Source organism: Phoenix dactylifera, chromosome 8 (assembly GCF_009389715.1).
Source record: "Phoenix dactylifera cultivar Barhee BC4 chromosome 8, palm_55x_up_171113_PBpolish2nd_filt_p, whole genome shotgun sequence".
Taxonomy (NCBI): Eukaryota; Viridiplantae; Streptophyta; class Magnoliopsida; order Arecales; family Arecaceae; genus Phoenix; species Phoenix dactylifera.
This window is the reverse complement of record NC_052399.1, coordinates 22,804,943-22,876,225: the sequence shown is the minus strand read 5'-3', so window position 1 is coordinate 22,876,225 and position 71,283 is coordinate 22,804,943. Positions and strand designations below refer to the sequence as shown.

Sequence of the window (71,283 nt, the reverse complement as noted above, 5' to 3'; positions counted from 1 at the left end):
AAAGCATAAGGAGTTGGAAAATATAGAAGCAACGGTGATGTTACACATATTTGTCAAAAACCAAAGAAGGTGATGAGGTGCCCCAAAGTGAATTTATGTGTATTGGTGCACTAGCGATAACAAGTGAACATGGTTTTAGAGGGCACCGATTCGCCAAGGATATCCCAACAATATAGTTGTAAGCTGAGATATAAGTGATAGAGATTGCTTCTGGTCCCTAACATCATCGTCTTTGCTTTCATACATCTAAAATGGATTTGAAGCGTGCTAACAATATCCTTAAGCAACTCTACCAATTCAAATTTGATAGAACTTGAGATAATGTTCTTGTTGAGCTTTGAAAAATCTAATTAATAATATCCAAGTCCGCTTAATAAAGCTAATGACACGAGTTAACTCCACCGACCAAGAAAAGTAAATAGGCAAAACTTGCTTCAAATACTATGGTGCAAGTTGAATATGCAATAAATTATTTTAAATATATTAGAAAAAATTGCATTCATTTTGAAATGCATCAACATGCATGTCCAGGATAGTTATAGATAAGGATGTCAATAGGGTGGATTCAGTAAGAGTTTAGCGAAAAAATCGAAACTCAAATGCAAATTCATTACCACCTCCTAAAAACTGAAGTCGGAATTGAACAATTTTAGAAACAAAAAATCATAATTGTAACCAAAAAAATTGCAAATTTAGAATCGAAACTAAAAAACTGAAAACCGTCTAACTTTTTTTATTTATTTAAAATTCTAACATATAAATCATGAAATTAAAGTACCATCCATAATTTTTATAGTACAATTCATATCGACCCATCTAATAAATATATCAAAAAATAATAATATAATTTTTTTTATCGAGTTAGTAACTTGGATTTGCACTAAAATTAAAAATATTAAGGGTATCAAATATCGAATATATTTGATTTCAGGTTAAATTTTGCGTTAGGTGCCGGATTCAATTTCGGATGGACAAATCTACAAAAATTAAAACCAAATAGTTTTTGATTTTTAAACCATTATCAAAACGATGCCTATTTAATTTGAATTTAAACTGTTTTGTTTGGTTCGAGGCATAGATAAAATATCCGAATATTCGTCCCATTCGTATTCTTAATTATATATAACTAAAACTAATATTCTTGTCAACCGGTGTAAGAGTCCATCATTGGATCACCCACCGCACATAACGCAAGGCACTCCAACTTCACTCGTTCGCACAGATATTAAAGCGACCAGTGGATGATCCGACGGTGGAGTAGTGCGAGGGGACGGGAATCCTTGGGCATTGATCACGACAGACAATAAAAAAACCGAACTGATCTGCTCCGCGACACTGCCAACTCGTGCAACAGTAGTAGAGTACCATCTCGGCACGTGTGACCCGGTAATCACGGCATGGATTGGAGCAAAAGACTCCGGGGAGTACAAGTTGAGCAATATATTACCGCAGCACAGAATCCACAAAATTTTCCAGAGTTAGCAATGAATTATGACCTAATGGTGGTCCCCAGACCAGGAGGGCGAAGCGGGTTTGACGGCTCTCCCGGAAGCGGAAAGGTGTGAAGTTTGTTCGTCACGATGTTCGTCGTCGCCGTGTGGTCCAGGAGGGGAGGCGAGTTACCTTGGACCCCGACAAAGATCCACAAAGTGGACAAAGCCGGACGTCGCTGACACAACTCCTCCTGCTGGCTGTCGTCACCAGTAGTCATGTGGTCAACGGCGGGTACAGGTCCCTGTCCACGGCCAGCAAAACGTGGATCTTCTGCCACGTAGTCCCTCGGGAGGGAGACAGGATCAGCTGCTCCACTTGCCCCATGGAAACATCTGCTTCCATCTCTGGGCACCCTGAGTTAAAAGTAGACCCCACACTTCTGCAAGTATCATTGTACAGAGATTTTGTTTTTCCTTTTTCCTTCCCTCAATTCACACCCTTACCCTCGTATATATGGTGCATGAACAACTTCACTTCGGCATATTACAACATATTATAACACCTTAATCATTACAGCTCCATTGGCAAAGCTAGAACCACATTGACTTGGTCTTTCAAGATGTGGTGCATGTTTCGCATTAACACAGTATCTTCCCACAAGTGTAAGGCTTGTAGTTGCAATGCGCCTCGGTACAAGTTATGCCTCATCTCACCACCCTCAGGGGTGGTGGTGGTGCACCAGCAAGTTGGGGAGATAAGGAATAGCTTGATTTTGCATCATGTAACAAATAATTATTGGGAAAACAAAGAATAAGTAGAAAATATACCATATATACATACATGCAATTCATTTCCACATCTCAATTGTTATGACTAGTTGCTTGAATAACGGAGCTCCATATAATATGATTTATACCATGTATCCCTCCAGGTGTCTCTTGGGTTGTCCGGTAGAATCGCTACTGGCATGTGCCAGTTCCTAACTTTACCTTGTTTGCTTATAAATTTTTACTTGTCAATTCTTCTTATGCACTGTGGGAGGGAGGCAGCCTTCATTCGGGATACATGGCAGACAAAACTTTAGCACCACAATCAAACTCCCTCCACTAGCAGAATAACGAAAGAGCTAACGTCATCACCTAAGCTTAAAAAGAGGCTAAGACGACTCTCTCTTCTATTATTAGATGCCCTTTATTAAGAAAGGAAGGGAGAAGGTCTAATTTCTCCTCTTCTTTTTTTTTTCATTGAGTGCGAAGCACTGTTGCCAGCATGGCACTTGGGATGCCACGTCAACGCCCTCCCCGTATAGATCTGTTTCCCAAACGTGGGAACCTCTTATTGGCTCGACCTTGTTTGCACCTAAAGCATCGGGCCCATCTTATCCTCATCAACGCTCTCCCAGGCCAGACATATCTGCGTCAGCTTGGCCCCATTCCCGATAACGCCCTCCTAGTTTAGTTTTATCTACAACAATGCCATGGCACTCCTTAGATTCGAATGCACCATCAAGGAATCATGCGATAGGACGAGGTGACGTCCGGGCCATAGTTTTAGTTTATCCCCACGCCATGACGTGCGGTTGTCGAAATTGGACGGTCCACTAGAGCCCGATGGCTAAGAGACGTCGACGGTGCTGAGACTGCCACGTGCACCACTGGCTGATCTCTTATGGACCCCATCAGCCGTAGGAGTTCGCCGAGCGGATAGATTTTGTCCACGTGTCCTGATCATGACGTGACGCCGGACGGAAGGAAGGACGGATGGTGGCGCGTGGTGGGAGGTGACGCCAGCCCCGTCCCCCCGGCCACGTGACGCAAGCGCAGGCCCACAGTTTCCCGTCACCGTCACGGTGACGTCACCCTCCCCCGCACCCCCATGTGAGCACCGTCCTCCTCCCCCCTTCAAAAAAATTTTATAAATCCCCTCTCTTCCCTTCTTCCCATCGAACTCGCTCTCGCCTCTTGATCGCTCCCCTTCTTCTTGTCTCTCTCGCTCTCACGGTCTCGGATCTCGTCGATCTTTCGGGGAAAAATGGCGGCGATGCAGGAGGTGAGGTGCCGGCCGCCGGCTGGCGGGGAGGTGGTGGCGGTGGCAGCGGCGGCGTCGGGGGGGAAGAGGAGGGGGGCGGCGCTGTCGATCGACGGGGCGGAGCCGCCAGAAAAGTGGATCGAGCGGCTGATAGGGGAGAACCCGGTAGTGATCTTCAGCCGGCGGGGTTGCTGCATGTGCCACGTCATGAAGCGCCTCCTCGCCACGGTGGGGGTCCACCCGACGGTGATCGAATTAGATGAGGCGGAGGAGGCGGCGGCGGCGGCCTCGGCTGCTGTGGGGCTTCCTGCGCTCTTCATCGGCGGGTCTCCGGTGGGGGGCCTGGAGGGGCTGATGCGGCTTCACCTCAGCGGCCTCCTCGTCCCCAGGCTCCAGGAGGTTGGAGCCTTCTGCGGGTAGAATTTCTAAATTCCAGCGATTCCAGGAGGGTAAAATTGTAATTTTATAGCACGTTTGTCGTCACTCTCTTATGGTTTTATTTTTATTTTTTTTTTACCTACTTATTTCGGGGATTGGAAAGATTTGAGTCGAGGTTGGAGGAGTTCCCCATGGCGTTTGTAAATAAACCATATCATTAAAGGAGGGAAGGGTAAAAAGGGAAAGAAAAGTGTTTAAAAAAAAAAGTTTGGCTGCAATTATTACGTTTTTTTTTTATTTTTTTCCGGTTCCACTTTTGTTTTTACTGCGATTTGATGGATTATTTTAAAGCCGATAGGATGTTAAAATGGGATGGATGGATGGATACATAATGGAGGAAACGTCATGTCATGTCGTTGCGGCCGGAGGAAGAAAGGTGGCAACGATGAGCTTGGATCGCTCTTTTCAACTGGCGACGCCCCACGTCATGGCTGGATCTTTTATTTTTTAATACCAATTATTACCATTGTTTTTGTTTTTTTGCTTATCAAGCTTATTATATGATTAGTCATGGAGCAACAAAGCTGGCCAAACGAATATCCCATATTATTCCCGAACATTTACCTGTTCATCCGTTGACTAGCTAATTTATCTTTACAAGTGACTTGTTTACGAGAAGTCTAATATTTTTTATAAAATTTATCAAATTCTGACTAATTGAAGCTTCTAACGTTTGTTGAATATAGGTCATTAAGATTAAAGTTATCGGATGTATATACATGAATGTTTAGAATTTGCCAATGATTTGATTATATCCACCTAATTGGATATATTGCAGTCGCAAAAAAAGGTTTTAAAGTAAGTATGAAGTTTTTTTTTTTTTTTTTTTTGCTTGGGATTTTATTCTGCGCATCTCATTAGATGGATTCGTTTCATTTTGAATGATTGGTGATGGATTGGGGAAGTGAGTAAGACAAACTGGTCTTGACCTTTTTGTTGTCGCCTAAAAGAGGGAGGTATGATGCCATTGCTGATGGGGAGAAGTCAGTGACTGTCGCCTCTTGTGGTAGGATGCTTCCTGTGCGGAGGGTGAAACATGATTCCCCTCCGCCTTTGGCACTGAGGTCATGTACCATGGTGCCCAAATGTAATTGCCAATTAAGGCCCTTGCTTTGTCCCAACATCAGCTAGCTATTTGGTGCCATGGTGTACAAATGGGGGCATTGGTGATGTCTTGCAAGCTTGTTTTGAAGATCTTTTCTGGTGCCATGGTGTACTCAGGTATATGAATGAAATAATGTTTTGACCAGAAGATTTTTTTTTTTTTTTTCGTGGAAACTTGCATGCAGCTACACTAGCAATCCTTTTGGTCATGGAAGTAGGGTGGAGGAGTACAGTAACATGAGGACAGGAGTTGTATCTTTCCAACAAAAGAAGGGTTCACTTTTTTTTGCGCGAATCCACCGATGGATCGCCCTATTATCGTTTCGAGATCCATGCAACCTAAGGAACGATAGAGTTCAGACTACTTTGAGAACTGTGTAGGGCATGATCCAACGAGCGATGCGCAAAAGAAGATCAATCATTCTTTTGCATGGAAGATACAACTTGAACCGATCTCATGAAGCAACACCCATTGCTCTAAATAGTCGTGCTTAGGCCACTTAAACAAAATCTCTCATCTATCCTTGAATATTTTATCTCAATCTGCTTGTTTTCAATTATATTTTTGAGCAGTAATTACTTGAATTGCAAATTTGATACTTGTAATGTAGTAACAAATCTAAGGGTGGAGGAGAAACCTTCTTGTTCATCCAATGTGTGCTTATAAAGGACTAATAATAGCGGATTAGTGCTTGCTAGTTGGCTACATAGTGGTAGGGCCAATCAAATGTTATTATATTGGAGAAGACTAGAAAAGATAAGAGTTTTGATGGATGCACCATAAGAATTACTTTGGAATTGAGCAAGGGTGCTCGGTGGATAAGATAAAATTTAGCTGACCATTATATGAAAAAGTAAATAATTTTAACAAGATAAAAAGTAAATAAGTTTAACAAGATTATCAATTATTTTACCTAGTCTTATAATAAAAAGAAAACTGTGGGGTAATAGATTAACAGAACCCTATTAACATCCAGTAACTTTTTCATCAATTCTTTCATAGTTATTCTATGATTTGGTCTGGATGTATTAGTTTTATGTTGAAAAGCATATGCTTTGCTTAACATAATTAAGCTTTTGCATTATCCTTGGAAAATGTTTTCATTTTCGAATGCCTGGTTAGTTTCTTTATGCTATTCTAGGATGAGGAAACTTATCAAACAGCTACAACATCTAAATAAGAAGTTCATGGTACTGACTTCCTAGGGCAAAAGATACACCCAAAGGGAGCAAGATGGATGGCTATAATCCCAATATTTTTTCAGAAAAATGGTGCAAATATACAAGTGCCGCAGTGTTACGATGGGTTACAATTAAAGCGAAAGGCATATGCCCATGAAAACGCCCTTGAAATGACGGATGTTGAAACATATAGTCAAGAGCTTGTTTAGAGTTTTTTGGACCTTCAGAAGGTTGATTGCTCGCATTCAAGTTGTGGAGCCAAACTTTAGCTTCAATTAGGCCTTTATTGGCACCACTTGATTCATTATATAGCTTAGTCGACACTTTTGGACCTACCCCGAGGTCCAAGGAAATCTTTCATAGCTTTATACCTATGACTGGGGCTGGAAGTCAGTTCTGGCCAGCCCAAGACTAGGCTCAAGCGATCCAGCGGGCTGAGCCGGTCCGGGTTTAGGGTCCGATTGGAGGAAAAACCGGACCGACATAGGGTCAGGCCTTGGGCCCAGCCCAAGAATGTCCGGGTCGGCCTTCGGTATAAAATCGAGGCCTGATTTGACTCCAGGCTGGGTTCATGTTACTACTTGGCCCAGCCCAGGCTTGGCTTGTACCCAAGCCCGATTCTAGTCTCATCTTTTTTTTTTTTTTTTTTTTTTTTTTTTTTTTGTGAAAACGGCAATTTATATAGCTTTAACATGAATACATCCTGCCAAATCAGAAGAAAATAAAAAGTACAATGGGGTGAAAGCTCTACTGTGTCATCTTCTTCAGTGTTGTTATATTTATGCCTGTCAATGTTGTGTGGATCTCTGTAACTTTATGTTCCATGTGTTTTCTTCACTTTCAATCTTTTGAAGACGTATCCACTCCTTTGAAACATCTCATTCTCCTTCAGCAGTACTTTATGTAAAATTTGAAAACGCATCTCATCATACAAGAAAAACACATTTTTTGTAGTCTAGATTTTATTAAACTAATAAAGTCATGCCTGGAATCACACTTCCTTGTTCCAAAGTTTTTTAATTAATTTTTAGTTGCTCTGAATTTTTCCATAAGTTGTTTTGGTGAGAAACTTGCCTGCTGATCGGTTATTCTGCTTTTGCTGCTTCAGCACTTGCTTCCGGCACCTCCAAATTTCAACTTCTTTTGACCAAGCATCACGATAAGCCATATTACAACTATCATTGTACTGTGTATCTCTTTATCATTGTTTAAACTGATGTATGGTGGTGTTTTTCTATGTTCAACTACTAAATTTGCTTTTGAAGAAGCATCAGTGAATCTTGGCATGTCAAACTCACAGCATACATGAAAGAGAATGGGAGGAAGACAAGTGAACGACTGATGCCAAGAGAAGGCATCGGAATTTGACATCAGTATGGTGAGTATTGCAAGAGACTTTTTGTTGGTCGGCTAGAGTTATTGACGCAAACCTTTCCGCTACCTAGCCGATGTGGGGTTAAGTTCGAGACCCTATATTTCCATAGTAAGTTTGATTTTGGATCCATATCCAACCAATTCATCAGCATGTCTGGGTCAATCAGGATCGCGGCTAGCATGAAAACCGAGTTTCCAAGTCAGAGATGGCTCTAATTATACCTGTGCGTCGTCAATTCTTCCTACAGTGAAATGAAAAAACTAGCAGATTCTCTTGGATCCGGCAAGTTGCTCAACAGGCCGGGCTGGTTTCGGTCACGGAAATTTGAGAAGACAATCAGAAGCTTGAGGTGCAAAAGCATATGTGATTATTTACATCCATCAACCACCAGAGAATAATGTTAGATTTCACATGTAAAGAGTTGAGAAATTGAAAATATATGATAAAATTAGTGTTCTATATAACTAATATAGTAATTTGTCAGACGTTCAGACCATGTATTTGGGCCTAAAATTTCATAAGATGGTTCTGCCGAGTCTTCATCGAACTCCTTCGCATCTCTCAGAGTTTTCATCTTCCTTGCTTCAAGTTCGGTTGCTTTTGCCATTTTGTACTTCCTCTTACCTGTTGGTGCATATGAATGACAATCTCGTAATGCTGCTAAATTTGGAGAAATCTAGAAGATGAATATGCATGCTTCTCTTATCTAGATATAACATTACAAGTAACCTTGACTAGGATTATAGTGCTAACCTAGCATGGGCTTGAATTCATTTTTTAATCTATGCCGTATCCGCATCCATAAACTCAATGTTCATATCATGGCCAACTTATTGTATAGGTGATATATATATATATATAAAGACATGTTAGATTCAATATCATGGTACTGACTTTCTAGAGCAAAAGATACACCTAGAGGGAGCAAGATGGATGGCTATAATCCCAACATTTGTTTTCAGAAAAAATGGTGCAAATATACAAGTGCAGCAGAGAGAGAGAGCTGTGTTATGATTGGTTACAATTAAATCCAAAGGCATATGCCCATGAAAACACCCTTGAAACGCTGGATGTTGAAACATATAATCAAGAGCCTGTTTAGAGTTGTTTGGACTTAGTCAGAATGTTGATTGCATACAAACTTGGGCTTGAGTTTAAGCTTGGGTGAGATAGCCTAGAGCCCGGAATTTTCTTTTTCGAACTTGGGCGAAGCCGAAGCCCGAAAAGGTTTTCCAAGATGGGCCTGGCTGAAAAGATTCTGCAAGCGGGCCCCGATTTCTTGGAAGTCTCGTCCAACCCAGCACAATTATAGTTCCTACCCATGAACCAGTCATGAATAATTTACAGTAGCAAGAAATATCTTTCCTGTATCACGGGAAAGCCTATCTCCATATCAAGTGAGTACATCATTTTATTTTTGAGAAGAAAATGGCTATCATTTTAGCAAGTAAAAATTATTTAAAATATGTGGGCATGCACACAAAGGAAAAGAAGAGAAAAAAAAATAAGAAAAGAAACGAGGAGATCAAATTAGAAGGACAATGTTTGTAGAACTGGCCCGTTAACATATTATTTTTGCACCCCAAATATTTTTTTTTTCATATGTAGATGAAAGAAAATCTCGCGATTCTCCACATCAGTAAAGTTTTTTATTTATTTATTTATTTTTAAGGCCGAAAGCTTTCTTTCTTCATCTCTATAAGGCCACATTCAACCATACTTTTAATAGCATCGATTTTTTAAAAAATCCTTCATCTTTCTGGAACCACGGGACCTATTAGGTGCTTGCGTATAGCTTGCTCCCCATAAAATTAATAAAAAAATAAATAACACTGAGGAAAAAATACTAGACAAATTCGAGTGTTAAAATAGATTAAAACTAAAAAAAAATAATAATTTTTTTAAATATATAAATCCTTCTAAATATATAAAATTGAATAAATACTCATGCAAAATATTATTTGCATTATATCATTGTAAATATTTTTTTCTGTATATCTACCTATTAAGAATATTTCAGTTATTTTTAATTTTAAATCGCTAATTTCTTAACGGTATTAGATAGTGCAGCTATGTATACAAAAATATATATATATATATACAAAATAAATATTATATATATATTAATATTTAAAATATTAATATATACGTAATTTTTTTTTTTTGTTATAGGATATTTCACCTGCAGTAGCAGTAAAAGAATTAAAAAAAAGGGATAATGATCAGGAGGCGGGGTAAATCGCCATCCGTCCGATATATCGGCAACTGGACCGACACCTTTTCGATTAATTAACTCCCTCCTCCCGTCCCTATAAATACCCACCCCAGAACCCTTCCGTATATTTTCTTGAGGTTTCTCCCCTCTCCGTCTCCCGTTCGCCTTCCATCCAATCCTCCGTGGGGTGACCACGAAGCCGAGGCGGCCGAAGACGCGGCCGAAGCCTCCGAAGAGGCCTCCGCACACTCGGCTGGATCGAAGCCTGCAGTTCTTGCGACCAATGCCGATGGGCTTACAATTCCTTGTTTGTCTTTTGCTCCCGATTCGTGACGTGGTTCTCTCCTCCCTCTTTATTATGTTTTATTACATTTTCTTAGTACGGTTTTTGTCAACGGGTTTATCTCTTGGTTGCTTTTCCCCTTTTTTTGTTTCGATCTTTTTTCTTTTTTAGTTCGGATTCTTAAATCTTCTGGTGTTCTTTGGACTTTTTTTTCTTTCTGATTTTTTGATCTTCATCTCTTTTGCTTGGTATAGTGTTTCGGCGTTCTTCTGGAGAATCTTGCAAAGTTGACATCAAGACGTGCTCTGTTCTCGTTGTGGATGGGTTCTTTCCTCTTGTCCGTCTGAGTAGTTCGTGAATCTTTACGGGTCATTGTCTTTCTTGGTCTGTCTTTTTTGTTCCTATTTCTGTATTATCTTTTTCAAGTTGGATTTTTGAGGTCTTCTGGTGTTCTTTTTGTTGAATTTTGTTCCTTTTCCGATTCTGGCATTTCGTAAGTTGGAGGTTAACGTCAGGAATTGCTTGGTATCGTGGATCAATTCTTACCTCTATGGTACCTAATAAATTTTGGTTCTTTGCTTGGTATCTTTTGTCTCCCTTTCTTATTGGGTGGAGTGTTTGCGTTGGTTAACTTATATTTTCTTGGCATTCCCCACTTTCATTTTTTTTAATCGTCTTTTGTGGGGTTTTAACTATTTCGTATCCCCAAGGCCACAAATTGTGGTTTCTGGATATTTATCTGGTTGTTTCATTGGCTTTTTCTTATTTTTCCCCTTTCAGATCGGTTTTTGAATTATCCAGGCTTTCTTTTTTTCAACCGGTTTCGTTTCTTTTTCTAGTTGGGTTTCTTGTAAGTGCTAATTTTGACTTAGGGCTGTTCTGGGTCCCTTGTCTAGTTCTGTTTCTGTTCTTTCTGAAAATCATGTTATTCTTTATGCTTATTTTCTATTTTGCATCCGTCCCCAATTTCCATCGGTACCGCCTTCTGAAATATTTTGTTCTGGGTCAGGGCACAGGTTGTGGTTCATTGGGTATCAATTTGGACGTTTTCATGTTTTATATTCTGTTGTTAGTGGCCTTTTGCTTTTCGGTTTTCCTGGTTTATCCTTTTTGTTTTGATTTTTCCATTTTCAAATTTGGTTTTTGAGGTCTTCTGATAGGCCTTGAAAGTTTTGTTTCTTTTTTCTAGTTCGGTGATTTGCAAGCTGGAACTTCGACATTAGGGCCTGCTGTATTCTCCTAGTCAATGATTTTTTTACTCTGTTTCTTTTAGGCATCTTTTGTTAGTCTGGTCCCTGTTGCAAGGTCCCTGTTGTTTTGCCCTGACTAGTAAGTCACGACTTGGTTTCCCAGCACCATATCTTTCAGAGATGTGCTTACATGAAAATGCAATTGCTTGTAATACAGGAAATGCAAACCTGAATGGAAAAGTTAAGCTTTATTTATGGAGGGCAATCTTTTTGCTTACTATATTGTAATTTTTCATACATTTTGTAGTGGGAAGTCCTGCTGATTGCATCTCTTTATCTTTGTCTCGAGCATGGTGACCAGCATTGTATGCATCTTTAAGAATGCACAGAGATTGTAGTTATTTTATTTCTTTTCTACCTTTTTGTATACTAATGACTCCCAAATCTTAGTTCATCTTTTTGGTTATCAGTGGAACTGAAAGTGGGTCAAATTGTGGTCATGACATTCAAGGATGCTGGTGTTATCATTTGCTTTCCTGTAGTTTGGCCACCTATCAACACTACTACCCTGTCTTGGGCTGACAAGATGTTTCTACATGCTTGGTGCTTGTTAATATTGATTTCCTCAATTTCTTTGTCATGTTAAAACTCCGCGCTTTGTTTTATCATGCGGTCCCTGAATGTCTTTAGCAGCTTATCAAAATTTCTTCTTTGATTCTATTGTGTGCCTTATCCTTTCTACAATTCTGAACTAGGTTGGACATTAGACCTGCTTCATTTATTATACAGCTCTGAACTAGGTTGGATTTTGGACCTTTCACATTTCCTTCTTGTAAAAGTTTTATATAGGCAGGCCTCTTCTGTTTGGAATACGTATTGAAATTCTCACAATTTCTACTGAGGTACAGTTCCTGGACGTAGAGAGGCTTTAGTATGCAGCATAACTTTTCTATCACTTAGATTTATTGTAAATATTGAATAGTGCCTATTTTTAATATGGATTTCCCTGTTTAGAGATTGTTATATAACATTATAAAGTTCACATTACAAATAACTTGATTTACCCTATCAATTTACATGTGGTTGTATGGAGGCTTGCCATCTCTCATGAAAATCCAGCTTTTCGTTTGCTAGCTTATCCTTTTTCTTTTGATTTCCTCTATTTTCATTTTTTTTGGTTACTAACTTGCTAGTTGGAACTTCGACATCAGGCTTGCTTTATTTTCCAGTGAGGTTTTTCCTTAGTTTCTTTCTGTTAATTTTGTTATCTTGTGAGATAACATTCCAACGGTGTTGCAAGATTCTTGTTGCTTTACCCTTACTATTAAGTTACGGCTTTGTTTTGCCAGATTATTTCTTACAGAGATATGTTTACATAAAAATGCAATTGAGTGTAATATAGGAAATGTAAACATAATGAAAAAGTTAGGCTTTATAGATGAAGGGCAATCCTTTTGCTTATTATGTTGTAATTGCAATTGGAACTCCTGCTGATTGTGTCTGTTTATCTTTATTGAAGGTATTGTTTTATTGGTTGCGCCAGAACCTATATGTATTTTTAAGAATGGTGGAGATTATAGTTTACTTATGGTATTCATTTTCTTCAGTGTCTGTTATATTTATGCCTGTCGATATTGTGTGGATCTCTGTAACTTTATGTTCCATGTGTTTTCTTCACTTTCAATCTTTTGAAGACGTATCCACTCCTTTAAAACATTTCATTCTTCTTCAGCAGTACTTTACTATTCTCATCTGTCATGCATTCATCTGATCCGTATCCATTTTTCTCCCTATTGTTTTTAGGTGTTAAATATCTTTCTCATGCTTTTTGTAATTTGTTGCTTGCTAGTAATAATGAACCTGTTATGTGAATTGCCTCTTTTGACCTTTGAATAATTGCATCACACCACTGCGATGTGTCTTTTATTATCTGATGCTCATAGTGTTTCTCTGCTATTCCTCTTATTCTTTCACTTGCCATACCTTACCCAATTACTTTTATTCTTGTAAGACTTTCAATTCACTTCTTTGTTATTGTAATTTTGTGTTGCAGTGCGGTAGCTTTTTCTTGTTTAAACTTGAAACACTTTATGCTTTGACTCTTTTTACTTTGCTTGTTATTCTTTCTGCCTGTGCTATATTTATTGATAGCTACTAGCTTATATTGAATTTTCAGATTATTTGTATTATGTTGTTTATAATCTTACAACAAATTATTTTGTGATGAATTTGTGCTGCTCTTGGAAGTTGCTAGATGTGTAATCTTCTTTTCTTAGAATATATATGCTGTTCTGTGAGTCTATCTCAACAAATTCAGGTACTACACCGCCATTTTCATAGCGGAGTTTGTTGAATTTAGCTATGAAGAAAGATGAAATTCTAGAAAGTAATTTCAAGGATGCGGTTGGTTTTCAGGGACAATGAGGAGGGAGTTCTCCAGCAAAGTTGCCTGCTGAACATTCAAATTCCTATCACCCCTTCTGCAAATAAGGTTTGAATTTGTCGTGTTCTCATCTGTTGATAGAAGCTTACAAACTATCTTAAGACATCTAGTTTTATGTAACAAATCTTTAAGTTCTCTAGCCTGTATAAATATTATAGCTTTCCTCAAAATGGTCTATTCTTACTTTCTTGCTGATGCTTGACGCTCCTCAATAGCAACATTTTGATCATCTTGCCACTTATCACTGAACTTAGTTAAGAATTGTTTTCATTCATGTCCAGTAATAAGCTTGCATTCTAGTCTGTTTTTGTTCCTCTCATTTGGAGCAAAAGGTGAGAATAAGAGGCATGTCAACAACGCAACATAAATCGTTTTTGTAGAAATGACTGATAGAAAAGCTATGAGCGGAGTGAGATTGTTACAGATTTTTGAATTGATTGTTAATCTTTTTTTTTGGGTATAGAATAAGTAATTTGTATTGTAGAGTAGAAATATTTAGGTATGGAGTAGAGATGCCAAAATACTAGTAGGTTTATTCTTTAGCATGCTAAAGTATCTCCAATAGAACTTGCCCTGACTACCGTATGCTATTAAATGTTTCAGGTCCTAATCTCACTTGATACTATCTATATGGCCCTAGCTGGCCATAGATGCACTTGTGAACATGGTGTTGATTTTGGTGTAGATAACTAATTTGAATTAGATTGTATAAGAGTTAATGGATATAATTTTTCTTTTTGACTGAAAGATATGATGAACCTATAATAAAATATATCATGCAAATGCTTGTTTAAGAATGATAGAAATGGATTTGGCGAAAACTAAAAGAAAGAGAGGAAATATGGTGGGTTAGATTATTTAGATTTGAAGTTTGAAGAGTCTGATAGAGGGAGCCACATATTCGCGTATCCCTATTAGGATCAATTGATTATGACCGTACTGAGCTTGAAAGATGTTTGGTTTGATGACTTGATGACCCTTAACAAGACATATAAGCCTTGTGTAGTCAATATTCACAGCTTCTACGTATCAATTTATAGTTTGAACTGCCTTTTTTTTTTCCGAATACCAGTCTATTTGAGATGAATCATGAAAAGTTGTTGGATAATTGTTAACATAAATTACAGCATTGACATGATGAAATTTCTTATAAATATGCAGCAGGAACCTGACCATGCCATTTTTACTTCACCCTTTTTTTGGGTTTCAGTTATAGGTCTTGCTCAGAAGGACACTACTTGTTTTAATCTCATGCTAGATAAGTTTGGAGTTTGTTCTGGATGAGAAGCTCTATGCTTGTATGGTGGATCTTTTGGTTTGTGCAGGTCATCTTGAAGAAGCCCGTGAACTCATCAAGTCAATGGTTATCAAGCCAGGGATTGTAGTTTGGGTTGTTCTTCTCTCTGGTTGTAACAATCAGAAAAGGTTGAAGCTTTGAGAGCAAATGGCGGAAATGGTTTGTGTTAAATCGAAATGATTTACTGTTAAAAAATAACTTTTGGTCTGGTGAATGAGAAAACTGCATTACGTACCAAAGAGTTTGTGTTCCATGATCTCAAGGAGTAAGTGAAGGAGAGTTTGCTTTGCAACCATTGTGACAGGCTGGCCGCATCATTTGGATTGTTGAACACTAGCCTGGGAACAAGGATTTTGATGATAAAGAATATAAGGACTGTGACTGCTATGGCGCAACAATGTCTTAAAAATAGTGAACTGGGAGGTTGCAGTGAGGAATGGGAAACAAGTCATTAAGTTAAAGATGGAGTGCTCACTCATGGAGATCACTTGTAGTTTCTGTGCCTTGACCAAGAGCCAAGGAGAACAGATAGCTTCAATCTTGAATTTTGATGAGCAGATGGAAGGCAGCTCCAAGAGCAAAATATGCTGATCTTGAGGTATGCCTATGTTTAATTGTTAGTCTATTTTGAGCGACCAAATGATCTCAAAGTAATGATAGGTGAATGTGCTAAAATATCATACTGCTTTAATATCTATATGCCCAATTATATGAAACAAGAAAAGAAATATAAAGAATTCATCACCCAAATCTTGTAGTAATGTGGAAATGTTTTCTTGGTAATTTATTGTTTAAACCAATTAAGTAGTCTCAAACTCAGGGATTTTGAGATCAAATGAAAACACGTAGGCCTCATAATATATTGGCCATAGGCCAATAATTGCACTGATCAGAGTTAATTAGTTCTATTTGATGGGCTTATGTTGCAGCTAATCAAGTGAAGATCAAGATATACTGTCATCAGATGTATTTGTAGGGCTGAAGCTTCTCTCTCTAAGGGAGTATATTCTCCTCTCTTTTTTTGAATTTCTTCATTGCTCTCATTCTGTGATTTCTGTTTGAATTTTGTTTTATTGTTCAATTGATTTGAAGACATTGATATCTTTTTCCATCTTGTCATTGTATTATTGAATGCTGTGGTGTTTTTAAGCAACGCAGCATATAAGCAGCAATAAGAACTATAGCTTCTAGACTCTTTAGAGTGTCTGAAAACATTTTGGATGAATAGAATAATGGTATACTGAAGTTTCCTGCATGTTTTCATATTATTCTTCTTGGTGATTTTATTGGGATCGAATGCTACCACGATCTCTGCTTTTCAAATCAGCTATGAACTCTTAAAGACATGATACTGACTCAGTGATTTTTTTTTGGGTCAGGCCATACCCAAATCCAGCCACAGTTCATTTTTGACTGGTGTAGAGAATTAGGCTCATCTTGTTTTGGGCTCTAGTAGGTTTCGGGGCCAAAAATTAAGGCTGACCCCCCTTTTTTGAGAAATTATCATGTTGCTCAGATCACTCGGGCTTTCTTGACTCACTGACAGTCCCAAATGATGCTGTTCTTTATCTTCTTCATCTATCTACATGTCTATTGCCAATGAAGTACAAATCTTATGGATTTGAGGGTAAATATCAATTTATTACCACCATATAGCTAAATAATTGTCTTTTAGGGACTCCATTATCAGTAGATCACAAATTATTGAAACCTTGGATGCCTATGTGTCTGTCTCTGTCTTTTGACCTATCTATTTTGTAAATTGCAAGATTTGTATTCTTCAGAGGGGTAATACTAACTCTTTTTTCTCCTTTATTATTATTTTTTTGTGTGTGCACCTTTCCATTCACCTACAAATTGATTACCCCACCAAGAAAGCTGAAATTCCGTGAAACCGGATTTCAGAGTATAGGAATATTCCCCCTCAACACCCAGAATTAGCTCATACACCATTGTTTCTTTCTGATGATGTTGTTATTCTTTACGCCATATGCATTTGCTGCTAGTTCCTTTTTATTATTTGGTTTTTCAAATGTGGTATTTGTTAATGTGTGGCTCCCTCGTTTCTTTATTCACACGGTCACCTTTTTGCTAAAAAAATTGTTCTTGCAGGGTTTTGGCTAATTGGCTCAATGATGGTCAATCCATTGGGGCTGGTTGATATCTATTTGATTTTTTTTTATAGATTATTTCTATTCTTATTCACAAGGCACCCACTGCAGATTTATAGGAAAATCTGAGCCTGATGAAAAGGTTGAACTTTGTTCATGGAAAGCAATCATTTTGCTTATTTATATTAATATTATTGTAGATATATTTTACAGCGGGAACTCCTCCTGATCATGTTTCTTTATTTTTGTCTGGAGCATCGTTTTCTTGGTGGCGATCAACAATGTTGTAATTCATACTTGTTGCATTCCTTTCCTGCCTTCTTCGATACTCGTTACTGATTCATCTTTTTAGGTCACGGGTGATTACTCACCGTAACTTTAAAACTGTATGATTTGCTTTAACATTCGGCTTCTTAATGTTTTGATGCTAATAGAGATTATTCATTGATCTTATCGACTTATAATCTAAGCAAAAGGAATGGAGGAATCTTTGTAAGTTCTCAACTCAACTCTCTTCTTGATCTCAATAGTAAAAATCATACCAGAGATGCGCTTTGAACTCGTGACTGCCGAATTGGATCTAGACTGGACAATTGGATGATTTTCAATCTCATGATGATTGTATATCAGATCATTAGCAATCATCCAACGGTCAATATTTCTCCTCGCCCCTGATGAATGGAGACAAATTGACTGCAGGCAACAATGCCAACTGTATGATATACCTGCTAGAGCAGTGTTATTAATTTCATCCTGTGGCCGAACCAAAAGCCACGGGGGAGAGAGCGCAGTAGATCTGACTAGAGGTGGTAATCCGGTTGGATGCGGGTCAGATTAAAATTCATCAATCGAAATATGATCTATTTATTAAATAGGTTAAAAGATAATTCGATCCGAACAGGTTAATTTAGGTTGAATGAGTTAGATGAATTTTTAATAGGTTAAATAGGTTTAAACATGCATGTTGGGTTAAATAGATTAAATATGTTTCAAATAGGTTAAATAGATTAAATGAGTTGTGTTATAATCTCATTCAATTACTAAATAGATCAAAATAAATTAAATAGGTCAAAAAATTAAATTAAAATTAAACCTATTTATTTAGATAAGTTGACCTATTTATGATTTAAATCTATTTAAGTCAAATCTAAATCTTATGGGTTGTTCGCTGGTCGGGTTTGACAGATTGGATCCTAAGTTGCTACCTGGATCCGACAGCGGGTAAGTTGAATGAGCATGTTTGGGATTCGCTGTCGCAGTCCTAATCGGGGACCGTATAGGATAACATACCGTCCGGATCCCTTCATGCGAAACGGCATCTATCTTCCTCTCTGGCGGAAAAGAAATTTGCCGATTAGGTTTTCGTTTAGGGTTCTTTTCTTTCTCTTGATCCATCTACCGATGGAGGCGGTTTAGTCATTAATCGCGGCGGAGGATTCGAGATCCATGGCTCGGAGGCACGCTTTCAACCGATTTCTTGAACTATCTTCTATAATTCGTTTGTTTCTTCTTTTTTGTGTGATAGATTTGGAAATCGTTTTATATTCTCGCTTTTTTTTTTCTTGTTAGGATTATTTTCTGAAACAAGCTTTTATTTTTTTTTGCTGAAAGAAACAAGCTTTTATTCACCACCTTCGTATCTCACGGATTTCTGCCCTCAATCTTTGCTATGTTCAGGGAAGAAGAATCGTGCCAGGGCTGCTAATATTAATCATGATGGAAATTACTGCAAGCGGGGAGAGAGTGAGCAAAGAATCTGCCATGGAGGTTTTAACGAGAGTAGAACTTGACCTAGCATATTCTTCTGAAAAATTACTGAACTTGGAGATGCTTTTCCTGCAAGTGTCAAGCAGAGCGAGTGATATTGACGCTCCGATCACCGAGTATTTGGAGGACATCTCGAACGAGTCCATCGAGAAGGCCTTTGAATTTGATGCCTTGTCTGGAATTTTGAACACAGAGGTCAAAGAACTAGACAGCTTCATGTCTTCGCTCCAGATGGAAATCATGGATGCCCACCAGAAGCTTTCTCATAGCGACCACCTTGAAGAATCTACAATAGAAATAGAAGGGAAGTTTCATGATGCTCAAGAGTCCTTGAAGCAGTTTCAAGATCAAATTGCTGATATTAGAATGCAATCAGCAAAGTTTGAAAGAACCTTAGCTTTCGCACATTACGAACCCTGTAAGTCAAAATCATTTTCTTTTGCTGATATTAGAATGAAGATGGATCGAGTTTCTAGTGTAATGAGTGCTTTTTGACAGGGAAACTCCAGACAGTGGATAGCAAGTGGAAACTCCAGACAGTGGATCAGCAAAGACATGTTTTGCAGATGCTGGAGAAATCTTTGGCCAGGGAGCTGGATCTTGAAAAGAAGTTGTCAGACTCAAGATCTCTCGAAGAGGACCTCAAGTTGAAACTGCACAATGCAGAATGGGAGTCCTACTTCATGGAAAAACCGATAGAAATGATTTTGGAGAAGCTGTTCGAGGCAGAAAACGCTGCTGAGCTCCTTCTGGGCATCTCAAAAGAATTAATGGGAAAACTCCAGGGTGTCCAGCTAAACCTAAATGCATCGATGCATAGAGAATGCAAAATGAAATCCAAGTTGCAGAAAGGTGTGATGAAGTTATCCGCTGAAGAAGGTGCTTTTGAGAAGCTGAAAACTAGTTGTGCAGAACCTGATAACATCCTTGTGTTGCAACAGAATGGTCTAAAAACCGGCCTTAAGGAAGCTGATGATAAATGCATGCTTACTGGTTCTGAGGTTTTGACTTTAAGGGAAAAGGTAAGAGCACTTGAGGAGCAGTTAGGTGAATCTGATATCCATTTGCTGGTGGCAAAGGCCTCTCTTGGAGATAGTCAGGAGCAGCAGAGTTTGTTACGTTCTGAACTCTGTCAGTTGGAGAATGTAATTGAGGGTCTTAAGGAAAATGTGCTGAAAACAGAAAGCAGGGCTGAAGGTGCAGAAGCTAGGTGTGCAGAATTAACTAAAGCTAACATGGAACTCAATGAAGAGCTAGGTTTACTTAGAAACAGTGGATCAGAGAAGGCAATCTTTCTAGAGAGAAAGCTCAAGGAATCAGATACGCAGTTAGAACATGCAAAAGCATCTGTTGAAGCAATTGAAGAGCAGCAGATTATGTTATATGCTGCACTTAGTGATATGGAAAATATTATTGAGGATCTTAAGAGAAAGGTTGCAAAAGCCGAGACGAGGGCTGAGAATGCTGAAGCTAAGTGTACTCTGTTAACTGAAACCAATTTGGAACTAAATGAAGAGCTGGGTGTTGTAAGAAGCAAATTGGAATGTTTAGAGACATCTTTGCATCAAGCAGATGTTGCAAAAATAACCACTGCGAAAGACATTGGTATCAGGAGTAAAATCATCACTGACCTGGTTATGAAACTAGCCTTGGAGAGAGAGCGCCTTCAATTGCAGGTATGCTCTTATTATTTCCCTTTTCTTTTGCACATTTTGTTTATGATTTTCATTAGCTTGTTTAGATTATGTAGATAGTTTCTTGATTTTGTACTGTAGCTTCAGTGGAAGAGGCATGAATCTCCTTTCTGGCCATCAATCTTATACTTAAGCTAGCTTTTGAATTTTTTTCTGTATGGGGGCATCATAGGCAACATATTGGAAGATTGTAGTCAGCAGATGGGTGGCTAGGGGGCTGCCTCGCACCAAGGTCCTAGGCTGGTGCCCAGAGGTCAAGGTGGCCAAAAAAATGATAGACTAGAAACAAATAATAACTAAAAGGAAAAAAAAGGTAAAGAAATATTTCATAAGATGGTAATGGTAACTATCAACTAGGCGACATCTAATGCTAATTTATAAATCATTCCCGTCCTTGATCCTATGTGCTCTAACAGAAACCAAAATGTCATGTACTTAGGCAGCCCTGCTAGGTAGCCCCTCCTAGGCAGACTGTCTAGGCAGCCCAGGTGGCCATCTTTAGAAAAATGACAATACAAATTGGTGCTATCCTTTATTCTGTTTGCTTGTGCAGCTTTGTGGAAATAATCTAGCTATTCCTTTATGTATTGCTCCCAGATCAATAGTCTGATGCGTAGGCAAGGAACATCCATAACATACATTTTCTGGTTTTAGCTATTTTAATGTTGTACATTATGAATTAATAATGCGAATCTTTTATTTAGAGGGCCCATCAGCATCAATAGGATAGATGGGACTCTCTCTCTCTCGCACGCGCGCGCTCTTGCTCTCTTGACATTTGTGTGCGTGCTTGCATGCATGTACCTGTGTTCATCAATGTTATTGGAAAAGATTTACAGTAGCCAAGATGTCATGGAACTTGCAAGCTCTTATATAGCAGCATTACATATTTTTGGGACATTCGTAGGGGAAATTCGTATGCAGGTTCATTCCATAACTCTTTTAGCCTATGAAAACCTCTCCCCCCACCCCCACACGGACATCTGCTTGCATGCATTTGTCTGTGTACATCAATGTTATGGGAAAAGGTTTTACAGGATAAGCCTATGTGTCATAGAACTTGCAAGCTCCTATTGCAGCGTTACATGTTTTGGGCACATTCAGTGGAAATTGGTATGCAAATTCATTCCATATCTCTTTTGTCCAATGAAAACATTCATTATCTCTTAGACCCCAGTAAGGAGATGTGCTCTGGTTTGTAATGGATCAGAAATAGAAACATAAGAGCAGACTTTGATTTTAATACTGTGGAAGCATCTGCAAGGTTTCTTTAACTGGAAAATTAACCTTTGACAAATATTCAAATCACAAAACATTTATACAAGTCGGCCTACAGAGGGGATGGAGTTGTCAGTTATGGTTATTCTGTCTTCAACACTGGGTGTTGGACATAGCAGATATTCGTCGGTGAACCATAAATGAAGTTGTACCTAATATAGATCTATTCAAACTATTCAAAAGTAACATGTGCAGAGCTATCTTTATGTTCTTGGACTTGATTGAAAAGTTTTACTACTGACAACTTTGGCTGTATGTGATTTGCTGAAAGCTTCAGATGCAGCAAAATATATGCATTTATGGAAAGGATTTGATTGTCAGGTCACCCTGTTTAGACTAACACATAATATATGCAAAAGGCTACATTCTTTAAAAGCAACTTTGGTTGTATGTGATTTGCTGAAAGTTTCGATTGCAGCAAAATATATGCATTTATGGAAAGGATTTGATTGTCAGGTCACCCTGTTTAGACTAACACATAATATATATATGCAAAAGGCTACATTCTTTAAAAGTGCATATTCTTTTTATTTGCAGATATCTGCATTAAGAAAGAAAAACAAAATCCTGGCAGAGAGATGCAGAACAAAGGATCGTACTCGAATTATTTCGAGTCACAAGGGGAATGATGATGACGAGAATGAATTTAGTATCCTCAAACATTCGGAGGAAGCATTAACAGAATCTTCAACTACAAATTTTCAGGTAGTTGCTCTCTATATGTTTCTTAGATGAAATAAGCTCCAGATATGGAAGCCATGAGAAGTTTAAGTATTTTTTTATTGACATTTTATATTATCACTGTTTTTAAAGGAATTTGTTGTCATGGTAGTCAAGTTGAAAACAATATATATCTTTTTCCTTGACTTATTCCAGGGGTCCAACAAGGACTAAGAAACCCACTTTATGTGCATGTTTTCGTGCACGAATTTGTTATCATGGAAGTCAAGTTGAAAGCAATATTTTTTTTTTTTCCTTTACAACTCAATAGAGTTGCATGCTACACATTGGTACTCAAGTACTGTTTGTGTATGCAAAATATTCTGCAACAGAAGAAATATTGGATGAATGAACTTTGGTTCTCTCAGAATAAGATAAAGATTCTGCAGAAGAATCTTTAATTGTACTTCTAACAATACCAGGATGAAGTGGAATGCTTTTCTATTTCTTGAATATAATTTTCCACAATGATGTTTCTTACATATGCTGCTAGATCTCAAGCATTTGATGTAGATATTAGCTGAGGGAAAAATTGCACTGGATTTCCAGTTATCTTTGACTGCTACTCTTGTTAATTGGCTAAAATGAATATTGGAGTGCACTCAAATCTTCAGAGATGTTAGTTATGGAGCGCTACTCCATTTTCAAACAGAGTCATGTTATGCACCCAATGGAGGCCACTAGATCAACCTGTAGTCCATTATATCTTTCCTATAACTTTTGAGTCTTTGCCTTTAAATCTTTAAATTTTTCAGGCATTTCAATTGGATCTCTGGGTAGGAGTCTCTAAGATTTTCCTTTCCCTTTGACCCTTCAGACTTATTTATTAGCTGGACATTTCAGTTGGACTTGGATAGTAGTGTAGGATTGTCATTTCTCCCTTCTTGAAAGAAAGCTAACCACAGCAACCACTTTCAGATCCGGTTAGAGTAGAATTATATCTTGTTTTATTTTTCTAATTAATTTGATTATCTATTTTGAGATGCCCAACTTCACCAACCACTTTTTGGAACCATACCATTGACCACATCATCAATTTCCAGCATATAGCAGGTCAACAGCTATCAAGAGGTAAAGACAAACCCCATGTGACTTGAGAAAGTTAATAATGATGCATATCATTGTACTTTTTTTCTTAGCATGGATATGCAATGAATTAGTGCCAAATATATGTCATGGTATCTTGTTCATTGAATAGATAAGATCTTGTGATGACTTGAAAGTTGAGATCAAGCTTGATTTGTTTGCCACTATATCATGCTCGATTCAAGCTTAATCAAACCAAGCCAAACACAAGCCTAATTGATGGAATCAATTAAAGCTAGAAATCAATTCAAGCTTGAACCAGGCTAAGTTCAAGCTTGAATTAAAGCTTGATTGAAGCTTGGTTCAAATCTGAATTAACATTGAATGGATTCAAAAATTACACAAAAATTCAATCTTGAGATGATCTTAATATTGTGGAACATTGATCTAAGATCCGATGGCCATTGTCTAAACTTTATATATGTACTTTTTGATTTGAGCCTTACCGAGCTGGGGTTGATGTACCACGAGGAGGACCCTCCGGCAGTGGGAGACTCATCCTCTTACCTTGGTTGATGTGGAGTGCTTGCGAACTTGGTTTAAGAAGAACATCATCATTGATGATGCTGAACTAGAGTGCCTAAGTTAACCGTGGAGGTATTGCCTTGTTGCGAGGTTTCTTGGTCACGGACCATCAGTCCATCACTGGTGCTCATTGTGCATGAGCTTAAGTTAAAATGGCAGCTTGAGCACGAGTTTCAATTGTTGGAGGCACCTGAGGAAGTCTTTGGTTTCTGTTTTCATTCAGGAGATATGCTTTTAAGGTTTGGCGCTTGGGACCATGGTTGGTCATCGGCCAGGTTCTTGCATTTGAGACCTGGAGGCCGAACTTTTTCCTGACAGCGGAGTCTATTAAGACTGCGGTTATCATTGCCGTTGGAGCAATGGGATTAGACGACAGCTAACAACATTGCCTTGGTAGCTGACATCTCCTTGTGAGCCGACCTCTGCACCGAGATGATGGCGATGGAGTAGGTGACCAAGGCCAACTGCGCTAGGCTGGTAGTGTGTCTGAACTTACGGGTCCGTTAGAGCCTGGGATCAGACACGGGCCATCGAACATGGGGGTTTGGCAACCTTTTGTCTATGGGAGGGTAGGGCTGTGTGTCTTGTGACAGAGGGTCATGCCAGAAAGATTATCACTTCGGACGACATCCTCTGAGGGATCAGATATAGTCCGAGGGTTGCCAGGCTTGAATGGCAATGGCAATGCAACCTTTAGAACTGGTTTACAGACCATGGCTAGTGGCAGTATTTTGCCTCACAAGAACATCTTCTGTCATTATGTGAGTCCTGTCACACACAGAATTGCCCTAACTCTTTTTTTAAAAAAAAAAATAAAAATAAATAATGCACTTCATGCATTGAGCTCTACCAAATGCACTTGAGCAAATAATCAATTCACTTTGGATCATTCACCTTGTAAAGTGAAGCCTCCATCTTTGTCCTTAAACTGCCAATACAACAGTCAACTATTTGCAACAGTTTGAGGAATTAAAAAAAAAAGAAGATTATGATAACAGTTGGCTGTGTATTGGTATATAGGTGGCCCGACCTCTAAGCACTGGTTAGGATAACCTTTGAATTTTGGCTCATTTCTTTGGATAGCTGACATCAAGTTAATGGTCAATTGAAAAGTATCTACCTAGTCAATATATGGAGCCTTTTTCAGGAGTTTGGCTTCATGGCTTACTCCTTATTCATTCAATATTTTAATATTTGTTTATTTGTTTTCAACGGAGCCTTTTTCAGGAGTTTGGCTTCATGGCTTGCTCCTTATCGAGTCAATATTTTTGATGTTTGTTTATTTGTTTTGAACTGAACCATATTCTTTTCATAAGCAAGAGCTATGCATCTACCTATGGTTGCTAGAGTTTGTCTGCCACATGGACCATATCTGTTATAACCAAAGATTGACAAAATATGAGCTCTTGAAAGAATTATTTATAAATGCAATTGATACCCATCACATGATGCACTGAATACTCATTGTAGCTCCATAATGACTTGACAACATTATGAAACCACCTCTAACTATAATTGAATATGATACTTTCATTTACAAGATTCAGGCATGCCAGGTTCACTGACATGAAATCATGGTTGCATATTGCAGTAAATTTTTTCATGTTTTAAGTTCAAAGGATTTCTTTGGGAATTATAGTAAATTTCCAACTCTTTGTTATCAGGTTAAGAAGTCATCTGGAGCTGTGCCCGTCCATGATACAGGCATGGAGACAACTGTTTCAGCAGAGGATTCCACGGGTGCAGAATCTAAGATTGAGACTGTGAGGACCATAGAAGCGACACAGCTTACTCCGAAGTTTCTAATCATGGCTTTTCTTGTCTTGCTGGTCTCTGTTCTTACATTCTATGTGTATCAACAAGACAGTAGTGATGCTTAAAAGTTTTTCATGTATTCCCTCACAACATTAGTGCTCCAATTTCATGTGGGCTTTTTACTCGAGATGCCATTTCCTGTGTGTTTCAGGATCGCAACTTTAAATATATGTCGCCTAAGCTTGAACGGACAATGAACTGAAACTAACTTCAGGGTTATTCAAAGACACACCTTCATCATATTCAGTGTTATTCTCATCTCATGCACTTAGTTAATAAGAAGTCGTGGTTCCAACCTAGAAGGTCTGTTTGTGATCCAGTAAGATTGAGCTAAATTTCTACTGGGTTTGCGGATTGGGCTGCCCATTTTTAGTATGGCTCTATCAACAAGAACATCTCTTAGATCAAATTCTGTGGGAAGAATAAAGATATCTTCTGAGTCTTTTTTCTTTTCTTTTTGCAGCCCAACAAGCCCATAAGCTGGGATTTGGGAGGCTGTTGGAAGATGTGAGTTGAATAGGCCGATATGCTTGACGTTTGTAGAATTTTCAGCTTAATTTTACGGAAATATGCAAACAAACCATTATAGTAGTTCTCAAAAACTAAAAAAAAGTTGCTTAATAGAAGGTGGTGTACTTAGGGAAAATATTTTCAAATTTTATTTTGTTATGTTCTAGAATATAATTTCAGTCTGTCTACTTTTCTTTTAAAATTGCTGTAGTGTACTTGTTATCATGACATTTTTTTTTCAATTGATAGATAACCAATAGAAGATGCTTTGCCTATTTATGTGGCACTCTTGAGGCCCAACTTTAAGACATGATTCACTCGAGTCGAAGCACCACATGCTCTCAGGGACTGCTTGGTATTTTTGTTGGATTATAGCAGTTGCAGAAATTTTTGCTAATTCTTATCTTTACTTTTACTATTTTGAAAAAAAAACACTTTCTTTTTTGTAAAAAATAGACTCAATCATACATCTTGTCGAATTCAGCTAACTTTTCTTTTTCGATTTTTGAAGACAAAAATATAAAACAAAGGCGACACTGAAGGGGTCCTTAATTAGTCTTCTTGATTCTGTTAATTAATTTTTTAATGTCATGATATATGTTAAAATTACTGAAATATTGTAGATAGTTAAGATCTCTCTCTTTTGATTATCTTGGATGACTTGTACGTTTTTATGTTTGTCCTTTTTTTGGTAATCAGTGTTTTTACTTCAACAACCATTCCAAGAGGAAGGATTGGCAGACCACTACAGTTGATTCATAGGAGTCGATGCCATAATAGACAAAGAGTAACAGTGAACAAGCGGAAATGCACTCAAAATACAATCATGTAGTACTCCAATCCCAACAATCCAAGAGCTAAAGCTCAGAAGAGTACTTGATGATTACCTCTATCTCAAAGAATCAAGTTGCCCTCCCTTGTACGAGCCTGCAATAATGCCCCAAGTTTCCGTGAAGGTGCGCGAGCCATTCCTTTCAGGCAAACTAGACTAAAACCCAGTTGGGTCCCTGCCATGTACTTGCGCCGCCCGCCCCACCTCTCTGTCTGCTGTGTCTACTCAAAGTTTGTTCACTATTTTATAAACCCTCTCTCTCTCTCTCTCTCAAAGTTTGTTCACTATTTTATAAACCGTTCCTATGATGCTAATTCTAACGGTCATATGAAGATACACTTAAATTTTAATTAAAATGAGAAAAAAAATCTTTATTAAGAATATAATCTATATTTTATACAATTTTTTTTTAAAAAATAGATACTCAATCAAATATAATTCATTCGGAATATACTATTTTTTCATGATTAACCACACATGCAGAAACTATTTTCCTTACATCATATATCCAGACATCAACTTTTCAAAAAAATATTTCAGTAAAAATTCTAAAAGGTGAAAGGATGCCTGTTCTTATTTAAAGCTCCCCACCACCCACCATTTCACATCTTATGGTGAGTAAAAAGTTCCAATGTAATGCCAGAAAGAATAATATTATGTGGATTCTAGAGTCATATCCACCCTTTTTTTAACTTTAGGTGGGGTCTCAATCTGCAGACCATAGTTGCTAGTTCACCAAATAATCTTGGCATCGCGCAACGAGGTATATACTCAGTGATATGAGTCTAACAAGCATTTTCTCATTTTATAATGAGATGAATCTAATTCCAATGTTGGAGGATATGGTGGTTGGCATTTCCTTAATTAAAGGGTACACATGTGAAAGAATTGGCCGTGATGAGAGTGTTCCCACATCTACATGGACAAAGAAAGTTGTCCTTATGAAGGCTCACCGTTGAGTTTATGATTAACTTCATTGTTAGCACAAGATCTCTTTTTTTTTTTCTTTCCTTTTTTTCATCCATTATCATTTTCAAAACTTTGAGTTTTGTGACAAATGTCTAAAAGATTGCTTTATATTTTGATACATAATGGTACACATTTCAAGCATCTTTGGTTTCTAGCATCAATTGCTGCAACTCAATCCACAACTATTTTGGCTCCGAATGAAGTTTCAACGTCATGTTTGTTTTTTCTTTTGTGTTTTTTTATTGCCTTTTTTTTAAAACAAAGACTTGCAAAGTTTTGCCTCTTTATCACATTTGGCTAGATAGTTTCCTAGATACTCATGCATACGTTGCAAACTAAATCCCCTGGCATGGCTGCAGCCATCCCAAGAGATTATTTGGTTGCAAGCAACTTTTGCTAAAACAAATATCGATAAAACCTGAATCTCTATAAAACAGGCTCCATGAAAAATGGGTAGAGACCTTTTTTTCATAAAACTATTTTTCAAGTTTTATGCCCAGTCAATTTTGGCAAAATAAACTTTATAAAAATAATCAAACAATTGTTTTGATAAAACTCGTTCAATTTGGATTTTTTTTATAATTGTTTTAAGTAAAACTTATAGCCATGACTGTAGATATTGAAGGATCAGTTGCTGGCTAGTTTCTTGCCCATAAAAGGATAAAGTGGCACAAATTTTTTATCCCACCTTGGATCCTATGCAAAGAAAATCGATTCAAATAGGGTACTAGAAAATCTTTATACGGCCGGCTTCCCTAAATATGTTCTTCTAACTTGCTTCTTTTTTTTTTTCTCTTTTTTTTAAGATATGTGGTCCTATTTAAGGGGCAAAGTTAATCGGCCACACTTCAGACACCATCACGGCACCATTCCATGCACATTTCCATTTGAAAAGGTTCGGACTAGTGAGCTGAGCTGTCATGTCACCTCATAGGGCCCACCTATTTTATATTTGGTTCAAAGTAGCGGTCACTTGTAAACGTGGGATACCTTGCAAAAAGATTTAATAGAAAAATCAAAAGAATGAATTAATAAATGAATCATTTAAAACCTAACCATGCTGGGAAGAGAAATTATTTTCTAAGCTTAGGCCCTGCACGCCACTAATCACAACCCCCTAGCTTCTGCAATGATGCATCAAGATGCGATGAATAAAATATATAAAAATGAGCGGCTGTGATTGGTAGCATGCACCGTCGCATGCAGTGTAGGAAATAATTTTTTCAAAATTTGAACTAAACATTCCTATCTTTTGCAAAATGGATGGAGTGTATTCTACAATAATAACATGAAAATAAAGCTCTCATATAGGTACGGTCCAGTAATAATTATAACATAAAGCAAACGATATGAAAATAAATTTCTCACATAGCTAAAGATGGTGCGTAAAGAAATTCATATGCATGAGACAAGGTAAAATTAGACAAACAAGCTTTCTTTGCAATTAACGCTATCGTAAAATATTAAATATGTGAGCAATGAAAAAGATAAAATAGAAAAGGCATGAGAGCATAGTGTCGCATTAGAAAAATCAAGAATCGTTTAGCATTGGTACAAAGATGATTCATTCAATTCTAAAGTTTTCATTTGACATTCAACATTGGATAATAAAATCTGGGATTGCTGAAGCGGATCTCATCAACACAAGCCATGTCAAAGAGGAAAGATGTGTAATGTCATGTCGGCATATGAAGTGGATCATTGCTTTTTCCAAGCTCATTGGTTGTCATAAAAGGTTTGCCACCAAGACATGGGGCCAAAATACGATCTCAATACCGTTTCTCGTAAAGGTGTTATAAATATTATTTTTTCATATGATCACTTGTATAATTCTTTTATTTGTTAAGACTATTGATTAATATATCCCCTCAAGTAACATCCTTATGTTCATCTACAGAAAACTATAGACTACCGGCCGTAATTATCTCCCATGTCATAATAGGATTTCTATGACAATACCAAATAATAATAATAATAATAATAAATTTATATGAATATCCTTCTAAAAATTTGAATTTATGTGAATAGCCTCTGAAAATTTATATTTATTTCGTACCCTCATAAAACGTTGTTTTTGCACAAATGCCCCTAGTATAACGATTTTTCCAACATCGTTAATAACCATATTTATTTTAATTAAAAATAAAATAAAATTTTAAAATTACTTTTTTATCTCCCATTGCGATCATCTTATTAATATTTTTTTTTGCATATCTACCCATTGAGGATATTTTAGTTATTTTAATTTGAACCATTAATTTTTTAACGGTATTAGATGGTGTAAATACATATGCAAAAAAAAAAGGTATAATAGCACAACAAGTGTTTTACGAGGCTATATATGCAAATATCAATTTTGAAAAATATTTATATAAAATTCGATATTTAGAAGGATATTCATGCAAAAAAAAATCTAAAACAAAATATCACTCTAATTCCCAACAGAAAAATTACTTTCGGTCCCTTAACTTTGTTCTAGTTTAACCTAAACTTTTTATACTATATTTTGTTGCAATGTGATCCTTCGATCCATTTCTCTTGATCACTTTAAACTATTTTTAAATTTTAAGACTAAAATGCCCTAATCTTTTTTCAAGGTTAAGCATGGCTTTGAGAGTAGAGACTTGGATGGCTAGGATTTGCCAATTAAAAATAGGAACTCTTCCGAGCTTTTCTACGAGGCATGGAGTCATAGACTAAGAGAGTTTAATCTGTCAGCGGCACTAGCCTCGGTTGCAGACCAGATTTCGGCGGCAGAGCTGCCCAGTTCTAGAGATCCATACCATGAACTTACGGATCCTTGTTTTTCTATGGATTTGGGAAAGTTATGCTTTTTTTTTAATTTTTGCTGATTCTTTTGACGATATCTTATCATTCAACATCCTTTGAACCACTTACAGAAGGGCATTTTATCAGACATCTGATCTGCCAAGATAGCATTGGATTTGCATACTTTCTTTCTTTCCCAACAAAGGTCCATGATCGACCAATTAATCTATATTACAACTTTTAATTGGAACCTTCCTCTTACGATGATGAATTCTCGAATAACTATCGGTAACCATGAGTTCGCCAGATTTGGCTTCCACTCTGTTTTGCAAGGGATTAATTTTGTAAAGATTTAGCTATTCCCTCTTTACGCAAGAAGTTTCTTGGTCGTCCATGGATTCCAGTAGGGTTAAAATGGCGTTACATTCGAAGCAATCAAATGAGCAAGCTGACAACGAATTCCAGAGAGCAAGATAAAATGTGGATCCCAATCGATTGAAAACGGGATGAGATGATGATGACGACGAGAGCAAGAGATTCTCTTGAGAAGATAGCGACCAAGGTAGTGAAATGGCCGAGTGATAACAGAGGGGGGGGGGGAGGAAGTTGGCAGCTCGGCCACTCCATGGATACCATCGCCTATGACGATGAGAATAAGGATGATGCCGGCCAAACCACTTTGTAGGTAGCATTACAGGCAGCAACGACAGCATGGACGGAGATCATGGTAAGCGTAGGCATCATGGTGCATGATGGGAAAAGGATGATGACAAGAGGGAGGGCATTTTTGTTATTTGCTATTGGCCATTAATGGCATTAGGAGGTGCGGAGGTCGAAGTACCTGGGTAAATGCAAGGACAACCTCCATGGAATCAACCACCTCTTCTCGTTTAATGTGGTGTTGAGAGCATCTTCCTGCAAGGATGGTGTTCCAGAGGAAGGTAATAGTGCATCCATTTTGTAAGTTATCTACATGTTTGGAGCTTAAGATGATGCCCACGTAAAAGAGATTTAATATTAAAAAAATTGAAACTAAAAAAATATGTATAGCCACGTACCTACGAGGCTATCAAGCCTGCCGGAGAGAGAGTTGTCTAGGGCATTTTGAAATTTATTGTTTTTCGATATTTTTGAATGCATCTGTATTAGAACTATATGAATTATCTATTTAGCGCAAAAAAAAAAAAAAAAAAAACAGAGAAAGTTGACGTGTCAAAATGTAATTTTCTTCTAATAACCTTTTATATCACAAGATCTATAGCCAACCCTCAAAAATTCCAAAAAATAATTATAGCTTTATGATTTCATTCACTCTAAAAAAATATTGGTTGAATTAGATTTATCACCGAGTCAACTATAGACGATCATACATAAACATGGAAAAAAAAGAAATGAAGAAACATGGATGTTCGTTTATGGCTGAAATGGTCCATCAATGAGTTGGTAGATCTCATCTAATCAATAACTTTTTGTCCACTCCTCCTAATAGAAAAAATCTAGTGTTAGATTAATTTCGCCGTGAGGATTAAACTCACAGCCTGGGCTTTTTGGTTGTTCCGCGATCCCGGCGCTAATTGGGAATCCTCTCGGCGACAGAGGCGTAACGCTTGCTCCCTTCCGTAATTACTAGCTCATGGTCATTAAACACCCGTCCCCTTAACGGGGCACAATTAAGCCACTCGATGATTGACACGTCGGACAATTAGTTGGAATTAGATCTGATCTCTTGTTTTCCTGCCAACACCGAGCTGGTTTTGTCTCGCAACGGTTCGACACGTGTCCAGCGTTTAAACTCCTGTACGAATGGTCCTGCAGCCAGAGGTACCGTACCGAAGAACTCCGAAGTCAAGGGGGCGCGTCCTGCCTCCTGCGGTTACCGGAAAAGGCAAGCTCTGCGATCCAGCTCACCATTAAGATTATTGTCTTCTTTTTTAAAGATAATCCTCGTCTATTGGGCATTTGACGCAATAAAGAAAAGAAATATTAAATAAGGTTTCAGAAAAAAACAATTTTAAAAAAAGCCGGCCGGTAAAGGCCGGAATTTCTTGGCGTTTGTTCGGACGAAGAAACCGAGGCGCAAAGCCCCTCTTCCCCGCCCCGTTTATAGAGCCTGGTGCGCGACCGTCGAGTGTCGACGTCGATGAGACGGTCGGGTTAATCTTCTTGGGTTTTCGCCATGATTCCAGTGTAGGTTTTCTGCTGAAACTTCCTTTTCTACTTGCTTCTTTTTGGTTCGCTTCTTTGCTTCTGGTTCTTTTTTTGCGGACTCTTTTATCCGTTTTCTCGGGTTTTGATGGCTAAAAGTCATGACCGGAGCTGTCTAAGATCAGTTTGAATCTTGTTCTTTTTATTGTATCTATCGCGTTGCAGCGTAATATGCCGATCCGGAAGTAGTGTGGCTGATTTTTCTTTTCGATTTTTGAGCTGTTCATTTGTTATAGTTTCTTCGAGTAAAGATATCGGATTGGAGCGTTATAAAGAATGTCATTGCTTGTTTTTTTCGCCAATCTCTTTTTCTCCTGAAAATCGAATGTAAATTAGATTCAAGAAATCAGTAATGCCTTTCAGAATTCAGCCTTACTTTGAGAATGACTTGGTTAATAAATCTAGCATCCATCTGGTGCAATCCCTATTTCACGAACTCAATGCATCTTGGAGTTGAATTAATTCCGTAACTTCATAAAAATTTTCAGATAATTCCGGGGAGCTTTTATCAATCCGAGATTTTTAGTATCCGGTCTTGATTGCTGAAACCACTCGGCATAAAGGGAAAGCAACGACGAATTCTAGTTGGAGTTCAAAACCCTCGAGTGATTAGATTTTGGGAGTGATTTAGTTCAAGCTGAGGTGTAGAAAACCCTAAAAAGAGGAGGATGGCACGGACGGGGAGGTTAAGGGAGCGGCTCCGGTGGAGCAAGCTCTACTCTTTCTCTTGCATCCGTCCCTCCGTGCTATTAGATGGTGAGGCTCCCCATTCTCTCCAAGGTCCTGGGTACTCTCGTATTGTCTACTGCAACCAACCCCGAGTCCACCGCAAGAAGCCTCTCAAATACCCTACCAACTGCATCTCGACCACCAAGTACAATGCCATCACCTTCCTTCCGAAAGCCATCTTTGAGCAGTTCCGGCGAGTTGCCAACCTGTACTTCCTCCTTGCCGCCATGCTATCCCTCACCTCTGTCACCCCCTTCCACCCCGTGAGCATGATTGCTCCTCTGGCTTTTGTTGTTGGGCTTAGTATGGCAAAAGAGGCATTAGAAGACTGGCGAAGGTTTATGCAGGACATGGAAGTTAATAGCCGGAAGGTCAGCATCCATAAGGGGGAGGGGCAGTTTGGTTACAAGCATTGGCAAAAGATTTGGGTTGGAGATGTCGTCAAAGTAGAGAAGGACCAATTCTTCCCTGCCGACTTGCTTCTGTTGTCATCTAGCTATGAAGATGGGATATGCTATGTCGAGACTATGAATTTGGATGGGGAGACAAATTTGAAGGTCAAAAGATCTTTGGAGGTAACTCTGCCCTTGGATGATGATGAGGCTTTCAAGGATTTTAGGGCCGTCATACGGTGTGAAGACCCAAATCCTAGTCTCTACACTTTTGTTGGTAATTTTGAATATGAGCAGCAGGTCTACCCTCTTGATCCATGTCAGATTCTTCTCAGAGATTCAAAGCTTAGAAACACTAACTATGTCTACGGAGTTGTCATTTTCGCTGGTCATGACAGCAAAGCTATGCAGAATGCAACAAAATCGCCTTCTAAAAGAAGCAGAATTGAAAAGAAGATGAATAAGATCATATACATCCTATTCACACTTCTTGTATTGATTTCGCTGATCAGCTCAATTGGGTTTGCAGCGAAGACAGAGTCTGAGATGCCAGATTGGTGGTACTTGCAACCACATAATACCACTAACCTGTATGACCCATCGAGGCCTCAGCTATCTGGCATCTTCCATCTTGTTACAGCTCTTATTTTATATGGATATTTAATACCAATTTCGCTCTATGTATCAATTGAACTTGTCAAATTCTTGCAAGCCATGTTCATCAACCAAGACCTTTACATGTATGATGAGGAGACAGGAATTCCAGCACAAGCCCGGACCTCAAATTTAAATGAGGAGCTTGGGCAAGTTGATACAATTTTATCAGACAAAACTGGCACTTTGACCTGCAACCAGATGGATTTCTTAAAGTGTTCCATTGCGGGAGTTTCGTATGGTGTGGGTTCTAGCGAGGTGGAAATGGCTGCAGCCAAGCAGATGGCGTCAGAAGCTTCCAATGCACCAGAGCAGCATAGCAGCAGTCAGGATTTCTGGGAGGATGGTAGAGGTGGTTTTGGATCTTCAGGAATTGAGCTGGAAAGTGGGATCAATTGTGCAATTGAAAAGCCACAAAAGCCTAGAATTAAGGGTTTCAGTTTTGAAGATGATCGTCTCATGCTCGGAAATTGGACAAAGGAGCCCAATGCAGGTACCATTCTTCTGTTCTTGAGGATACTCGCTCTCTGCCACACGGGAATTCCTGAGCCAAATGTGGAAGCTGGAGGTTTTACCTATGAAACGGAATCACCAGATGAGGGGGCATTTCTTGTTGCAGCCAGGGAATTTGGATTTGAGTTCTGTAAGAGGACTCAATCAAGCGTGTTTGTCCGGGAGAGAGATTCTTCTTCCGAGAACCATATAGAAAGGTCATAGCATAAAGCAATCTGTATGACATCCTTGTTGCTTTTATTTGTGTCTCTCGTAAAGTCTTGCTATCTTAATCTACGAGTTTTTTCCCCTTCAAATTTCAATAGGGAGTTCAAGATTCTCAATTTATTGGAGTTCAACAGCAAAAGGAAGAGGATGTCAGTGATTGTGCGGGATGAGAGGGGGCAGATTAATCTTCTGTGTAAAGGTGCAGACAGGTATGATATAATCCTATTGTTACCATTGGCCGCAATACTTTGGTGACTTGTAGATTTACAGTTTCTATTAAATGTTATCTGTTTATTAATTTTCTTGAGTCATCTCATCCATTAATTCAAATGCGATCCATTTTGTTTCATCTTCCATTGCCTTTATGCCTACAAGAAAGTTTTCTTTTTCGTGAAATGAACAGCATAATTTTTGAAAGACTGTCAAAAAATGGAAGAATGTATGAGAAGGATACTAGTAAGCATCTAAATGAATATGGAGAAGCAGGTTTGCGGACGTTGGCACTAGCATACAGGATGCTTGAGGAATCTGAGTATTCTGCTTGGAATACTGAATTTATTAAAGCAAAAACCACTATAGGGCCTGATAGAGAAGCTCAACTTGAGCAAGTTGCTGATATGATTGAAAGGGATTTGATTCTTGTTGGTGCAACTGCTGCAGAGGACAAATTACAGAAAGGAGTGAGCTATTGCAGCTTTCTTTTACTATCGAACTGTTGCTTCTTTCAGTCCTTTGACTATTTCGTCCTCCTGTATAGGTCCCACAGTGCATAGATAAATTAGCACAGGCTGGTCTTAAGATCTGGGTTCTGACAGGTGATAAGATGGAAACTGCCATCAACATAGGGTATGGCTCTAAAATCAATCACTTTACACAAGAAGGATATCATTGGAATCGAAATGGATCTGCTTCCTGTTCTCTGTGTTGGATATCTGGTAAAAATCTATTTGTATCTGCAGATTTTCCTGCAGTTTACTTAGGCAAGGCATGAAACAAATTTGTATATCCACAATCAACTGTGATTTGGTAACGCGGGATGCTAAAAAGGTATCTTTTTATTAATTTACCTTCTAAACTGCCCTTGGTTTTGTTCTGTGCTGGAATTGGATTCATGGTAGGTGTTGGTTTATGTTTGATGACTGATCAGGCTGCAAAAGAGAATATTTTGATGCAAATCACTAATGCTGCACAAATGATCAAGCTGGAAAAGGATCCTCATGCAGCATTTGCTTTAATCATTGATGGAAAAACTTTGTCCTATGCCTTGGAGGATGATATGAAGAACCGGTTTTTGAGTTTAGCGGTTGATTGTGCTTCTGTCATATGCTGCCGAGTCTCCCCAAAGCAGAAAGCACTGGTAATGTTCATTATATTGGATCACTATTGTTGTTTCTCATCCGCACAAAATGCTAAGCTACACAATTCAGTTAATCATGTTGTATTTCTTGCTTTAGGTGACTCGGTTGGTGAAAGAAGGTACAGGCAAGACTACTTTGGCAGTAGGTGATGGTGCAAATGATGTGGGCATGATTCAGGAGGCTGATATTGGTGTTGGTATCAGTGGAGTAGAAGGAATGCAGGTTGGTAATAATAGGCAATGGACGTTTGATGTTCGAATCAAACTTAGACATCTGATATCGAGGCTTATAGCTGTTTCAGAGGATGCCGAAATCACCTCTAAGGTTGAAATAAGTGAGCAGTTAATTATTTAGCAATTTGACCTTGTGCAGGCTGTGATGGCTAGTGATTTTTCCATCGCCCAGTTTCGATTTCTAGAGAGGCTTCTTGTTGTCCATGGACATTGGTGTTATAAGAGGATTGCCCAGATGGTACAAATTAACGAACACTTTCATTAGTGTTTTTTGCACTTGTTTGTAGTAATCTGTTATAAATATGTATGTAACTTAATTAATGATTCCTTGGGACTCTGCTGGACTGCTTTCAGGTCTGTTATTTCTTCTACAAAAATATAGCCTTTGGCCTCACACTATTCTACTTCGAGGCATATACTGGCTTCTCTGGGCAGTCAGTGTATGATGACTGGTATATGCTACTATTCAATGTCATTCTCACGTCGTTGCCTGTAATATCATTGGGAGTATTTGAGCAAGATGTTTCTTCTGAAGTCTGCTTACAGGTATGCTTGCTATAATATTTGGGCTTTGTACAAGAGCAATACTTGCAATGATTAGCATTCAGTCACGATTCTTGGTAAACTTTTCAAAGTAAACAAATGCTTGTCATCTATCACAGATTGTGCATCGATCTGTGCTCTCTTCAGCATAAACTAGCAGCATTTTTATTTTTAACATTGGATTTGAATTTATTATTGTGCACGTAGATTGTGAACTTAGATTGATTTGATATGATAAACTGAACTCTTTCCTCTGCAGTTTCCAGCATTGTACCAGCAAGGACCGAAGAACCTTTTCTTTGATTGGTATAGGATAATTGGCTGGATGGGCAATGGTCTCTACTCATCCCTAATTATATTCTTTCTGAACATCAACATTTTCTATGAGCAGGCATTCCGTGCAGGGGGGCAGACTGCTGACATGGCCGTTGTTGGAACTGCCATGTTCACCTGCATCATCTGGGCTGTCAACATGCAAATTGCCCTAACAATGAGCCACTTCACATGGATCCAGCACCTCTTTGTGTGGGGCAGCATTGCTACATGGTACGTCTTTCTGGTTGCATATGGAATGTCATCGCCATTGATCTCTGGGAATGCCTATCAGATACTCCTGGAAGCCCTTGGACCAGCTCCTGTATATTGGGTTGCAACACTTATAGTAACTGCTTCATGCAATATCCCATATCTGGCCCACATCTCCTTCCAGAGGGCATTCAATCCTCTGGATCACCATGTGATCCAAGAGATCAAATACTATAAGAAAGATTTGGAGGATCAGCATATGTGGAAGAGGGAGCGGTCCAAAGCAAGGCAAGAAACTAAGATTGGTTTTACAGCACGGGTGGATGCCAAGATCAGGCAGCTGAAAGGGAAGTTGCAGAAGAAATCATCAACATTGAGCATTCAAACGGTGTCATAACATCTGTCAGAGCCTATCACTGGTCTTTTTTATTCTTTCTCTTCTTTTTTTTTTCCTTTTTTGCCTCGTTAGTATTTTTTTTTGGCCGAGGCTTAATTTTCTCACCTTTTCATTTCACCAGTTCCATTTCGTAGCAATCTACATATGGGAGGTTCCATAGTTTCCCCCATTATAGAGAGTCGGCCTTTGTACAATGCTTAATGTCCGTGTTGAACTGAAGTCTTGTGCAAATAGTTGAGATGTGTGTATAGATACAGTTTTGTTTCTTGGCTATTGGCTCTATAGTGTGTTGCTGCTTTTTATTTTTCAGTAATCACTCTTCCTTTATGTGTTAACATTTCTTGGAGGAGACCAAATTGGAGACTGCTGTTAATGGCTGCTTTTTGTCATTGTAATGGCTTGCTAGTCGGTACATCTCAACAAATTGGTTGCTGGTAGTCTTTTAAGCAAATGCCTCCAATCAACACTGGATTGCAACTGGATTCTTTTCAGGGCTTAAGCTCCAGTGATGCTGCTAGAGGCGTTCCCAATGCAATGCACACAGTATGGAGGCTCATAGAGCTAATTGATTGGACTTGGTGCTAGGCCAAGAGCTCTATATGTAGCACCTGCGGAAGGAAATATAGAAATGTGATCCAGCAGTTATCAGGATGAAAGAAAAAAGGGATGCTCTAACGTGATGCTGCAGTAGTCAAAGGAATTTAATGGCTCTGACCACAACTTGACGGCAAGTTGAAGTTGAATGTTTACTTCCAAGTGGTTTCAGCCATGTTGACAGAGAGGTAATCCAGCTATGTAGTTGTGACAGAAACAAGGACCTGATCTATACAGAGTTATACTGGCCTTCTCTAGAAGTTCGATTTTAAGTCAAGTCACTTGAGGACAATGAACCTGGTTAATATCAGATGATAGCTAGTGGCCTTCTTTAGAAGTTCTTGTTTTTGGGTATTTTTAGCCATATTAGGAGTTCTTTAGTTAGAAACTGTCAGGATTAGGATTTCTTCAGGGTTAATACTGTTAATATTTATTTACATAATCTAGCATAAGGGTTGCGAACAGGTATTTTTTGATATTTTGGGATACCCAAATCTGTTGTGCGTACATAATCTTTCATATTTTTCTTCATATTTTTTTCCTCAAGATTGTCTATGCCCTCCATGTTCTCACCCACAGCATCAACACCTAATACTAAGTTCTTTTCCTTTTCATATTTTTGGGTATTTCAGTCCTGGATGTCTAAGTTCTTTTCCTTTTCAGTTGCACTTTGCAGTACTTTGAGCTTGGGATGCCTAGTGATGCCAGGTGCTGCACCTGCAAAATGTTAATGCCACTTAGTAGCCTAGCTCTGGCAGTATGATCCAATGATCAATTTCACCAGGCACAATTATTTTTGTTGGAATTTCTTGATATTAACATTAGTAGTAAGGATCATTATCAGGTTTTATTTAGCATCGAACAAGTTAGTGGTGAGTCATCACCTCGTTTTGCATAAGTTCATGTTTACTCTAATTCTGTATTTTCTCTTCCTTGATGACAATCAAGTGTAATCAAGGAACAAAAGGTTAATCATTTGGGGTCTCCTTTTGAACGTCATTCCTTGTTGAGATCTTTGATCAGCATCTGATTTTCTGTCTCTTGCCGAATGAATATCAGGGAACTGATTTACTCGTGCAACCTTTGAAACTCCACTGACATCCTCCACTTGCTAGTAAGACTCATCTTCTTAAACTCTGGTCTCTTATTTCTCAACTGTTATCACAATATCAGCTTGGAAAGACTATAGGTCATTCGTAAAATTTTATCAGTCTCTATTGCTGGTGTCGAATTGAATGCATTTTTTTTTTTTTTTGCCATGATCATTGACAGGCAGGCGGTTCAGGTTCCTGTTTACATGTTTGGAAGAACTCTAAAATTTTGTACTAGTCTGCTACCATTTAGTGTCTTCATGATTCAGAAATGATGACAGGTGCCCAAACCATTCAAGCTTGTGAAAAATTCAGAGTTACATGATTGACTAAAGCTGGGTGTTTATAGCTCTGAATTTTGCTCAGAATCTACTTTCTAGTGAAGGTTATGCTTGCGACCATTTGGAAATTATAACAGATTATGGTGCATGGAAAGATATACGGGTTATGTAGGAGCTATCTTGTGCATCGAGGTTATGATTTCTCTATTTATCTTGAACTCTATTTTCTTGCAAATCTGAGGGGGGAAGCAAATCATTTCTCGCTGAACTGTCAAATTTATGCATAAATTACATTAGTGATATCAACAGGCCAATCTTCTGGCATTATTGTATATTATCTTGGGCTGCATCATGGGACAGCAGATTCAAGATTTTGTAATGCTGCCCCAATCCAACAAATGACAACACTAATTATTAGATGGGATATTCATGAAGTGTCTTTGGCTTGTTTTTTTTTTTTTTGTTAGTCCATGGATAAGCTGATCATCCAGCTTCTGTAGTAATTGAAATATATCCCGCTTTGCAAAATAAATATCATTAAGGGTTTGTTTGGACGGCGGATTAAAAATCCTATTGGATTCATGGATTAAGTCATTACAACTAACAAGATTATAGGATTACAGGCTGGGCTAGGCCTATATTCATAAGTACCCATGGATAGCTTTGGAATAGACCGTCCCAAATTTCAGAGAGAAAAAAAAAACCCATATCTCAGAATTCAGGCCAGTCCACTGCAAATCTATTTCATAGTACTTATGAATATAGGTCTAGTCCAGTCCATAATCATCTGATCTTGTTGGTTGTATTGGCTCAATTAACGAATATAAAAAAAATTTCAGCTCTATTATCCAAACATATTCTGGGCCAAAATTAAATCCCATTGTTATAATCTACTGCTGACTTGCCATGGATTTTAATGTTGTGTACCTCCTTTTCGCAACCGTTGGACTAATCAATTAGACTGACTGTGATTCACACTTACGATTACAGCTATACATTAAATTAAGTCCAGATTTTGTTGAAGTGGCCAAATGAGATCCATTTTGTTACAGAGATTTCATTGTTCGCTAAACTAGTTTGGCCAGAAACTTTTGCAGATCTCGGCTGGTCAAATGTATTGTCGAACTAGGTAAGCCCTGTTTGGCGATATTCTCCTAGGACAACTTAAGGTTCTGCTTGAGAAAAATGCCCTCCTGTAAACCGTGGTACAAGTGTCCACGGACTGCAGAGGGGCCCATAATGAGAACTGCAAACTATAAAGACGCCATCAGTTGCTTGTCCTCTCGTTGCCAAGTTCCTGCTTGGTTTGGCTACAAGTAGTTCGAATTGGACCCGTTTCATTGAAGTGGGTCCAACTCTCATAGATTGAAATCTCTTTTTTAAGGTCATTTTAAGAGCAAACTTCAGCTATATTTCCGACTCCGGATGCATAGTTGTATGCAAGCAAACAAGCCCTAAGATACAAGCATTTCCATTGTCCACAAGCAACGCTTCAAGCATGCTGGGGAAGCTTTTATAAGCTCAGAGAGCTACAAAGAGCAGCAGTAACAGATACTTGCTGCCATGAAAGAAAAGCAGGAGAAGGGCTCCCCGCCATGTATGGATCAACAAAGCTCTAGTTTTCTTTTTAAGAAGCAAAGCAGCAGAACTAAAGCAAGAATAGAAAGAAAAACTATATTGTTGCAGAGTTCTAGTGTTCCGTGCTGCCCTCTTGTGCTAAAGAGACTTTTTTTTTTTTAATGATAAATGCGGTAATTTATATAGCTTTAATTTGAGTACATCCTGCCAAATCACGAGAAAGTAAAGAGTACAAAAAAAATAGAATATCTCCTATAAAGAAATGTACTTTACATGTAAATACGAGCATACAAATGGGGCTTAGCTAGACCGGGTGACAGACAACCCTTGATGATATTAATTGAAATATGGAGGGTAATATCTTAATTATAGTTTGAAATGTAACGTCCCTTGAAGGCCGAATAAGATTCTAAGACTACGAAACAAAATTCCAATGACTTGCATCGGAATGTAGACTAATCACGCGGAAATCTCAACGTTGGCATCGCTGGTCCGCTGATTATTCTACGTGCCCGAGTGTCGTGACGATGACATCTTTGACGGATCGCGACCCACGATGTCCGGCTCCAGATTCAAAAGCTATTGACACGTGGCGGTGGAAGACCAATGGTCACGTCCACCTACTGGTTTCCGCGCTTGCTGCCTGCCGGAACCGGCAGCTTCCGGTCAGAGATCATTACTTATTTATTTATGTATTTGTTTATCCGGATGCGTGAGCTTGCCGTCCCCGAGGAGGAAGAGAGAGAGAGAGAGAGGGTGGGATGGGCCTCCGGATTCGTTTGTGGGCCTCAAAGTCAGTGGGCCCCACTTTTCGTTCTTCGAAATTCTGAGAGCCGTGGCGTCCTCCTCTCTCTCTCTCTCTCTCTCTCACGCTCGGGAGAACGGACAATGGCGGGATGCGGATCCTCTCCGATCCGAGCTCGGGCGAAGAGGGTCTGTATTTCAATCACGGCCGTTCGTGATCGATGCAATGACGGTGATCGAATGAAGCTCCTATAATCCGACGAGATGCGGTGCCCCATGCGCTTGTGGTGAGCTGCATTCGATCACCATGGTCATGATTGGAAGAGAAACCCTAGAAAGTTAAAAAAGAGGGCATGCATGGAAAGAAAGATGTAGCTCCATGAGTGGTTGACACTTGCCACATATCTATTATAAGCATATCATGCATTGGAGTGGGGTTTTAGATGGTATTGGTGCAGCAGATTATGATGCTTATAAGCTAATCTGTTACACTTTTTTTACAAAAAATAAGATGACTTCAACAAATTATATATCTTCTAAGTTATAAATTATTAACAATTATTTTTAATTTTAGTGTACATCCGTCGTCATAATCGACATATACCTAGTCGGGAATAAATACAAAATCTACAAAATGGTGGCAGCATCTAATTATACTACTGATTTCTATATAATCCATCTCCCATGCATCGGTAAAATGAAATTGTTACTTAAATTGCATGCAATGTACTCCCATATGGTATAAGGATAACTGGTTGAGTAAGCAGCACTTGGCGCAATAGGTAATGGCTTGATGCAGTTCCAAAAAAAAAAAAAAAATGAAAAAACAATTATTTATGATAAATATATACTATTTACCAAGTTGGCAAAGTTATTTGTAGGTGCACCCAGTGCACCAAATCCCATGTTATGCGAAGGTTGTTTTAATTTTCTTTAACCATTTTTAAGTTTCATGATGGGAAGAACAAAAAAAATGAGTTAGGGAGTTGGTTATAAGATGGAGAGTTGGAGAGTTGATTTTAGACAATTTGAAAAGTAGAACTGAACTGAAAAATATCACATTATAATGGTAGAAAGGGACTTTAATTAATGGTAGGAATAGACTTTTCCACGTATATGAGAGGCTCACTGCCAATGATTTTTTATAAATATAAATGCAATTTTTTGTCACACATCAATTATGTATTACATAGATTTTGAATACTTATACAAAATCAAAAAATTCAAATAACATCCTTCAGCTAGCTTTTTTGGGGTGAAGTTCTAAATTGTTATAAATAGTATCGGAGCTGACTTAGCCTATAGTCTATATGGACTAGGGGACGCTATATTACAAACCCATTTGGGCTGACTATAGAACTGATCATGATGCTTGTGATTAAGATTTGTGGTGCTTGTGAATAGATTTGGATCTTTAGTATGGTAAGAACGTCAAAATTTAAACAAAAAAATATGTGAGGACCTGAGCAAGTATGTATTTAGTCACACATCGGCTATATACCAAATAAATCTTAGTTACTTATATAGCGCCAATAAATCCAAATAATACCTTTTCAGCTAGCTAGCTTTTTTTAGATAAGGTTCTTGATTATTACAAATCTATAGAAATATTTGACATAAAATCAGATGAAAGAAGGAAATTGATTTATAAAGAGACATATGATGCAACAAATATCAAAATAACTCAAAACAATAACTTCTTCGCTATCAAGTGCTTCACACGAGGTCTTGAATGGTATTGTGTACACTTGCACCAGGTATCATATGAATGATCATGATCCATTCCTTTAACCTTAATACGATCATGCCCAAAATAATAGAAGTTCAGCATAGGAAAGGATGAATCTTTTTGGTAAATAAAGGATGAAATTTTTTAAAGAAAAACAGACATAAGAAAAATACAAGGAGAAGCAAGTGATATTTTTTTGGAATTATTAAAGAGGACATATTGTTTCAGCAATTGCCCCTGTGCTTTTTCTTTTCAAGAATGGACTGAGCGGCTGCAAGAAAGATTAAACATGTCTTTGCATGGTGAAACTTAAATAGTAAGCCCTAGTCTAGGACGAGCACTACAAGGATTTTGATCGATATTTCAAATAAATAAAGCTTTCTATATGAATTAATGAAGAGTTCACGTGAAGTCTTGTGGCCATGATCAAGTTCAAATTGTTGCCACCAATGTAAGCAATTGCTACAAGTTCCAAAGCACAATGCAAACTAATAATAAAAGTATACTTCGGCATAATATTTTTTTAATAAAATTATGTTATTAAAAGGATATTTTTACTAATAGTATACGTATGTATACATGCATGATAGCAATAATAATAATAATAGTTTATTATTATCATTATCATTAGGGTCTATGGTCTAGACTGATTGATAGCTACACCACCTTTTGATATTATCTCTAGGTATGACAAAGTCGCCAGCATCTCCAGCCGGTTTTAGAGACGACAAACATCCACGTTCAAGAGAATTTTTTTAGTTGTACTACTATGTTCCTCGCATCAACCACGAAGCAACCAAATGCTCCAAGTTGAAGTTTTGGGCATTTTTTGGGGAGAATACAACAAATAGCCGTCATCGGATTCCGACAGCGGACATCCGAATTTCTAGTACCCACCCCCCTTCGATTCCCGTATCCGTTTGCAGCATTTATAAGACATTCCTATCGGTAACCTTCCGGGAGGAATTAAAAATATGCCTCCAGTTTTGAAATGGTCTCGGAGGAGCAGGGATGGCTTGTCTGTACTCCCCCCCATATGGCGATAAATAATTACATGGGAAGATGAAAGGGGCAGGAAATGACAAGAGAAAGCATTATAAAAAATAATAGTCTATTCCTTCCTTGGATTGTGAGGAAACAAGGGCCAAAAAAATTTCAACAAATCCGCTTGCCCACGAGATTTCTGTTCAATTGATGTTTGATATGCTTCATTCATTCGTTTTTAAGCCTGATTATTTGCTAAAGCACCTATTTTATTTACACCATGTTTTATTTTCTCTGTGTTCTAAATCGTCGAGAATTTAATAAGTTTACTATGAAATTCATATGAATTCAATCCAAAATCTCATCTAAAATGATTAGTTAAAAAGTATTATTTTAATTTTTTGATTCTATATAAATATTCAAAATCTATTCGATGTGGAATTAAACACATGCTTGTATAGATCCTCATATATATTATTTCGAGTCAACCCGAGCATGGTGGGTGCCAGACTGCCATTTGATTTCATTTGCTTAATCAGAAACAAAGAGTAATACCAGCTCTACGTTTTATGGTTCATGATTTCAACAGGTGGGCCCGTGCATGAAGAAATCGACGTAATCACCACTCCATAAAACTGGCTTACTTTTCAAAAAAATAAAAATAAAAGAAGGATCTTCATTTAAGAAAAAATAATAAGACATGAGCATGTGAACTCAATCAATGACCCAATCATTTTAGTGTAAATGTAAAAAAGCTGGTGCCTTGCTTTACCACCACTCCCAATGCTTTCCCATCGAGAAATATAAATCACGAGCCCATCAGTTCCCCGAAATCATCCCCTCCTTTTCACCACCTTTGTCCTTTTAAGACAAAAGCTCTCTTCATTAATCTAATAGCCGCCTACGAGCTAGTATATTTATAAGATACGAAACCCAGGCCACGAAGGAAGCTAGTCCACCACGAGGTATGGATTTTGTGGTGGCCACTGCATCATCTTCTGTGTATCAACATCGCATGATTGCATGTGCGCAAGCTATCCATACATTGTGTGTATTGTTCTCCCCCTGAGATATTTATGATGATAAGAAAGAGACTTGGTGATATACAGTATGTTAGAGATTATATTATAGAAAGAGGAAGGGGAAGGGGAAGGGGAAGGGGAAGGGGAAGGGAAAGGAATTTCTAGATATGCGTAGGGAGCAAAGCAAAAGACAGAAAGTGCAACGTCACATTAGCCTGTAGGGTGAGTATTGAATGAGTGGAGGATTGAATGTTTGCTTGCTTCCCTCATCCACATAGACCCCCCTTCTCCTCCTCATCTCTCTATCTTTGGGAAGAAATTCTCCGCAATTTCTTTCCTTTTGATTTGCTCTCTTCATTCCGGTTTATATGGATTTTTTTTTTTTGGGTAGCAGTAGTATCGTATCCGCTTAGTCAGTCCTCTAGTCTTTGGGCAGTTGGTTTTGCTTTATTTGTTCATTTATTGACACCTTGATGTAAGTTTCAGATGTTCTTCGTTTGAGGTAGGAAAGCATATGTTGTTTTTGTCTTAATTTCTTTTCCCCTATTTGATGTGCTGATGAAGGGTTTGGTGCAGTTCCGTCTGCTAGTGTCATAAAGTTTTCTTCCCCTCTTTGTTTTCGTTTTCGCTTGCTGGAGTTTTGGTTTGAGAACTTTTATGGTTCTATGTTTTAAATCTGATGGAAAGTCATCATCCTAGAGCTCTCTCTCTCTCTCTCTCTCTCTCTCTCTCTCTCTCTCTCTCTCTACTTGATAAATTATATTTGAATGACATGTGGAACTTGGGATAAGCCTTGGAAATGCATGTCAGACCAGTAAATGATGATGTTCCTTTTTGTAAACTTTGGAATCCACAGGGTTTCTCTGCATCGGATGAGAGGAAACAGATAGATCTGCCTTCAGGACTTGAGCTATTCTTCAGCCTCAGCCTTTCTTTCTTTCCAATAATTGTTTGAGGGTTCTCCACTCAACAGTAGACGGAGATGATTAAAGGGCTCACAATTCAGCAGCACCAGCTGATGGAGGAGAACATGTCCAATCTAACTTCAGCCTCCAGGGAAGCCAGTGTCACTTCCAACCAGCAGTCCTCCTTTGCCTCCCCACACCCGGCCCCAGTGAAGAAAAAGAGGAACCTCCCAGGAAACCCAGGTCTTGAAACTCAACTTGGTGCTAGATATCATGTTTTTGTCTTAATTCAGTCACTAAATATACACGGGAAAATTCCATTTTCTTGGTTTTTTTTTTTCTTGGGAATCGGATCTCAGATCCAGATGCTGAGGTGATGGCGCTGTCTCCCAAGACCCTGATGGCTACCAACAGGTTTGTGTGCGAGATCTGCAACAAAGGGTTTCAGAGGGATCAGAACCTGCAGCTCCACAGGAGGGGCCATAACCTCCCATGGAAGCTGAAGCAGAGAAGCAGCAAGGAGGTGAAGAAGAAGGTGTACATCTGCCCGGAGGTGACATGCGTGCACCATGATCCCTCTAGGGCTCTTGGGGACCTTACTGGCATCAAGAAACACTTCAGCAGGAAACATGGGGAGAAGAAGTGGAAGTGTGACAAGTGCTCCAAGAAGTATGCTGTTCAATCCGATTGGAAGGCCCACTCCAAGATCTGTGGCACAAGGGAATACAGATGTGACTGTGGTACTCTCTTCTCAAGGTAGCAATAAAACTAAAGTAACTTTTAGATTTAATAACAGTAATTGCTTAGATATGAAACAAAAAGCTAGCACTGGAAAAGGAATACTTGAAGCTAGGTTTCATAACTCAAAAAGCAAAACAAAAAAACATCAAGCATGAAATGTTAGCAATCCAAAAGTGCTGGCTAGCAGGCTGCTATGGTAGTCATAGCCACTTCTATTGGGTTTGGGTCATGGTGGATAGCATGAGAATGAAAACATATCAGCAAAATGTCCCCATGGATTCAGAGACCCAGATACCGAAGGCATGATATTTTTCCCCATTCGATTTGTTCTCATATCTTTCCCTTTTTCACCATGGTGTCTTTTTGGAGTTATGTGAGCTTTTTTGAATGATGGCTTCCCTTTGTGATTCTTGTTCTTTTTATGTTTTTGGTTTGCCTTTTCTTGTTGGTTACTGTTCTTGATTGCAGGAGGGATAGCTTTATCACCCACAGGGCCTTCTGTGATGCATTGGCGGAAGAGAGTGCAAGGGCCATGACCGCAAATCCTCTGGCTAACCACCCCACGCTGCTATTCTCTCAGCCCACATCATCCCATGACCCCTCTCCACTTCCACACACTGCCCTCCAAGCCCAGTTCCCCCAGCTGATGAGAGCCACAGAGGCCAACACCAACATCATAGGCACTCATGGGTTGCAAAAGCTGTCACCGAAAAGAGAGCAACACTTTAGCATGAGAACAGATATCCCACCATGGCTGGCTTGCCAGGGCCCCACTTCTCTGAACCCATTAGACCTCCATTCCTCGATCTACTCCACAAGATTAGAACAGCAGTACTCTCGTGAAAACCCAGCCGGCCCTCCTCCACCTCTCCCTCCACCTTTCCAAGGCCCCTCAGGTGCTGCCTCTTCTCACATGTCAGCCACTGCATTGCTGCAAAAGGCAGCTCAGATGGGTGCAACCATGAGCAGACCTCCACGCCACGATCAAATGGCAACTCACACGGCCAATGCTTCTGTTGCGAATACTACTGCTGGCTTTGGCCAAGAGATGGCTGGGGGTGGTGGTGGTGGTTTTGGACATGGGTCAGCGCCTTCTCTTCTCCAAGACATGATGTTGAATTCCCTCCCCTCGGCTCCTTGCTTTAGTGGGTCTTTCGAGGAGGCTTTTGGGGGGATGCTTGGAGCCAAAAGGGAAGAGAACAGTAGAATGGAAGGCATTGCAAGAAGTCATGGAAGGAATGAGGAAGGCGGAAGTGGTGGTGGAAATGATGGGTTGACTAGAGACTTCTTGGGGCTGAGAGCATTTTCCCACAGGGATTTCATAAACATGGCTGGGCTCAACTCTTGCATGAGTTCTTCCTCATATGAGCAGCCCCAACAAAATAAGCAACCATGGCATGGTTAGCTACTCCAAGGAAAGTGGTACGAATGGGCTCCAAACTTCAGACTTTTGAAGGGAAAAAAAAACAATGGTAACTATTCTTTATCTAGATCTAATCTTTTCTCTCTCGAAACCGAGGGAGGAAAGCTTGTCCCGCATCTCTATTTTTGCTGTAGAATTCACTCATAAGTTGAGGTTGCTATGGCACTCTAGATTTGTTGTTGCATGAATGTTATTATCTTTGTTCTTGTAATAATCCTAATTCTCATGTGCTCCTCTATTGAAGGTAGAACCTCCTTGGAATCAGTATGGAATAATGGAAATTTTTAACTCAAACTGAAATAGAGTTGACTATAGAGGTACAAAAAAATATATTAGATTTACTCACTTTCCTCTCATATTTAGTGGTCATCATTGATCAAAATTTTAATTAGTATGTATCACGTTTCCTTCTTTCCTTCTTTTCTTTTTCTCTTGTATTATTTTTTTGCTCCCTTTATTGCGAGCCTCCATAGCTTAGGAGGAGGAAACTTTTCAATCCGTCCACGTCGTACCCGATAAGCACATCTTTCATAATCTTCATGCTTTTTTGTTGTTGAAGAGCGTCCAGAACAGTATTTAGAACCCTAATAACACTGATCATATGCAACCACACCACATCCATCATACACTCAAGGTGAGAGAGCTTTACATCTTCTCAAGGTGCATTTCGCGTTAAATAGAAAGAAAAAAACCTCTGAATTTGTAGATACCATTAATTATTTTTGAGCAAAAGGAATACTCGATTATGTTTAGTACCAAAGCTGCATTATGGCATGTTATTATTTATTCTGCTCCTCTCTTTTTGTACGTTTTTGTCTCTTATCATCATTTGGCTCGCGTAAATGCAAAAGAAATTGAAAGGCCCGCAAATAGGACATATAGATGGATCGCCAGGGTATGCTTTTGAGATGATCATGGAAAAAAGGGTTTGCAGTATGAAAAAAGAAGTCAATGATTGGAGAGGTGACTCTGGGATATGCCCTTCTTCTTTCTCTATGCAGGTCTTGCCGGCCAAGTCCCGTGACAGATTGGGCACGTGCGAAGAATGACGAGGCGCGCCGGTGGCCTCATATCTTTAGACGTCGTTCAGTCATACGCTTGGCATTTCAGTCTCCATGCTGTAAGATAGACAGTTTCAGTGTGAGGCTTTCCTTTGGCCTGATAAAATAAGACCATAGCCTAAATTCTGATCCTTTCTTTGCTCTCTCTCTCTCTCTCCTTCGCTACAAGCTACTTCAAGCAGTACTACTAGCATATAAACTGATTTTAGAGGAGAGGAGATCGACAGAGATGTGAAGAGAAAAGTACCATATAACTTTTATCTGCAAATTTTAAGGTAACTCCTATATTTGAACCGCGTAGAATTAATTATCATCTATTCAGAATGTAGTTAGAATTTGCTGCCAAAATATATTTTAACAAATAAATCAATAAAAGAGGGTAGTTAAGTTACATTTGGCCAATCTTTCGTTCAAACTGCAGCAAGGGGGACTTGGTTCAGCTACCTAAATATGTGGTCTCCGAGAGTACATAGTTTCACGAGAACCTCGAGAAGTGGAGCTAGGATTGGGCGTTTGCTCGTGTTGCAGTCGATTTGCAGCATCAATCGTACGTATGTACATCAATCATGGATCACTTGCACCGCTTTTAAGTAATATTTAAAGAGTACCTTATCTCGGCACACCAACCAAGAAATAAAGCTGGAAGCCCAGGACATGCAGCTATGCTCCATTCATGCTGCACTGCGAAGCCTACACTCGCTTCATTCACCAGTACAAAAGCTGACCCACTTCGCGTAACAAACTAGTATGTCATATTGAGAGAAAAGAGAAGAGAGAGAGAGAGGTGAGAGACAAACTAATTGGCAAGCCTCTGAGCTTGTGGGACGTGATCTTTTTGGTGCTGCTTTTGTTTTTATGTTGTCAACGGCCCTGTGACAAAGACGAGAGCACTTTATTGGTCAAAACTACGCGCAGACACACATGGGGACATGTTGTGTGTGTGTGTGTGTGTGTGTGTGGAGCGAGAGGGAGTGCTGGGGAGAGAAATGGGAGAATCTCTCGCACTCTCAGGCACTGTTTTTATCCTTTTTGAGCTTTTGTCACGTCTGTGCGTGGGTGGTGGTAGCGTTGCTGATGCCGAGGCAGCAGAGACAGCAGCAGCCATCACGAGGTTTGGCGAAGGACTGCACGCTCTTATCCGGATAAAAATCCTATGCTGGCCACGGCAAATCATGTGGGAACTGGGAAGGCTCTCGTTGCTCTCCCCCATCGTCCTTTCACACATCCTAGAGCACTTTCACAGATAGTATGAAAAGACCTCTAATGGAGGAGGCTCCGTTAGTGAGCCAAACCAAAATCTAAAAAAGAAAAAAGAAAAAAAGAAAACGAGAGAGAGGGGAATGACAATGGCATGAGGGGGGAGGGGCTTTACTTTTGTCTATATCTTAAAAAGAACCAAAGGGGAGGGGAGGCACGAAGTCTTAGACTGTGGAGGTCCAAGTAACGGTTGACATGGGAGGATTCCGTGTAAAAGAACGCTTGTTAATGCTAAAGATTATGAGCCTGTAAGTTTTTCCTTAGGAATCAATTAGGAAATGATATATAGTAGCATGGACCATGGACTCCATGCACGCTATCTGCATGTAGTATTCCTACAATTGGGACGTGTTAGGTTTGAGATCACCAACTGGTCAACCTACGCAACCTAATTAATTTCAAACATGGATTTCTGACTTGTAAGTTTGATAGCTAGATGAGACCTAGAATTCGATGAGATCGACCGTCCTCAATTTGTTTTCGTAGTCAGAAGTAAAATTGCCGCCTAGTTTCGTAGTCAAGACCTTCAAGTGGAGGCCTCCCTTCTTTGGTTCTGGACCGATGTATCTACCAGTAGATTTATAGTCTAATAAGAAGCGAAGAAGAAGAAACCTCTTAATGTTGATGTAATTATAATCGGGAGTTTAGAATTTGGGGCTAATGTCTTTTCTGCTTTTGGTGAGAAAATTGGGGTTAATGTCAAGACCTCTATAAATTATGAAATAGAAGCTCATTGTAACAATAGCTTTATATTATAAGCTTCGGCTCAATTTTTTATTTGGATTAAGGATGGAAAGATCTATCTTTAAGTTTGTCTTACAATGAACCGTTACAACTTTTAGTACTCTAATATAAGTCAAATTGGCTTAAAAGTTGGTCGATGGAAGCATGGATTGGTTCAACATCTATGTTTTGGTCATGGTCTATATGTACTATATGTCATAAGACTACTTTGCCAAAAACTAGTCTTGGAACCTTATGATGTGAATCCCTATCTTTATTGATCATTCTAAATTTTTTTATCTGTACAAATTTGTTCTTCTACTAGTTCTCATTGATCAATCCCTGGTTAAGGTTAATTAATTAAGATTCTAGAAGGATAAAAATGACCTTGGTTTAATAGTAAATGAGGAACAGAACTCTACCTCTTCTCGCTCACTTCATCGGCCTCTTCTCCCTTAGGACCTGCTTAGATGTCCAAAACATATGAATTTAACATTATTAGGGGGATATAGGTAAGAATATTGTCACGCCCCGAACCCGAACCTAGGCCCGAGACGCGCCAGACGCCGCACACCCGCACGGCGGACCGCACGGGCGTGCAAGGCTGAATAATCAGACACTCAAGTCACAACATCAGATCACAATATCAATACTAAAAATCTATCATTTAAGATAATCAAATCAATAATTCAATTTCAAATGTCTCAAATAAAGTTGATAACATTTATTTACAAGATCAATTACTTATGACAAAATGAATCTAAATCTATCTATGTCCAGTGTCATAAGTCCTCTCCTCCCGAATCCCCCATCAATCATCTCCTGCAATTTTGTCAAAAACAGGTATGAGCTACAACAGCTCAGTAGGTAACAACATGCATAAAGTCACGATAACATGTATTAAAGCATATGCAATGTAACTACAGGTCATGTGCACAAATAAATGTGATGATCCGCAAACCAATCCGATACTCAAGTAATATATATATATACCATTTCAGTCTATCATATCACGCATAACATAATCCACAGCTCTACCGCATGACTACGGCCACATCACCCAGTGGCATGGTCACACCGAAGTGTCAACACTCTGCTCCAAATGGAGCCCTGCACCGCAGTGCTGCACCCCAGGGTGCCCCAATCTCTGCTCCTCAGAGCATGCTCCGCAGAGCCAAAACACCCCATAGTGCCGGAACTAGCTCCTCATACAAGTCGACAGGGCCAACGTTTCCACCCCATTGGCGGGAATCCTAGACAATAGTCACGCGGTCTCCAAAATCACATCCACAAATTCCAACAATTAAACTTAATATAAACATAAGTTTTCAAAACCAATATATGCATAATAGATTTTCAGATGATCGATTTCCAGTCAAAAACATGCTTCTAAATAATAATACTGCCAAGAATATAAAACATATCAATATGCTGGAAATAATCATACACATATGCATAGTACATGTAAATCATACTTTAAGCAAGGTTACCTACCTGGGTTAGCTTAAGAATCCCTGCCACAGATATCACGAACCCCTGATTAAAACACAAACTTTAATTATTTAATTAACTAAGAAATATAATTTAAACTATTTCTAATCCCTTAAACCCTTAAGTTCATAGATCCAAGAATGGGCCCCTAAGATCAAACATAGACTCTAAAATCAGGATCCTTTAAACTCAAGTCAATCGTGGCCCAACACAGATTAAGCCCAATTGAGCCAAACCAGATAACAGGTCCGGATCAGATTTCGAGCCCAACCCAAACCAGCCCACAGTTCCAATTTGGCCCGACTCAGCTCAACACAGACCCCTAGCCCAACCCAAACCAGGTCTGATCAGACCATAACAAAACCCATTCATGGAATAGGTGGAACCGGTTCACAATTTAAACCCGGTTCAAAGTCTGGTTCACCCTTAAGGCACGGATTTCGATGCAAAGGAAACACCCAAAGCTCATCTGTGCCTGGTTTGAGACACCAACAGGGCACAGAAAATGATGCAAGGAAAACACCCAGCCGGCGGAAGAAGAAGAAGAAGAGGAAGAAGAAGAAGAGGAAGAAGGAGAAGAAGAAGAAGAAGAAGAAGAAGGTGGCTGGTGGTCGGCCCTCGGCGGCCGACCGTGGTCCTCGGCGGCGTGCTCGGCCAGCCGCCGTCGGCTACCCCACCTTCACAGGCGGCACCGAACGGGAAGAAAGAGAGAAGAAGGAGAGAGAGAGAGGAAGAAAAAGGGAGGAAAGAGAGGGAGACCGGGGCTGGAAGCCCGGCCCCCCGTCACCCACCTCCGGCCGAACCCATTTCGGCCGGATTGACCTCGGCCGGCCACCGTCGGCCGGTCGATCAAAAAAAAAATGTCTTTCCGAAACAGGGCATGAAATTGATTAACCTAACCTTATTCTTTCCCCTCTTAAATCCATAAAACAGTAAATGTGTAGTCTTTCTCACCTCCGGCGGTCGACGAGTGGCTTCTCCGGCGGCGATGGCGGCTCCGGCGACGCCTACGGCTCCGGCGACCGTCTCTAGAAGAGGGGAAAATGAGGAGGAAAAATGAAATGGAACAAGGGTTGGGGCTCTCAGAGAAGAGAAAGAGCGAGAGAGAGAGAGGGAGAGAGGGAGAGGGAGAGAGGGGAAGGGCGTGCGGAGATCTCGCTGGCCGTTCGGCCGGCGTGGTCTTCGTGGGCAAACCACGATGACCCAACTGAAGTCGGCACTCCTTGCCGACTTCAGTTCGGGTCTTCACACTCTAACCAACTAAAAAGAAATTTCGTCCTCGAAATTAAAAACATACCTCAATCCGAGAACAAGGCTGGATACTTTTCTCTCATCTCCTCCTCCAGCTCCCAGGTGGCTTCTCTCTCACTATGATTGCTCCACTGGACCTTGACATATGGGATAGTGCGTCTTCTCAAGACTTGGTCCTTCCTATCCACTATACGGACAGGCTGCTCCACATATGTAAGATCGGCGCGAAGCTGCAAAGGTGCCACATCAATCACATGATTTGGATCAGCAATATACTTCCTCAGCATGGAGACATGAAATACAGAATGAACTCCCGATAGAGCAGGTGGAAGTGCCAGTCTATAAGCAACAGATCCAACTCTCTCGAGAATCTCGAAGGGTCCCACATATCTCGGACTGAGCTTGCCTCGAACTCCAAACCGCATGATCCCTTTAGAAGGGGATACTCTGAGGAACACATGATCTCCGACCTGAAATTCCAATTCCCGCCTCCTGATATCTGCATAGCTTTTCTGTCTACTCTGAGCTGCTCGGAGTCGTTCTCTGATCAACTGAATCTTTTCCATTGTCTGCTGCACCATCTCTGGACCCAAGATCTTCCTCTCCCCCACATCATCCCAACAGATAGGCGATCTACACTTCCTACCATATAGAGCTTCATAAGGAGCCATCTGTATGCTTGCATGGTAGCTATTATTATAAGCAAACTCTACCAGTGACAAGTGATGATCCCAAGAGCCCCTCATATCAATAGAGCAGGCTCTCAACATATCCTCTAAAATCTGGATAGTCCTCTCAGACTGTCCATCTGTCTGTGGATGAAAGGCTGTACTGAAACTAAGGGTGGTCCCCAAAGCTCTGTGCAAGCTGCCCCAGAAATGTGCCACAAACCGGGAATCTCTGTCTGATACAATGGATACTGGAACTCCGTGCAGCCGTACTATCTGCTCGATATATAATTCTGCCAGCTTCTCCAGTGTCATCCCAGTCTTGATTGCCAGAAAATGAGCTGTTTTGGTCAGTCTGTCTACAATCACCCAGACTGAATCATGACCTCTAAGGGTACGAGGTAGTCCTGATACGAAATCCATAGTGATATGCTCCCATTTCCACTCTGGAATCGGCAGAGGCTGTAGCATACCTGCTGGTCTCTGATGCTCAATCTTAACTTGCTGACAAGTTAAGCATTGCGATACATGCTGGGCAATCTCCCTCTTCATGTTATTCCACCAAAACACCGCTTTCAGATCCTTGTACATCTTGGTACTGCCTGGGTGCACTGTATATCCCGTACTGTGAGCTTCATCCATGATTTCCTTCTTCAGACCAGGATTTTCTGGAACACAGACTCTGTTAATAAACCTCAAAGAGCCATCTTCATGTATACGGAAATCTGACTGTGTACCAGACTCGATATCTTTCCTGATCTTCTGGAGTCGAGGGTCATCAACTTGCGCTGCCTTAATTCTATCAATAAGTGTAGGCTGGACTCGCAAGTTTGCCAATTTCATAGTAGCCTCATGTAGATACACCTCTATCTCTGCTCTCCTCAGATCTTCCAGAATATCCTTCTGAGTAGTAATCAAGGCTGCAATATTCCCTGAAGATTTCCGGCTCAGTGCATCTGCTACTACATTTGCCTTTCCAGGGTGATAGTGGATAGTCAGATCATAATCTTTTAACAACTCCAACCACCTCCTCTGTCTCATGTTCAGCTCTTTTTGAGTAAAGAGATATTTCAGACTTTTATGATCAGTATATACCTGACATGTCTCTCCATACAAATAGTGCCTCCATATCTTTAAAGCAAACACCACAGCTGCAAGCTCAAGATCATGAGTGGGATAATTTTCTTCATAAGGCTTGAGCTGTCTAGAGGCGTAGGCAATAACTTTTCCATTCTGCATCAGCACACAGCCCAAACCCTTCTTGGAGGCATCACTGTAAATAATATAATCAACACCCGTGACTGGCAGAGTCAAAATAGGTGCTGACACTAGCCGGCGCTTCAATTCCTCGAAGCTCTTCTCACACTGATCTGACCACTCGAATTTCACTCCTTTGCGAGTGAGTCGAGTCAAGGGCCCAGCAATACTAGAGAAGCCTTCTACAAATCTTCTGTAATAGCCGGCTAATCCAAGAAAACTGCGGATCTCTGATACATTTGTCGGTCTGCTCCAGTCAACTACAGCTTCGATCTTCTTCGGGTCAACCATAATTCCTTCTTTAGATACCACATGCCCCAAGAACATCACCTGATCCAGCCAGAACTGACATTTCTTCAGTTTCCCATACAATTGATTCTGTCTCAAAATTTTCAAAACAATTTTCAAGTGTTGCTCATGCTCAGTATGACTCTTGGAATAGATTAAAATGTCATCAATAAACACAATTACAAATTTGTCCAAGAAAGGTTTAAATACCCTATTCATCAGATCCATAAATGCAGCTGGAGCATTTGTCAACCCGAAAGGCATCACCAGATACTCATAATGGCCATATCTGGTGCGGAAGGCAGTCTTGGCTATATCAGACTCCTTTATCCTCAACTGATGATATCCTGATCGCAGATCAATCTTTGAAAACACCTGGGCACCCTGAAGCTGATCAAACAAGTCATCAATCCGGGGCAGGAGGTACCTGTTCTTGATAGTCACTTTGTTAATTTCCCGGAAATCAATGCATAGCCTCATACTGCCGTCCTTCTTCCTCACAAATAACACTGGTGCACCCCAAGGAGAGACACTGGGTCGAATGAAACCCAGATCCAATAGCTCCTGTAACTGTTCCTTCAGTTCTTTTAGTTCAGCCGGGGCCATTCTGTAAGGAGGTCTAGATATGGGTGCCGTACCAGGGTTTAGATCAATGGCAAATTCTACCTCTCTAACTGGTGGTAAACCAGGAAGCTCATCAGGAAAAACATCAGGGTATTCCCTGACCACGGGTATGTCTTCAATTTTCTGTTCCGACTGCTCAGAATCCATGACGGCCGCCATATACACAGAGCACCCCTTCCTGAGAGACCGAATACCCTGTAAGGCTGCCACTATCTGAGAGGAGACACACCCTCCATCACCCACAAAATAAAACTCTTCAATGTCAGGGATTCGGAAAGTCACCCGCTTCGAGAAGCAGTCAATGGTAGCGTGATATATAGCTAACCAATCCATACCCAGAATTAAATCAAATTCATGTAAGTCCATGACAATAAGGTCAGCTTTCAAGTCTCTACCCTCTACAATTACTGGGCAAGACTTGCATATCAGTGAAGTGATCATCTTACCCCCAGCTGGGGTACTCACACATAATTCCCTCTCCAAGGGTGAGCAAAATATATCATGCTTATGCACATATGTAGATGAAATAAAAGAGTGTGTGGCCCCTGAGTCGAATAGTGCATATGCATAAGTAGAATGTACTAATAAGGTACCTGTCACTGCCGTGTTGGATGCCTGAGCATCCTGCTGTGTCAGTGCATATACCCGTCCCTGGGTGCGAGACCCTCCTCCTGTCTGCTGTCTGGGAGCGGCTGGCTGAGAAATCTGTGCTGGATCAGGGGGAATCTGCCGCTGAGGAGCCCTAGCGCTCGGTGGCCTCTGCACAAATCCGGCCCGGGGACAACTAGAAATCCTGTGGCCCGGCTGACCACACCCATAACAGACAATAGTCCTAGACTGGGTCTGAGGACACTGAGCCATCTTGTGGCCCTGTTGGCCACATCTGTAACATGCTCCAACCCTGGGCAGTCTCCGGGGACAATCAATGGCCTTGTGTCCAATCTGACTGCAAAAATAACAGGTTCCTGATATCACCCGGTGCTCTGGTGCAGTCCTCCCAGGTGGAGCTCGCTGTCCTGCTCCGTGACGGATCTGCACGGGTCGACGTACATGCCGCTCACTATCCGAATCAGAATCTCTGGCCCTCTTCAGCCTCCCTTTATGTGCTTCCTGCGTCTCTTTCCAGATAATCTCCATATTCTTCGCTCTGTCTACAAGATCATCATAGTCGGTCCAATGAACAGCAGCCAAGCCTCGACGCAGGTGGGGTCTCAATCCCTCCTCAAATCTACTCATCCTGGCTATAGGGTCCTGGACGAGGGAGGGTGCAAAACGAGACAATCTATCGAACTCTGCCTCGTAATCCTCAACTGACATACTCCCCTGAGAGAGACTCAGGAACTCTCTCTCCAACTCTCTGACACGGCTGGACGGAAAATATTTGGAATAAAAAGCCGTCCGAAATCCAGCCCAAGTCACAGTCCCGATATCCTGTATCATGGTCCGCTCCACTGACTCCCACCAGTGGTGTGCCCGGTCCTGGAGCATATAAGTAGCATATCTGACTCTCTCCTCCTCGGTGCATCCCATGGCCCTGAAGGCCTTCTCCATCTCGTCTAGCCAGTGTTCGGCCTCCTGGGGATCTGTGGTTCCCTTGAAGGCCGGAGGAGCCAACTTCCGGAATTCTGCAATGCTCCTCCCCTGATCCGACGAGCTAGCAGAGGGATGCTGTGGCTGTGGGTCCCTCTGCTGTCTGACCAGCCCAATCACCTCCCTGACCAGTTCCAATACTGGGGTCGATCCTCCCGCCTGATCCTGTTCTGATCGGTCTAAAACTGTCGGAGCAATCTCCTCTTCCTGAACTCGCTCAGCTGGGCGAGGAGTCGCCGGATCATCTCCCATCGTCTCAATCAGACGACGAGGTGGTACACGAGCACGGCGGGGCGGCATCCTGATACAGACATAATACCACAAGTTAGGGTTAAGTCAAAAATCATCCTATGAGTTTACTACCCCACTCTTATTTCCTCACATATGTCCCTATGCTCCTAGGGTTTTCATTAGTTATTGTTCTTTTGTTCTGATGTCCCTAATGATCGTTAACCTAAGCTCTGATACCACTAAATCTGTCACGCCCCGAACCCGAACCTAGGCCCGAGACGCGCCAGACGCCGCACACCCGCACGGCGGACCGCACGGGCGTGCAAGGCTGAATAATCAGACACTCAAGTCACAACATCAGATCACAATATCAATACTAAAAATCTATCATTTAAGATAATCAAATCAATAATTCAATTTCAAATGTCTCAAATAAAGTTGATAACATTTATTTACAAGATCAATTACTTATGACAAAATGAATCTAAATCTATCTATGTCCAGTGTCATAAGTCCTCTCCTCCCGAATCCCCCATCAATCATCTCCTGCAATTTTGTCAAAAACAGGTATGAGCTACAACAGCTCAGTAGGTAACAACATGCATAAAGTCACGATAACATGTATTAAAGCATATGCAATGTAACTACAGGTCATGTGCACAAATAAATGTGATGATCCGCAAACCAATCCGATACTCAAGTAATATATATATATACCATTTCAGTCTATCATATCACGCATAACATAATCCACAGCTCTACCGCATGACTACGGCCACATCACCCAGTGGCATGGTCACACCGAAGTGTCAACACTCTGCTCCAAATGGAGCCCTGCACCGCAGTGCTGCACCCCAGGGTGCCCCAATCTCTGCTCCTCAGAGCATGCTCCGCAGAGCCAAAACACCCCATAGTGCCGGAACTAGCTCCTCATACAAGTCGACAGGGCCAACGTTTCCACCCCATTGGCGGGAATCCTAGACAATAGTCACGCGGTCTCCAAAATCACATCCACAAATTCCAACAATTAAACTTAATATAAACATAAGTTTTCAAAACCAATATATGCATAATAGATTTTCAGATGATCGATTTCCAGTCAAAAACATGCTTCTAAATAATAATACTGCCAAGAATATAAAACATATCAATATGCTGGAAATAATCATACACATATGCATAGTACATGTAAATCATACTTTAAGCAAGGTTACCTACCTGGGTTAGCTTAAGAATCCCTGCCACAGATATCACGAACCCCTGATTAAAACACAAACTTTAATTATTTAATTAACTAAGAAATATAATTTAAACTATTTCTAATCCCTTAAACCCTTAAGTTCATAGATCCAAGAATGGGCCCCTAAGATCAAACATAGACTCTAAAATCAGGATCCTTTAAACTCAAGTCAATCGTGGTCCAACACAGATTAAGCCCAATTGAGCCAAACCAGATAACAGGTCCGGATCAGATTTCGAGCCCAACCCAAACCAGCCCACAGTTCCAATTTGGCCCGACTCAGCTCAACACAGACCCCTAGCCCAACCCAAACCAGGTCTGATCAGACCATAACAAAACCCATTCATGGAATAGGTGGAACCGGTTCACAATTTAAACCCGGTTCAAAGTCTGGTTCACCCTTAAGGCACGGATTTCGATGCAAAGGAAACACCCAAAGCTCATCTGTGCCTGGTTTGAGACACCAACAGGGCACAGAAAATGATGCAAGGAAAACACCCAGCCGGCGGAAGAAGAAGAAGAAGAGGAAGAAGAAGAAGAGGAAGAAGGAGAAGAAGAAGAAGAAGAAGAAGAAGGTGGCTGGTGGTCGGCCCTCGGCGGCCGACCGTGGTCCTCGGCGGCGTGCTCGGCCAGCCGCCGTCGGCTACCCCACCTTCACAGGCGGCACCGAACGGGAAGAAAGAGAGAAGAAGGAGAGAGAGAGAGGAAGAAAAAGGGAGGAAAGAGAGGGAGACCGGGGCTGGAAGCCCGGCCCCCCGTCACCCACCTCCGGCCGAACCCATTTCGGCCGGATTGACCTCGGCCGGCCACCGTCGGCCGGTCGATCAAAAAAAAAATGTCTTTCCGAAACAGGGCATGAAATTGATTAACCTAACCTTATTCTTTCCCCTCTTAAATCCATAAAACAGTAAATGTGTAGTCTTTCTCACCTCCGGCGGTCGACGAGTGGCTTCTCCGGCGGCGATGGCGGCTCCGGCGACGCCTACGGCTCCGGCGACCGTCTCTAGAAGAGGGGAAAATGAGGAGGAAAAATGAAATGGAACAAGGGTTGGGGCTCTCAGAGAAGAGAAAGAGCGAGAGAGAGAGAGGGAGAGAGGGAGAGGGAGAGAGGGGAAGGGCGTGCGGAGATCTCGCTGGCCGTTCGGCCGGCGTGGTCTTCGTGGGCAAACCACGATGACCCAACTGAAGTCGGCACTCCTTGCCGACTTCAGTTCGGGTCTTCACAAATATTCCATTGTTTTCTAGCTAACTTAACTTGAGTAGGGATGTATGGGCAATGAGTCATAAGCTTCTATGGATTAATACAGAGAAACAAGAATTAACATATAAATATCAAAAGAGTTTGGGAATTAATTTGCAAAAAAATTTTCATCCACGTACACCCCCCCGCCCCCCCCCCCCCCCCCCCCCCCCCCACCCCCACCCCCACCCCCGGCCTTTCCTTCTACTAATGTATCAGCAATGGAGATTTCTTTGTTTCATGTTTGAGCCGAGATGTAGTTTAGATGTATGCAGCCGTGTCAATGGTGCAAGATTATTGGGATGCGACGTCTTGAAGCCATGTCTGAGGGAAGAGAATTTTGTGAGGTCATCTTATGGAAAACCCAATCAACACTTCAACCACGACTAAAATCTAAAAAAGCCAGCTGTGCAAACCATACAGGGGTTGAAAATGGCGTGCATAGATGAACCAAAGCCTTCAACATGATGCAATTCCTCATATAAAACTTGAATGGTCGGGACCCTCAAGGCCTTGAGACTCTTTCCAAGTAATTATTATACTTGTTCTGAAACATTGGCATGGATGCGATTATAAGGTAATTAAAGAAGATAAATGGTTCTCAGAGGAACTTAAAACCCCAGGGCTTGTAACTCTGTATCCATCGCCAACTTAGGATTGACCTAAACATGGAGGGATGCAAACCAAAACTGAATCAAGCTACATGTCAGGCAAGCGTAAGCCGAAGTACGCCGTCATGTATTTACGTGGTCCAGCTGATGATCCAGCTATGTTTGACATAAACAAACCTTTGGTTGGGACTGTGAGGGCTTGGGAATAAAGAAAAGGCTCCACACTTTGGTCCTCAAGGCACAAGGGCCATAGGAATAAAGAATAAATAACCTCTGCAACCCGACTGCTCTCCAATTGAGCTTTTGGAGCCAAATTATTGCAGCTACTGCAGCCTGAAGCCCTGAATTCACTCATCGAACTCCATGCCCGCAAATGCGACACTACCACTGTTTTCTTGATGAATTCACACTTCTGTCCCCGCGTGACCGGCAGAGTAGACGTGTTGTTAGACTTGAGATGTAATCCTTCAGTTTAGTAAATTCTTCTATGATTTAGATAAGTTTTGCTTTGGACCTTTGGTATATCTTTTGTCCGAGCTATTCATATTTGTGATGCAAACAACTGAGCTTTTCCTTGCTAACTACCTGATCTGCTTGATAGATAAGTAACAAGTGTCTGTAAATCTTCTCAACTATTAGAAATTTGATCTTAAAATAAAAATCCCACTTTCACCAAGTACACTGGATATGAGAACTCCCGCTAACCCCCCGCTCCCTCCCTCCCTCCCTCCCTCCCTCTCTCTCTCTCTCTCTCTTCCTCTCACACACCCTCCCTCTCTCTCACACACACAGTCTCATCCCCCCTCCTCTCTTTCTCTCTCTCTCTCTCTCTGGGCCCCTCTTTCATGCCTGCCTCTCATGCATGCTTTCCGATCTTTCATGCTCGGTCACTGTGGGGGAATGAGGTCCACTCGTACTCCTTTTATTCTTCTTGGAATCATTACTGGCCGGACTTATTAAACTGTTAAATATACAATTTTAACCATTGTAAATTTACATGTCGAGTTTTGATACAGAAAACAGCTAGCCATCTCTCTCTCGATCTCTTTCTCTATAAGACGCACACTTCTTTTATTTCTCTCGCTCTGAAATTAAGAAGCAAATATTATATTCTTTAAGAGGAAATAAATATTATATGTTTTATTTTTTAATCAAGTAGTTATAGCTGTATTGAACTAAATGACACGGAAATGCAAGACATTGCGTATGCCTGGGGTTTCAAAGTTTAATATTTATAATACAGTTCTACCTTAAAATTCATGAGCTCCTTTTTGGTCAAACTGGCCGGTAGAGTCAAGGTTTGAGACCCACACGCAATTTTAATCTAGCCATCCAGAAGGACCACCACAATCTATGTGGACCGCTCTGGCTACAATAGAGGATATATAGGACTAACATTTACCATATTGGAAATTCAAATTGGGCGTCACCCTAATTTGACTTTTGAAGTCCAATTGCCTTTAAAACACGCTGATATAAGTAACAAGTTTTCTTCCAATCAAAGGTCATAATTAGGCATATCTCTCAATCTAAGAATAATTTGGCAAACTGGCTGCATATAAAGTTGATGTACAAGTTAAGATTTAGTTTCTCAAAATTTTAGCCTTTTTATGAGTATTTTTACTAGTCATAGCTAATTTGGGAATGTTGTAATCTCTTCTCAATATAAGAAGAATTTGACTCGGATTGAGCAAGGACGGACTTTTACTAGTATAAATACATGTTTTATAATTGAGTTGTATTACCATTGATGAACAAAGAGAGACCTAAATCCATCTTCTTCTTCTTTTTAATTTTATATTTTGAGATAGTTAAGTTGAGCAGGTTGAAGAAAATTTTATTCTCTTCGATCGGATCAATTTTAGAATCATTTAACTTTATTATACTAAAATTTTATTACATGGGCTACTATCTTTATGTTTAGCATTGTAATTTTTCAGCCAACTGTTGCTCGTGATTTTGTCCCTAGACCATTCAACCTCTAGCCAAAAAAGGATGGGTTCGAGGGCAAATAAATGATCTAGGGATTAATAGCCCAACCAAATCCTTTCAAAGTTTTTTTATTTTATGAAGTAGATTAGCAATTTCTTGAAAGAAGGATGTGTGGGATACGCAACTGCTAACTCAGGTTGTTGGCATTTCTCTCAACTTGGAAGAAGTCCAAGTTTCAAACCTTGGTTAAAGTTTCACTCTCAAAATTACAGCTAGCTGTCATATGTTTATCCCAAATCAATATCAAAACATTGATATTCAGATAAGCTAATGCAATTTGCATCATAGATATAATGTCATTTACCTAGTTTCACTTAAATTCACCCCACTTTTTTTTTATTCATTCTACCTTTTTTTCTTTTTTTTGATAAGTCGGAAAAATCCTACACGTCTAGTATATATGAATACATCCCATAAAGTCAGAAGTTCTCAAATAATGCATGTTGTATGTACGCTCGTACTAATTAATATTACATACAACCATACATATATATACATACATATATGCAGTTGTTCATGAGTGCACGGTGGAATAAATCCGAAAGCGTTCTGAAAAGTTAAACTAAGCATCCAACTTTGAATTTACTACTAGGTGACATATATTCAACTTCAACCAACTAGGTTTCTTAATTTCTTAACATGTTTCTCCAGGTGGGTTCCAAAAGAGACGGAAATTCCCTGGATGGTAGATATTTTTAGGCTCAAGCGAAGCGAGGGCCTACAATATGCGCATCTGCTTGTCCTCTCTGTCAGGAGGGGAACAAGGCTTAGGATTCCCTGAGTTTTGCTGCCCTCGTTGCGTCTCATCTCTTCTCTCCTTTCATTCCCCCCCAAAAAAACAAACAAAAAAATAAAAAAAAAAGCTGTTCACGGTTCATCATATCGATCTGCTCTTATTCACATGTGTTCCCGCACCCACCCCTTCTTTCTCTCTCGTGACACCTATAGCCGTAGAATCACAGGTAGTAGATCCAATGTCCTGTGCAGCTAGAATTAAGCTTTTGACAAGGACTCATCATGGCAGGATTCCAACCACCATATCCTCTTCCTCTCTCTCCTCTCTCTCTCTCTCTCTCTCTCTCTCTCTCTCTCTCTCTCTCTCTCTCTCTCTGTGTGTGTGTCTCTTTTCTCCGACGCTAGCCAGTAGGAACACAACGTAGGAAGGCATGACCAGAGTCTGAGGTGGGCTTGCCATTACGAGATCATGGACTCGGCATAATAAGCTGATAGGGTTCGTGAGTTGGGTCCGTCGACATGGCATGTGCAATGTTCTCATGACCCATCATCATGTGATCAGCAGCGTTGCACTTTTTTCTGGCTTAATGCATGGATGGAGGGCATGACAGATGGTCGGGCTCATGGCATGTGTACGGGAGGGACGTGAGGAAGCCATCCATGCATGGGCCGGCTGACACCAAGCTAGGGACCAGTTGGACCTGTCAGCCAGCTGTTGTTTGGTCCAACCCATGCATCAAATCTTTGCAAGGAAGAAATCCAAGGCACCAAATTTTTGATGGACCCTCCGTATATAGCAAAAGCAGGTTAGGTGTTGACGATTAGAGTGGGTTGGCATGAGCGCATGATGAGTGGTCAATTTTTATAGGCCCTTGGATGGTAGAATTTTCTCTATGGTTATTCCTCTTGATCGTGATGGTGCACAGTGGACTGCATATAATACTGCAACATCACCGAGAGCCCATAATGATCTACTGCTTAGGCTCCGTTTGACAGAACTGTTGATAGTAAAGCTTTCGAAAGTAAAGCGTTTTAGAGGAAAACTTTTTGAAGTAAAGCTTTTATAAAAAGCTATTTGCAGTTTGGTAAGTACATTTTTAAAGTGCCGTGGAACTTTAATATGTGTTTGGTAAATAAACTGAGAAAGTACTTTTGGTATGACAAAATAACCATAAAGAACATTGTATAGTATTATATAATAGAGCATAATAAAATATAATATGTATTAATGCATAAATATATGATATCGTATAATATTACTATAATGTAATATAATATTGTTATAATATAGTAATATAATATTATATACTATAGCATAATACTATAACATAATTTGATATTATATAATATAACACATCAATGTATTATCATATAAAATAATATAATATTATATTTATAGTATAATACAATAATAAAGGTATAAAATATTATATTTTCTATAATTATAATATTTTATTATGGATATTTTGGTCTAAAATAAAAAAAATATAAATTAAAATAGCTTTCTGACATAGGCTAAAAGTGCTTTTCCGAGAAAGTTCTATTTTGGAGCTTTTTCCAAAAAACTGTTTTAGCTTTTTGGCGAAGCTAAAACAGTTTTCCGATTTTTTTACCAAACACTCATATTCCATTCAAAAGTACTTTTAGAAGGTCAGAAAGTATTTTCTGGCCTGTCAAAAGCTCCGCCAAACAAGGTCTTAACAATAAGAGTTTCTTAATCAATTCCTAGATGATGTATTTCCAGGAAAGCTATCGTATAATCGACTATACTTGATCGAAATGTGAGGGGTGCATCAAATTCTCCAAATAAGCATTAATTCTCTCAAAGAAGATCCGCTGATCGACTATATTTGATCGAAATGTGAAATGAACACATGGTTAATTTTGGGTGTCCCTCATACACCAAACATGGCTTAAGACTAAATGAAGGTAGCCTGCTGAGTTGGAGACTTGGGCAAGTCCAAGTTTTACCGAGCTAATCTTCAAATAGATAATTCTAACAACAATGTATTGGGCTGCGTGCAGACTGACCTTGGCCCTTAGCCGGCAGGCATCAAGGCAGTGCCGGCTCGAGCCTTAGGCGACCGAGGCGGTCGCCTAAGGCCCCCGGCCCAGGGAAGGCCCCCACCACCCACTTGTTTTTTTTTTTTTTTATTCCAGCTCAGGGCTATCGCCTATCTGGGAGACTGGGAGGGGACTGGCTATGCCTATGGGCTATCACTGGCGGAGTGGGCAACGGGTTTGGGCGGCGGCGACGCAATGTAAAACGGTGAAAGGCTGAGGCCGACTGCGGCGACTGGTGACGGGCGACGGGCGATGGCGTGGTCGGTGGTCGAGCGGTCGAGTCGTCGACACTCGACAAGCAACAGGCAAGTGGGCAACGGCTTTTTCCTCTCCGGCTCCCCCCTTCTCTCCGACAGTCCGACTCTCCCCTTCTCTGCCTTTTTAATGCCGGAACCTTCTTCGGTTCTCGACACTCGGTCTCGGCACTCGGCAGGGCAGATCGGCTATTCGGCTTGCAAAACCCTCTCTAGCTCTCCTCGCCGACGTCCGGTCCACTGTGCGTCCGTGCAGAGTTCCGTGACTTCCGTCCTCTCCTCGACGTCCAGCGTCCTCGCCGACTCCGAGTCGCCGTCCTCGGCTCCTCCGACGTCCTACTCCGCGGCGACCGAGGGCCGAGGCGGTGAGGCCTCAGTCCCATCCTCTTCTCGCCGACGTCGCCGACTCGCCGTCCTCGGCCTCCCGTGAGGCTGTGACCGGCGCCGGCGGTGGCCCCGTCCTCTCCTCAGACCTCAGCTCCTCCGCCGCTCCGGCCGGCGGCCTCCTCGGGGTTTCCGGTTCCCAAATCCCAAGTCCCGACGGCCGACGGACCCGACACCCGACCTCCTCCCAGGCTCCCAGTCCCACGGTCCCACCGGGCCACCTCCCGAGGTTCGGCTGTTCCCAGTTCCCACTGTGGCACTGTCTACAGTCCACTGATCCCGATTCCCCAATCCCACTGAGGTGAGTAAGTAATTGTAGTATGTAGTTACTTAGTTTATTAATTATTTTTTGGTTTAATTAAATTATATTTAGTTAAGTAATTAATTTAAAATTTGTTATTTTTTGGTTCAATTGTAGATTGATTGTGACTTCACTACTTCAGCGGTTCGGCACTATTCGGCCTCTTCTCGCTGTCGAGTTCGGAACTATTCCACCTCTTCTCGACACAATTAAGTTCGGCACTACTTGTCGGGACCCGAGTTTGTTTTTCTTGACACAATTAAGTTTTATCATTTTTAACTTTTTTATATTTTGATTTGTTTGTGGTGGTTTTTTAATTGCTTAGTTTGATAATATTGGAAAGAGGTCCAATTAGGGATTATGATTTTCATTTTCCTAAGGATGAAAACAATAGACACTTTTCTACGATATATTATATTCGTAAGTTACCTAATGGTGAAAAACATGATAGAAAATGGTTAGTGTATTCGAAAGATTTGGATAGAGTATATTGTTTTTGCTGTAAATTATTTGATTCAAAGTCTAGCACGAGTCAATTAGTCAATGAAGGAAGTAGGGATTGGAAAAATCTAGGTATCAAGCTTAAAAGTCATGAAACAACTAATGAACATATCATTAGCATGAATAGGTGGATTGAGTTAGAAGTGAGATTGCTAAAAAATAATACAATTGATAAAAATCTCCAAGAACAAATAAACCAAGAGAAGGATCATTGGAAAAAAGTTCTATTTAGAATTATTGCTGTCGTAAAAAATCTTGCAAAAAATAATTTAGCATTTCGAGGAAAGAATGAAAAGATCTATCAAAGCAATAACGGAAATTTTCTAAGTTTTATTGAAACGATTGCAGAATTTGATCCAATAATGCAAGAACATATTCGACGCATTCAACATGGTGAAATTTACAATCATTATTTAGGTCATAATATTCAAAATGAATTGATTCAAATGTTAGCATCTGAAATTAAAGCTATAATACTTAAAAAGATTAAAGAAGTAAAATATTTTTCTGTAATACTTGATTGCACTCCTGATGCAAGCCATCAGGAACAAATGACCCTAGTTTTAAGATGTGTAGATACTTCAACAAGTTCAGTAAAAGTAGAAGAATATTTTTTAGAATTTTTAGAAATAGATGATACCTCTGGAAAGGGCCTTTTTAATGAACTTATAAATATAATAGAAAAACATAAACTTGAGGTTAATGATATAAGAGGACAAGAGTCTGATAATAGATCTAATATGAAAGGAAAATATCAAGGTGTACAAAGAAGATTATTAGATATAAATCCTAGAGCATTTTACACACCATGTGGATGTCATAACTTGAATTTAGTATTATGTGATACTGCTAACTCGTATCCTAAAGCTATATCTTTTTTTGGAGTGATACAACGAATTTATACCTTATTTTCTTCTTCTACAAAACGATGGAAAATTTTACAAGATAATATATCCACATTAACTCTTAAACCCTTATCACAAACACGTTGGAAAAGTCGTATTGAAAGTGTTAAAGCAATTAAAAACCAAGCTCCTAAAATAAGAGATGCTTTAGTTCAATTAGCGGAAACTAGTGAAGATCCTAAAATAAAGAGTGAAGCCACATGTTTAGCTACATATGAGATTGAAAATTTTGAATTTTTATTAGGCATGAATATTTGGTTTGATATATTGTTTGCTGTTAACTCAGTTAGTAAGATTGTACAATCTGAAGACATGCATATTGATGTTGCTATAGATCAATTAAAAGGTCTTCTTTCTTATTTGAAAAGTTATAGGGAAAATGGATTCATGAATGCTTTGAATTCATCTAAAGAAATTGCAAATGAAATGGAAATAGAACCTATATTTCGTGAAAAACGTGTGATCCGTAGAAAAAAATATTTTGATGAAAATAATGATGATGAGATAACAAGATCAGCTGAAGAATCTTTTAGAATTGATTACTTTTTATATATAGTAGATCATGCTATTTTTTCAATTCAAAATAGGTTTGAACAATTTACCGTATATGAAAATGTTTTTGGTTTTTTGTTTAATTTTAGAAAGTTAAAATCTTTGAATGAAGATGATTTGAAAAAGTGTTGTCTTAATCTTGAAAACTTT

General features: G+C 39.9%; 4 protein-coding genes across 9 annotated transcripts; all 4 read left to right on the top strand.

Annotated features, from left to right (window-relative positions):
• Positions 1-3,373: 3,373 nt before the first annotated feature.
• Positions 3,374-4,137, top strand: LOC103702022 (monothiol glutaredoxin-S2-like). The gene has a single exon (XM_008784292.4). The coding sequence runs from the start codon at positions 3,466-3,468 to the stop codon at positions 3,880-3,882; it is 417 nt and encodes a 138-aa protein (XP_008782514.2). The 5' UTR covers positions 3,374-3,465; the 3' UTR covers positions 3,883-4,137.
• An 8,378-nt stretch (positions 4,138-12,515) lies between these two features.
• On the top strand, positions 12,516-26,225 carry LOC103702023 (WPP domain-interacting tail-anchored protein 1). 4 transcript variants are annotated; one of them, XM_039129281.1, is made up of 6 exons: positions 12,516-13,740; positions 15,018-15,587; positions 18,778-19,285; positions 19,366-20,543; positions 22,377-22,544; positions 25,835-26,225. In XM_039129281.1, exons 2-6 carry the CDS (start codon positions 15,540-15,542, stop codon positions 26,048-26,050), a joined length of 2,118 nt encoding a protein of 705 aa, XP_038985209.1. In that variant the 5' UTR covers positions 12,516-13,740; positions 15,018-15,539; the 3' UTR covers positions 26,051-26,225. The 4 variants fall into 4 exon arrangements, with proteins under 4 accessions (XP_038985209.1, XP_038985210.1, XP_038985208.1 ...); XM_039129280.1 differs by lacking the exon at positions 12,516-13,740 and having other exon boundaries at positions 14,808-15,587; XM_008784293.4 differs by lacking the exons at positions 12,516-13,740; positions 15,018-15,587 and adding an exon at positions 18,226-18,557.
• A 6,863-nt stretch (positions 26,226-33,088) lies between these two features.
• LOC103702024 (probable phospholipid-transporting ATPase 4) lies at positions 33,089-39,130 on the top strand. 2 transcript variants are annotated; one of them, XM_008784297.4, is made up of 12 exons: positions 33,089-33,252; positions 33,759-35,755; positions 35,864-35,974; positions 36,169-36,445; positions 36,523-36,611; positions 36,725-36,812; positions 36,913-37,122; positions 37,220-37,345; positions 37,496-37,594; positions 37,711-37,902; positions 38,159-38,205; positions 38,291-38,658. In XM_008784297.4, exons 2-12 carry the CDS (start codon positions 33,939-33,941, stop codon positions 38,385-38,387), a joined length of 3,153 nt encoding a protein of 1,050 aa, XP_008782519.2. In that variant the 5' UTR covers positions 33,089-33,252; positions 33,759-33,938; the 3' UTR covers positions 38,388-38,658. The 2 variants fall into 2 exon arrangements, with proteins under 2 accessions (XP_008782519.2, XP_008782517.2); XM_008784295.4 differs by having other exon boundaries at positions 33,090-33,252; positions 38,159-39,130.
• A 7,636-nt stretch (positions 39,131-46,766) lies between these two features.
• Positions 46,767-51,119, top strand: LOC103702025 (protein indeterminate-domain 7-like). 2 transcript variants are annotated; one of them, XR_001879152.3, is made up of 5 exons: positions 46,767-47,066; positions 47,701-47,992; positions 48,109-48,505; positions 48,959-49,962; positions 50,915-51,119. XR_001879152.3 is itself a non-coding variant. In XM_008784300.4 (4 exons), exons 2-4 carry the CDS (start codon positions 47,827-47,829, stop codon positions 49,893-49,895), a joined length of 1,500 nt encoding a protein of 499 aa, XP_008782522.2. In that variant the 5' UTR covers positions 46,767-47,066; positions 47,701-47,826; the 3' UTR covers positions 49,896-50,207. The 2 variants fall into 2 exon arrangements, 1 of the variants encoding a protein (XP_008782522.2); XM_008784300.4 differs by lacking the exon at positions 50,915-51,119 and having other exon boundaries at positions 48,959-50,207.
• Positions 51,120-71,283: the final 20,164 nt, after the last annotated feature.

Excerpts from the sequence above, each read along its gene's own strand:
- LOC103702022 (XM_008784292.4), top strand. The coding sequence starts at position 3,466 with ATGGCGGCGATGCAGGAGGTGAGGTGCCGGCCGCCGGCTGGCGGGGAG.
- LOC103702023 (XM_039129281.1), top strand. The coding sequence starts at position 15,540 with ATGAGCAGATGGAAGGCAGCTCCAAGAGCAAAATATGCTGATCTTGAG. Across the intron at positions 15,588-18,777 it reads CAAAATATGCTGATCTTGAG|GGAAGAAGAATCGTGCCAGG; the intron begins GTATGCCTATGT and ends TGCTATGTTCAG. Across the intron at positions 22,545-25,834 it reads CTTCAACTACAAATTTTCAG|GTTAAGAAGTCATCTGGAGC; the intron begins GTAGTTGCTCTC and ends CTTTGTTATCAG.
- LOC103702024 (XM_008784295.4), top strand. The coding sequence starts at position 33,939 with ATGGCACGGACGGGGAGGTTAAGGGAGCGGCTCCGGTGGAGCAAGCTC. Across the intron at positions 35,975-36,168 it reads CTGTGTAAAGGTGCAGACAG|CATAATTTTTGAAAGACTGT; the intron begins GTATGATATAAT and ends TGAAATGAACAG. Across the intron at positions 37,903-38,158 it reads CTTCTGAAGTCTGCTTACAG|TTTCCAGCATTGTACCAGCA; the intron begins GTATGCTTGCTA and ends TTTCCTCTGCAG.
- LOC103702025 (XM_008784300.4), top strand. The coding sequence starts at position 47,827 with ATGATTAAAGGGCTCACAATTCAGCAGCACCAGCTGATGGAGGAGAAC. Across the intron at positions 47,993-48,108 it reads GAACCTCCCAGGAAACCCAG|ATCCAGATGCTGAGGTGATG; the intron begins GTCTTGAAACTC and ends ATCGGATCTCAG. Across the intron at positions 48,506-48,958 it reads TGTGGTACTCTCTTCTCAAG|GAGGGATAGCTTTATCACCC; the intron begins GTAGCAATAAAA and ends TCTTGATTGCAG.